Here is a 72,089-nt window from a genome sequence, read left to right as displayed (position 1 = left end):
TTTTTCCCCAAGTGTGTCAGCTCTGTCATTTTTCAAAAAGAAAAGAAAAACATTCAGAACATATCTATGAGTAAGGCTTTCCGACGAAAGGTGGTCCAAATAAGGGATTTTTTTCTATACAGTTTGGATTCAGTCAAAGGGCCACACTTGAAGATCTAGAGGGACACATGTGGTTCCCCACCCCTGGACTAGACTTTGGAATTTAGGCCAGAACTAGATGGCACCTGAGAGTTCAGTAGTCCAACTTGCTCCTTTTATAGATGAATAAACTGAAGATCACATAGCAAATTAATGAGAGAGCCAGAAGTAGAACCTGGTCTCCAGACTCTCATCTTATTTTCCTTTTCTTGCTGGATCATAATCTGAAGCCCAGTGTCAGGGTAAAGTTCTCCTCACTCCATGGCTAGTTCCTCTCTTTATGCCCTGGGCCTTATTTCTTTGCTGACCCTTAAAATCTGATAGACATTTATTGAACACACACTATATACTGGGCTAAGGAGACAAAGATTTTTAAATCCCTATCCTTTGAGGGTTTATATTCAACTGGAGGTGGGGGTGGGAAGAATAATTTGTACAAAAATAAATATCATCGAAGATACAGAGTGATTAGAGGAATCCAGAGAAAGTAAGAAAATTTGAGGAGAATGAAAAGTCAAATTTGGGTAACTAAGCTAATAGGACAAGCTACTCAAAAACTCCCTGGTAAGGCCAAAAGATTAAAATATAATTATTTAACAAAATAAAGCTATAATACAACACAGATAATGCCAATTTGTGGTTTTTAAAGTCAATACAACATAGCAGGGATCTATTTAAGGCAATTTCTATTTGAGTATAACACCACTGTGTGTGTGATGGTGTTGATGACAATGTGATATAAGGCTGTATAGTTAGGTTGATGAACATTGTACAAGGTCTTAAATGCCAGGGTGAGGAAGCTGTGTTGTATCTCATAGGCAATGGGGAAGTACTAAAGACTTTTGGGCAGATGATTAATATCATCAGACCTTTGTCTGAAGGTGATTTTGACAACTTTACAAAGGTTGGCTTGCTGAGAGAGACCAGAAACATGAGGCAGGGACACTATCAGAACAGTTCAATTGATAAGTAATGAGAGCTTGAGGTTTAGGAGTATGATATGGAGAGGTGGGGAGGTATATAAGTAGATGTCTTAGTTTTGAGAGCCTAACTCCTAGGGTTGGAAAGGTAATCAGTCTCTCAGAATAACCATTACCTCCAATCCATTATCCAGGCTCCATTATACCCTATAATGAATGGATAATTATGTAGGAAGTGTTATCTACTCTCCACTAAAAGGTAAAAATAAAACCCAAAACACACTTCACACATCATTGGGATGTCTTGAATGATATTACAACTGGTTGGATCTCAAATAAATAGCGAATTCGGGGAATTTGAAAGTTGCTTAGGCCCCATTCAGGTGCTTCCGGATGAGTATCAAGTTCCTCCAGGAATGAAATATTACTGGCCCTACTCCAACTGTCACACCAATATAAGTATTAGTATCCACATGAGCATCATACAAATTAAAGCTACTATTTAGAAAAAACTTTCCTTCTTATGTTATTTATCAGTAGTCTCACTTTTTGATTGGCCATAATGGTTTGGAAATCAAACATGTGGCTAAGGGTGTGGGAACTTTTTCTGAACTCATGATTAGTTTGTCAAGCAACATATCTTTGATACATATTCAAGATGCTTGGTGACCTCTCAACCAAATAGATTACTGGTGGTACAGTGGATAGAGTACTGGGCTTGGAATCAGGAAGACCATCTTCTTGAGTTTAAATAGGTCTCAGACACTTACTAGGTTTGTGATCCTGGGCAAGTTCACTTAATTTCTGTTTGCCTCAGTTTCCTCATCTGGGAAATGAGTTGAAAAAAGAAATAGCAAACCACTGCAACATCTTTGCCAAGAAAACTCCAATGGTGTCACAGAGTTGGACAAAACTGAAGCATTACTGAAAAATGTAGCCTATGATGGAGAATTTTTTTTTTTTAAATTAGCGTACCCTTAAGAGGTGGTTGTTATCTCAGAGTGAGCAGCTTGCCCAGTACAGGTACTAATAATTAACCTGAAAACTACCTTGGCAGAAGCATTGTTGTCTTGAGCTAGGGTTAGAGGATGAGAAAGGCAAAAACCAGTCAGATTTCTTGCAAACCTTACAAATGGGAAGAAAACTGTTGAATTTTTACAAGCAAATTATGAGGTTACAAGAAAACTATTCACTCAACAAACAAACCAAGAACATTACAATAAATTAAAATTAATACAAATCTTTTTTTTCTCCTTAGAAAAGGCATTGCCAAAATGGAGCTTGCCTTGGTTGTTATGATATATAATAAGTGAAGAATACAGTGGTTTAGTCTACCAACCAGTCCCCTTTCTACAGGAAGAAGTTCCCACCTGACTTTGCAGCACCTTGAACTGTAGGGCAGGTCACATGGCTCCCTTTGGGAGCTTGATATATATGCTCAGAGCTTACCTTTCTCCTTTGGAACTGAGCTTGCTTGTTCTCTTGTTGGGTGACTTTGGAACTCCATTTGGATTGCCCTCAAAGTGGCAGGGAAACACTGGGAAAATTTAGGGTCCTGTACCTAGACTCAGTGAATATTTGTGTATGGAACTTTCAACACTTTGTTGAGATACCCAGAGAGCTTTTGGTCCAGCTTTTGATCCAGTTAGATTTTCCTTGGGTAAAGGGAAATTGCAGAAGAACTTTCAACAGGACAGTTTGAGACTGAGAGAGAATCATTTCCTTCAGGCCTTCAGGTCCTTTATCTTCATAGGGAGAACCCAACATTTGATGAGACCCTGGTGGGAAAACTTCTGAGATGGGAAGCTCAGTGTTCCTTTTCTCCATTTTTTTCTCTCCTTCTTGCTAGTTCTGTTTTATTCCAACTGTCTTTTTAATTATATATTTTCTATATTTGCACGTAAAGGCATAGGCCCTTTTTACTACTAAGCAAGTAGTAACTTCTGGTAAGCCTTGTAAAATGTTCCTTCTTTACTGAACCTGTGTAACACTGCATTTGTGGGGGTAATTGTGATTTCTTCCTGTAACTTTGGAACAGTTTAAGATTTGTTCACATAGTCTTTTCTGAGATTCTCTATTACAAAGAACTAGGCAAGACATTAAAAAAGGACAATACTTAAGTCTCCCCAGGACCCCAGAAAACTGTTCTGGATTGCAAATATGCACAATAAAGTTAGTTCGTTTGCTAATGAAAGCATATGTTTCAACTCAGAGAAGAAGACAGTGCCACCCACTGATGCCAACATTTAGGTTTTGCTTAGTTGGCATTCCAGTCAAGTACATACATTTCTTCCAACTTCAGAGCTTGGACAGATGTGCTCTAACTACTTCCTTTTGGCCACATTAACTCAGAGGTTTATCCTGTGAGATGATATCATGTCTTTAAATGGGCAATGGAGATAGAAATCTGGATATATTAAAAGGCCACCATTCCCTCAGTATTTCTCTCCATTTCTAGCTTGAAACCAGGAGGATTAGTTGGAGCTGCATCTGGGAGAGTTAGGTGGGGAAATAGCAGAAGCTTTATTCCTCACCTAGATTCATACACCCATAGTCAATGGGGCTGCCTCTCTTTTCTTGTTTCCATCCTCAGTTAGTTGACTGAACAGCAACCTTGAGAGGGATGAGTACAGGCATCTTTCTGAATCTTAGATCAAGAGGTCATGGGAGGTCAATGCAGAATGTCTGTTGTGTCCATTGCAGCAGATAATTATGGTTGATGTAGTAAAAGGCACAGCAACTGCAGCAGACTGGACCCAAGGGGAAATCATCATCAAACAGAAAGGGTCCAACAGAGAAAAAGATCAGACTGTGCTCAGTAGAGGTGAAATGTGAAATGATTAATTAGCAGCCTTGCAAACTGTGCTCTAATTATTGGCCTCCCAGCTGACTGTACTAGTAGGAATGTTTGATTACTGAATTAGGTCCTAATCATCTGAAATATGCATATATAATATGTTAGTACAGCTATAAGTTTCTGTGTGGCAATGAAGAAGCTGCTCTATGTCTGATTTATGCTTTATATTGGGTATTGCCTTTATTTCCCCTTCTGGGAGAAAACCCTAGATTAGAGTCAAAGGTGAATTTGTTTCTGAAGTGGATGTGGAATGAAGCCACCAGGCAGCCTGATTCCCCTAGTGAGAAGTCAAACAACTTTAGAGCAATGAACCAAGTACAAAATGTAATGACTTGCCAAGAGCAAAATGAGGTGGATACCTTGAGACCCTGAGAATCCCAGCAGATGTGGCCTTTAGCCTCTATGCAAGACACATCATAGATCCTTCTCTGTCTCACCTTCTGTAATCAGAGTCAGAATATCCAGAGGTACTTGAACATCTTTCTAATTAGATCTATGAATGCATTTAGTTTCTCTATACTTAGGCCTTCCCGCACACTATGATTCAGAAGTTTTCTGTCTAGAAAAAAAAAAGCCCTTTTCCTTTTTACTTCTCCCCACACTCTCATCCTTATCCAGCTTAGGACCTTTCTAGGTTCTTTGCTACTTTTGAATCCTCCTTTCTTGTTAACAAACATCCCTTCATCCTACAGAGCTTCCTCTCACATTCTTTTCATCTTCTGGTACTAGAAAGATGAGTAGAGCCCTAGCCTTGTCCTAAAGGCACCACATTCTTTAGCACCTTTTCCAAGGCTGGCTTTTCCTTTTTTCACAATCACTGACTAAGAAAGGCCAAAAGGAGTTGACATAAAACCTCCACATTTCTCAGTGCCACTTTAGAGCCTCCCTCTGTGACCTTTGATCAGCAGCTACTTAAAGTTCACCGAAATCAGTCCACAAGCATTTGGCACACCTACCATGTGGCCGATGCTTCGTGAGGTTCTGGGGACACAAATACAAAGAATGAAATAATCTCTACATAAGCAAGGAGTGTACATTTAAGTATATGCAAGAATAAATATGAAGAATATAAATGCAAAGTAGTTACATATTTGGTAGTTTGGGAGAATTGTGCCCAAATCATTACTGATGTCACATAGAGTCTTCATGTCACTCTTCTTCCTCCTCAAAAAGTTCATACTTCCCTCATAATATTCTTCTCCACTTCAACCCCTGATGCTTCAAACACACCAGCCTCCCAGTTCTTCAACCTCTTCAAATCCCATTGACCTCTGACTTTAGTCTACTATAACAACCATACACAGGATTACCTTCCAATACCATCCGAATCTCTTCCCCTGTCTCTCTCCTGCCCCCTAACTCTATTCAAATGAATTTACCTCAGATTCTAGACTACTTAGCTAAGGGCCAGAGAAACAGACTTAGAATCAGGATGACCTGTGATCAGATTTGTCCTTTGATACTAGCTGTGTGATGAGGGGTGAGTTACAATCTCTCCAAGCTTCAGTGATTGCCCAGATCTTGTCTACTATATTAGAGACAGGTTGTGATCTGCTTTGATGCAGGAAGCAGCCTAAGAAAATCACATTGTCAGATGGCTTAAGAATTGATAATACTAGGCTAGAACAAGATAGGGGAGTAAAGGCAGGGGCTCACCCAAGCTCTCACTGAAACCCTTCTAACTACCTTTAAAAATGACTCTAAAGTTTTCATCCTAAGACAACCTGGAAGATCGACAGGAAAGGTCTGTTGCATTAGAGTGAGAGAGAAGAGTAGTCCACTGCAGGCCACACCAGGGCAAACTAGATACCACCAAACCCAGAGCAGGTGTTGGGGCAACTGTATCTCAGGCCACAGATGCCAAGGACAACTTTGAAGGTCAGAAGGAAAAGTCTGTTGGACCTGGGTGAGAGTGGAGTGCAGTCCCGTGTGGGCCGTGCCAGCACAACCCCAGCCCTAGGAAACTAGGAGCAGGCTTGGGGAGTGACTGAAGAATTTTGAGGGAAGAGAGCAGTAGGAAGTGGCGGTGTGGAACATGAACTGAGCTTTGAAGGAAGTCAGTCACTCTAAAAGGTAAAGAGATCATTCCAGGTATGGAGGACAACCTGGGCAAAGGCAAAGGGAAAGGAAATTGGATGCTAGGTAGAAGAAGGTCAGTTTTGTTGGAATATAGATCATCTAAAGGAGGGTAATGTGTAAGAAGTCTGGCAGGATAGGCAGCAACAAGATAGTGAAAGACTTTGTTATTTTTGGTATTTTTATCCTAGAGGCAAGAGTGACATTGGGCAGTCTTAAGTAGGGGAATGATATAGTCAGACTGATACTTTAGGCAGGAATAGTAATTTGGCAGCTGTATGAAGTATGAATTAAAGAGAGGAGATTTTAAGGATAAGGGACACAATTAGGAGGCTACTGTAATAGTCTTCTGTTTAAAAAGTGCCAATCAATAACATGAGGAATAATGTTTCCCTTTTATAATAGCCAATAGAAAGCATCTATTACATGCATCCCATGGGACCACAAAGGACAAAAGTTGAAGACTCATGGTAGAGTTTGGACTTCATGCTAAGGCCTATCTGGAACAGTCATGGCACCCCAAAAGGTAGACATAGGAAGAAGCCAGTTTCCCAGGGATAGTAGGAAAGGAAGTCCCAATTACAGATTAGATTTCTTCTGCATGAACCTGTAGGTATTTCCCTACAATGTCACTCTTAGAGGACTGCACACAGGACTGGCTTATAGGTAAGTTTTAGGTGTAATGAGATCCTTTGGGTCTTTCAGTAACTAAACTGCCTGGGTTGGGATTCTTGAAGTCAGCCTTCAAATAGTGCTGGAGTGAGATGTAAGCATCTGTAATTTATAGGACAATGAATATCTTAAAAATAACTACTACTTGAAAGAAAATTCAAGTTAAGAGAGGTCTAAGAAGTAAAACAGAAGGATTCAAATCAGTTCTCCCTGGGATTTAAATCACTAATCAAGTAGCAATTAAAACCAAATTTTAAAAACCAGAAATTTTAAAGAGCAAAAGGGGACTTGAGCCAGAATCTTAGTGTAATGTCTGGGTCTCCCAAACACATATGGAATGAGGGGTTGATTTCTCAAAGCACTTACTTTCACAAGTAGGCATCTTAGGCTGTATCTGAATCATCATAGTACCCCAGACATGCCCTATTCTCTGAAACTGAGCTTCTTACTTTTAGGATGTCACCAAATACACTGTCACTGTACATGAGATGTCTGAAGGGAAAACAGACCCACTATGACCTACAGAGCTTATTCAATCATTCAACAAGCATTTATTAAGCTTGGGGTATATGAGTGTTCAGAGGAGACTAGTACCTTTGGTGTGAGGGCTGCCAAGACCTTCTCAAGGCCATATCCCAGGAACTATTTCAGCAGATGGGCTAAACTAGGTTGAGGGCAACCAAGGGGTCTCAAATTGTTGAGTTAGGGATGTGTGTACCCCAAGCATTTGAAGACTTCCATAGTGCAGTAGTAGTGGATGTGAACAATTTGTTCCAAATGGCCATGAAGGTGGCAGGAGCAGGTACTGTGGAATGCTTAGAGCTTGGTTAGATATTGAAGATGCCAAGATCATCCACTACATCCTGAGCAATCGCCATGGATGTGGTAGAGCTTTCCAAGTTCCTATTGGTCTGATCAACCACAAATGATTGTACTCTGACCCCAACACAGTGATGTCACACTGTGACAGGTATTGGGTTATCTTCTAAGACTATAAAAGACAAAAAGAAAAGCCTTCAATTCAACCCCTGCACTCAAGGAGATGGCATTTTCTTGGGGAAAAAGGTACACCGAAAAGAAAATGCAAAATATACAAAGCTTATCATCTCTGTACTAGCAAAAGATTACTTAGGTCATTTTTTTCTTTTTAATGCTAAACTAATTCTGACCAAAAGCAAGAGATTTGTGACCAATACTCAGAGACAAAATCCTTCCCTTTTCCTAAATAACTCAGCTAAATGCCCCCTATGGGAGCTGAAATGTTGGTATAGTTACTCAAAAAAGCATTTCAGTTGTTCACCCATTTTCCAGGTCCCCCAGATGGGTTCTCTTGGTTATTATGTTTACATTCAGTACCAACTCCCAGGTCCAAAAGAAAATGAGCTGAATAAAAGTTCACCAGAGGATAGTTCTTTGATTAGAGTGGAATTGGGGTGAAATATCATTGCAGGCTGCACCTTTAGCACTCATCTGAGAAGGTAATTTGATTCAACTGAATGAGCATTTACTAAATATAAGCTATGCTCAAGGCACTGCACTAAGAGTTGGCAGAGGTAAATGATACATAAAATAGAGTCTTTGCACTCAAAGAATTTATAGTTTATTTCTCTCCATCGTCCTGGTTTAAAACCTCAGAATCATGTTTGGTTCTTATTTCTTACTCACCTCCCACTGCCTGAGTATTGGAAATTTCTCCAGTCTCTCCCTTCTCTCATCTATTCTTCACACAGATGTCAAGGCAGTTTTTCAAAGGCACAGGATTGACTCTATTAATTCCTTGATTGAAAAAAAGAAAGAAAGAAGGAAAGAAAGAAAGAAAGGAAGGGAAAAAGGAAGGAAGAAAGAAAGAAAGAAAAAGAAAGATAGGAGGAAGGAAAAAAGAAAGGAAGAAAGAACTCTTCAGTAATTTCCTAATAATAATAGCACTCTCTCACTCAAAGTGAGAATGTGATAAAACCTAAGCCTGAAAGGACCAGAGTCTCACATTGCATCCTGGGCCATCTCCAGTCATCCTGGTGAATATCAAGCCACTGGACCCAGATGGCTCAGGAGAAGAAAGTGAGGTTGGTGACCTTGCACAGATCTCCCTCACTCAAATCAAAGTCAACTGCAAGTCATGTCATCATCTTGATGTCATGGTCCTCTTTGAGAACAAAGGACAAATACAACAATAGTAACAAGATACATACATAATCTCCTGGGTTTGTTATTCTTAAATACTTAGGAGAACTTCTTCTACATCTTAAATTGAGTTTCTCAACATATCTTTGTGAACTAAGAGATGTTGTTGAGGGCCAGGGTAGACCTTCGGGGAAACTGTTCCTTGAGACTGTGCTCATTATCATCTGGAATGGCTCTTCATGGCCCCCAGATGTTGCTGTCCCTGTGAGACAAACAAGAGAATTACAGAAAACAAGGGATATATAAAATAGATGCCCTCTAGGCTCACAGTCTGATTAAATCAGTCTTATAAGACTGATTTAATCACTAGGGCAGGAGACAAGCAGAATGTCAGTAGGCTTGCAGTTTCTGTCTATAAATACCGGGACCCTCAGATCAATAAAGTGGAGTTGGTCTTTTTTCTCCTGCCTCCCGTGTCTTTCTTCTTCACCACATCACCAAGCCATGTAGGGATGCAGGCTGTCTGCTACAAGATGTGAGCTAGTTAATGGTACCATGTGGTTGGAGGAACATGTATCAAGTAGGTGGCGAGGCTGAGTTTTCCTCAAAAGTACTATACATCATCCTTGAAGTTGAATTGATTTAGGAGACTAAGGCTCAGAATGTTGATGTAGCTTCTTGGAGACTTAAGTGCAAAAATCAGGAGTAAACAGCAGTTGCTCTCTCTTAGACTTGATTCATTTATTTATTTTATATGTACACAGTTATTTGCATTCTGTTTCCCCATTACAATATGAACTCCTTGAAGGGCAAGATTTTGCCATTTTTAGCACAATGCAACAGAGTTGACTTGGCTAATTATAAATTTGGGTTCTCTAATCTCAACTTGGTTCTCACTGAATCAAGGTAATCATTTTAGTCCCCTAATTGATTTTCTATCTGCCTCACCATGATGTCTTTCAGAATTTTCTCTTCTCTCTTCAAGTCTCCCACAGCACCTTCCCCCACTCTCTCAGCTGAGGACTTCTCTTCATGCCTTACCATTTTTTTAAAACCCAAGCTTAAATTGGTTTATATCATGTCCTTGCAGTAGTATTTATACTTTGAAAGGGAAGACTCGACAAAACAGTGCTTACCTTAGAAGTAACTAAATTACATTCATGATGGAATTTTAGGCTTCAGTGATAAACTAGTGAGGCAGATATCCTAGGGTGGGGGATTTGCCAGTGCCCATATCAGTAGTGCCAAACTCATAGAAATGGGATACTAATCTGTCCATAAGGATGTGTATGGCTGACATGCTGACACAGTTCTAAAGTGTAATGTTATCTATGTTTTATTGTGTTTTTATTTATCTTGATAAATGTTTGTCAATTACATCTTTGCTGAGGAGTGTTGGTGCAGTCTGGGGCAATGCCGGCCTGTGACTAAGAATGGTATCAATGTGGAATATATCAGTTCTTTGGGAAAGGGCAAAAATTCACAATTTTTATCCCAATCATTCAAAATAGGAGCCCCAAGTGAGGGTTCTTGTACAGCTAAAATAATGCCTCATTTATCAAAAGGAGACACAGATATCTGTATTATGTGACATGTCTAAATTTGAAAAGCACCCCAATTGTATAGATCACACAAATTTGTCTTCATTGGTTGACAGTGATTAATTAATTAAAATTCAAATTAGTGAAGGAAAGCAGCCACTTTGCATTTTCTCTTCCTAACAGTAAATTTCCACCATTGTTCTATAGTACTGCTAACAAAATGGAGAAATCATCTGTCTATTAATTTGCTCATTACACAATAAGTTGAATGTAACTGCCAAAAATATTCATGCAAATATCTTCATTAGTAAAATCATGTAATTAACCTGAAATATGTGCTAAATGAAGCAGCCAAAGTTGCATATATTCCCAGCTTTAAATTACTATTTCAGTGATAATTTTTTCTCTTGATTAAAAGAAAATTAGGATTATGAATGATGAAAGGATGAGTTTAAAAGTGAAATGAACTTCAAAAGACCATTAGCCTTCCCTGTGTTTGTACTCACCGTAGGAATTTTCTACTATGCCTTTTCACTTAAGCAGCCTCAATCTATCTTATGGATCAAGTCTTTTGTCTTCCTGAACCATTAGTGCCCATCTAATTAAGCATTTTTAACCCTTTTACTATAATTTTCCTTGGTTTTATTATTATTTTAATATTGGAGACCCTGCCACTATTCTACATTTCTTTACCTGACTAGCTTTAGTTTCTGTTAACTCTAGTACTGTGTGTGTGTGTGTGTGTGTGTGTGTGTGTGTGTGTGTGTGTGTGTCTTCAGAAGGTTCAGCTCATCTACGTAATTTTAAGGAGTTTTTTCACTTTAAACTTAAAAATTACTACTATAATACATAATCATCCCCCAAAGTCAATGATTGAGTAGTCACAGAAACTGTTTATTTTCCTTAGGAATACTCAAGGAAGCAAATTACCTTGTTCTTTGTTCCATTGTGAATTTTCTTGTTCTTGATAGGGTGATCTAGAGTTACCTATATATCACATTTATAAATACCCCAACTAGTTTTTCATGTCCTTTGTAGATCTCTTAGTTTGGGGACCCCATTTACCAGAGCCTTTAGGGTTCTAGTGTTGGTAAGGTATTTTTATTTAAAAAATCTTTTTTTTATATCTCTCTGTGTTAGTCTAGAGGATGGTTCAGCCAAGTCAGATAAAGGAATTTCCTGCAAGTTATGCTAAACCTTACAAAGGTCCAGTACTAGAAGAAAAACAATGTGGTATAGTCAATAGACCCAAATTTGGCCTCAGTTATTTTGATAAGGGATGAGGTAAAGTCCTCAGCTGAGAGAGTGGGGGAAAGTGCTGTGGGAGACTTGAAGAGAGAAGAGAAAGTTTGGAATAGATATCATGGAGAGACAGATAGAAAATCATTTAGGGAAGTAAAATGTTTGCCTTGATTCAGTGAGAACCCAGTTGAGATTAGAGAACACAAATTTATAGTTAGCTCTGTTGCATGACTTCCTCCAGCTCTGTTCAGCAGGATGAGAATAGGAGGAAAAGAGGTAGATGATAGGAATAATCCAGCATTGGAATTTGGCAAATCTTAGTACAGTGCCTCACAAAAAAGAGGCTGGCAGTAAATGTTTATTTTATTTTATTGAATGCATGAGTGTTAATAGGATAAGAGAGCAAAAGATTAAAAAAAATACATAGTATAGACTTGAACAGATTCATGAAGGGTTGAGTCTGGAAAAAGGGAGGAAAGTATACTCAGGGTAGGGATGATGACTTGGAATAGTACTCAGGGTTGGGGAGATGGCCACAGTGAGTGAGGATGAAGCCTATGTTTTTGAGGAATAAAGCACAATAAGAGATGTAATGGTGGGAAATTGTTATTGTATAAATAAATGTTGGAGTATTTGTAGGTGATGGCAAGATCAAGAATGTGATCACCTCTGTAGTTATTTGTGGTAACTGAGAACTGTAGGTCATGGAAGTTGAACAGATTGAGAAACTGAGAAATTGAGTATTTAGGGGAAAGTCAACATGAACGTTGAAATCCCCTAGTAAAAAGTCACTAATCCCAATGAGTAGGGATTGAGACTACAAACTGCATGAAATCAGGTACTGAAATCATTGAAAAGGAAGGGCTAACTAATGTCCTGACAGGGTGGTGTCAGTGGTTAACAGAGTTCAAAATCTAGATAAGGGAGTAAGTGTTGATAGGGTGAATCTCAAAGGAGAATTACTGAGTGGTTGTGGTAGCATTTGGAAGTGGCATTGGGGAATGAAGACTATTCCACCTCCGCATCTTCAATCAGTGAGTTGAAGTAGGGAAAGTGCAATCATTATAACAGAAGACTTTGGTTACAGTATTCTCATATATATGAGAAGAACCATCTCAGTGAGAGACAAGAAGATGGAAGAAACGTGAGATCATAATGTTTAAAATAAAGGAATAAAAAAAGATACATTTAAAAAATACCCAATTGTATTCAATTACAATATATAAATAAAAGATACAATTCTATAAAGATACTGTACTACATAAGGACAATCAATGGAATTTTCTTTCTCTTTATAAACTGCTTAATTCTTTTAAAATATTTATTTCTTTTAAATATATTTTAATTAATTCCCAATTACAGGTAGTGTCTAAGTCAGCCATGGATATCTGCGTGATTGTGATACATAGTCTGGAGCCAGCTACTAACTTGCTGTTTGTAAGTTAGGTCAATTTGTACTCACTCACCTGCTGACTTATCAAGCTTCGCCATAGACTAGAGTTCCAAAAAAGGAACCAAGTCACCGGGCTGTGGGTTATTCCCTCTCTTGGGCCATACTGATATGGAAGGTAGAGGGTGGGGCCTGAGTTTAAAGCAGGGCCTCAGTAGCTCTAGTAGTGGAAACTGGAAGTATTTAGGAGCAGAAGTCCTGGGATAACTACTGTGTCCATGCTTTGATCTCGTGATAATTTAAAACTGTTTGTTGTCTTAACAGTGGAGATTGGTCTGACCCCTTGAAACTGGGGTATTTGCAGAAGTCCAGGATAACTACTATGTCCATGCTTTGATCACCTGATAATTTAAAACTGTTTGTTGTCTTAACAATGTAGATTGGTACGGACCCTTCAAGCTGGGATATTTGCACAATAAACATAGAGACTGCCCTCCTTCAAAAAAGTCAAATTTATTCAAATATAAAAGTAAACTCAGAATTGTAAAAGATCAAATAGTGTAGATGAAATTGAATTTTCTTGGCAGACATTCACATTTCAATTGAGAACTAGACAGCAGCAAGTAGTGAGAACATGTCAGATGAAATAGAACATATCTGCAATACTTCAATTAACCTCACTTACAGGAAAAAACAAGACCCCAACAGTGTTACCATTATGGCCATATGTTCACTCTAGAGGCTGTATGTTTGATCAAAAAATAAATTTAAAATTAAAGATTCTCAGCATTGGAAGGGGCTTCAGAGGTCAGTGAGCACATGTTGTACTTGAACAAAAGTCTCATCTACTTTATAACCAACAAATGCTCAGCCAGACTTTTTAGTAAAGAATAGCTTGAGGGCATGGTGCGGTCCAATCACGTTAGAATCTACCACTATGTTCTAAGACCACCCATTTCACTTTAGGATAGATCTAATAGTTAGAAGTTTCTCCTTAACTTAAAATTTCCCCTTTACAATATGCACCCATTACTCTTCTGGACTTATCTGGGACAAAGCAAAACAATTGGATTAATCTAGTTTGCTTGAAAGCCCTTTAAACCTTTCAAGAGAGTTTTCATACTCTTTCCCCTCCATCTCTCCTCCAAATCCTTCTTCCCTAACGAGTATGTAAATTAACATAGTGTTTAAAGCTTTTCCTTTCATCTTCTCCCAGTGTTATCCCTCTTTCTCACTTCCTTTTTTAGATCATCTCAATATAATCAACTCATATCCATGCCCTCTGTCTATGTAGACTCCTAACTGTCCTAATAATGATGTAGTTCTTAGGAGTTATATGTATAATCTTCCTTTACAGGAATATAAACATTTTAAGCTTATGATTTCTCTTTCACATTTACCTTTTTTATGTTTCTCTTCAGTCTTGTGTTTTAAATGTGAAATTTTCTGTTCAGCTCTGGTCTTTTCATCAGGAACATTTGAAAGCCCCTTATTTCATTAAATGCCCATTTCCTCCCAAAAGACTATATTCAGTTTTGCTGGGTAGGATATGCTTGGTTGTAATTCTAGCTCCTTTTCCCCCTGGAATATCATATTCCAAGCCTCCACTCCTTTAATGTGGAAATTGCTAAATCTCTTGTGATCCTGACTGTGCCTCCATGGTATCTGAATGACTCCTTTTTGACTACTTGCAATATTTTCTCTTTGACTCTGGAACTTGTCTATAACATTCCGGGGAGATTTTTGAGATCCCTTTTAGGAGGTGATTGGTGGATTCTTTCAATTTCCATTTTATCTTCTGGATCTAAGGTATTGGGGCAGTTTTCCTGGATTATTTCTTGAAATACCATGTCTAGATTTTTTTTTTTATCATGGGTTTCAGCTAGTCCAATAATTCTTCAATTATCCCTCCCCATCTATTTTCCAAGTCAGTTGTTTTTTTTCCAATGAGATATTTTACAATTTCTTCTATGTTTTCATTCTTTCAAATTTTATGGTTTCTTGAGGTTTCATGGAGTTTCCAATTGCCCAATTCAGATTTTTAAAGGGCAATTTTCATACATGAGCTTTAGTACCTCTCTTCCCATTTGGTCAATTCTTCTTTTTAAAGAATTCTTTTCTTCAGTGAATTTTTGTGCCTCTTTTTACCATTTAACCAATTCTGTTTTTTTAAGTTATTATTTTTTTTAAATAGAGAAATTTGTACTATTGTGGATAAGTTCACTTACCTTGGCACTAAACTTTCCAGGGATGTACACATAGATGATGAGGTTGATGTACACATTTATCAGAGCTAGCTCAGTGTCTGGGAGGCTCCTAAGAAAAGTATAGGAGAGAAGAGGTTGCCTATCAAATTGAAGGTCTACAGAACTGTTATGTTGATCTCATTGTTATATGCTTATGAAAGCTTGGCAATCTACCAGTGCCATGCCAAGAAAGTGAATAATTTCCATTTGAATTGTCTTAGGAAGATTCTGAAGATCATCTAGCAAGATAAGGTACTGAACACTGAGGTCCTTTTCAAGATGAACTACCAAGGATTCAAACTATTGCAGAGAGCACAACTCTGATGGGCTGATTATACTGTTCAAATATACATTTGCCTAAAAAGACTATTTTATAGAGAACTCACACAAAGGTGAGAAGAAACAATACAAGGACCCTCTGAAGATCTCTCTGAAGAACTTCAGAATCAATTGTGAGACATGGGGAACACTGGCATAGGGCTTGCCAGCATGGCATGTCATCAAAGAAGGCAGTGTGCTCAATGAGCAAAGCAGAATCACAGTATGCCAAAGGAAATGTGAGATGCACAAATCTAGAGATATCTCCATTCCAAATGTTCATATGGACTCTGTGCCAAACCTGTGGTAGAACCTTCTTTCTCACCCTCTCCTCCTTTTTTAGATCATCCCAACATAATCAACTCACATCCATGCCATCTACGTAGACTCCTGAACTCATATTGGTCTGATCAACCAGTCAGACACATTGTACCTTGACCCCAACATAGTGATGTCATTTTGGTCTTCTTTCCTCACGAAGGACTACTAATATTTTTGTACCTCTTTTACCAAGCTTTTAATTCTCTTTTCATAATTTTCTTGCATTACTCTCATTTCTATCTCCAATTTTTCTCTGCTATTAATATCTCTTTCTTTAAGTTTTTCAGAAATTTTTGTTAGGCTTTGCATTTTTTCCCCTTGCAGCTGTATTTATGTTGCTGTCTTCTACCTTTGTGTCTTGATCTTCTCTGTCACCATAGTAGCTTTTTATGGTCAGGTTATTTTGTTGTTGTTGTGGTTTGCTCATTTTTTTCAGGTTATTTCTCAACTTTTAACTTTATGTTAATATTGGACTGTGTTCCCAGAGTAGGATGGGAAAAGTGCTGTTTTCAGATCTGTTTCTGGGATCTATTAAGTTTTCAGTGCTTCCATGGTGGTGTGAACTGTGGAGAGATGCAGTCACTGTTCTTTTGTTCTGAACTTTGGCCTTTACCCAAAAAGCGCCCCTGCTTTCTTGAAATCATATTCTAGAGTGCTTCTCGTAGGCCTGGAATTGTGACCAGGCTCCTGTTCCCCTGTAGTTTGCAAGCACTAGTACTTCTCTCTACTCTAGAATGATGATCTGGAATGTGTCCCTTTGCCCAGTGTCAGCTCAGGGTCCCCCTGTAATCTCTTTTTCACCAGTTGTCTGACTGTGTCTCTGGGATGAGAGTTCCTGAAGCTGCTCACTGAACTGGGCACAGAAACACCAGTCCTCTAGGCTGCCCAGGGCCTAGCATACTGGGCTGAGAATCAAGAGCTGTCAAGGAGGTTCAGTCCAGGAAAATCTCAAATGCTCCAGCTGGAGGTCTGGAAGCTTTCATTAGTCTCACATTAGTCACTTCTAATTTTCTCCCTGTCTGCCCCCTTGAGAGACTGTCTTTCAAATTAATCAACAAGCATTTAACTCTTTGTTTGACAAATGCCTGGCACTTGCTAAACACTGGAGGTACAAAGACAAAAGTGAAAGTCCCTGATCTCAAGGAGCTTATATTCTAATTGAGAACATCATGTGCTCATAAACAGATGTATATGAGAAACTTCTTTTTACGAAGTAGATACATACAAGGTAACTTTAGAGTAGAAGGCATTAGCAGCTGGGGTAAAGGGAAGTGGGGAAGGGAGAGGGCAAAGACAAGAAAAGTCTCCCTTAGAAGGTGACCGTTTGAGCTCAATCCTGAAGGAAGCCAGGAATTCCAAGAGGTAGAAGTGAGGAAGATCATCCAGGGAGTGGGGAGTAGGATTGGAGAAACCAATGCAAAGGTGGAGCTGGGACATGGAGCATCATATGTGAAGAATGACAAATACCCCTGGATGCCAGAGTGCCAAGAGATGAGTAAGAAAACCAATTTGACAGGAAGGGGGCATGCTGTGAAGTCTTATATATCAAACAGAGAATTTAATATTTCATCCTAGAGATTATAATGGTGTGCTACTGGAAATTTTCGGCAGTAGGTTGCCTTTAGTGTCCTTTTTGTTTCCATAACTATATTTACCTCATCTGTGTGACAGGCACTGGGACTTTTATTTCTACACCTCCCATAGCTTTAATATTTGTCAACGTTTGTTAAATTGAAAAGAGCAGAGAATTGGAAATCCTCTCCTTAAGATTTGTCTGCCTATTTTTGAAGGCCAGCCCCTCTCCCCCTTAGCCATCTATATAGCTCCTGGGATTTAAAAACCTGAGAAAAGTAAAACCAAGACTGCATGGTATTTAAAAGAACTTTCAGAAAAGAATGCTAAATCTGGAGTAAGAGGTCCTGGGTTCAAATTCTAGCTTTGCCACTTAAAACCTGTTTGACCTTGGACAAATCATGTCTCCTCTCTGGGACTCAGTTTTCTCATCAGTAAAATGAGGTAGGTAGGTAGGTTGGAAAAAGATGCCTTCTAAGGTCCCTCCCATCTCTAAATCTATGACCCTGTACATTGTCCATCTTTCCCTCCCAGATCTATTTCTTTAAAGAGGTCATTCTTTGCCTCATTTCTTATTAAACCTTGATCACTGAGTGGGCACTGCCTCAGTGAAACTGAGACCTGTTAAAGATCTTAGCTTGAAAAGGTCAAGATCCCCTACTGCATCCTAGGCCTTCTCCAATTGTTCTGATCTACATCTGGCTACCAGAACCAGATGGCTCTGGAGGAGAAAGTAAGACTGGTGAGTTTGCACAGCCCTGCCTCACTTAAATCCAAATCACTTGAATGTCATGGCATCACTTCCCTGTGTCATGGTCCTCTTTGAGAATGAAGGACAAAGAGCAGAAGCAATTGTACTTTCTCTTTTTCTCTTACAACTTGTGGATTTAGCCTGTTAAGACTGATAATTATGTTTCTGTATTCTTAAACATGCATGCCATTGGCTTCTGTTTTAAGCAGCTTGGTTGGTCTTAGATCTTTATTATCCAAGGCAGAGATGACTTCTAAAGACTTTTCTATCTAGAAATCCATGATTTAATATGACCCTTGGAAAGAACAGATTTTTTTTTGCTTAGATTCACCTTACCCCTCCATTAGATTTTTAAAAAAATAAATTCTGTTGATATCTTTTGTTATTATCACTTAAATTTCCTCCTGTATTCCTCTCTCTCTCTTCCCTATAGCCATCCTATAAAATAAGAAAAAAGAGGAAGAGAAAAAAATTAAGCAAAGCTGATCAGTGCATCCAAAAATATTTGAATATATATATACGTATTCCACTCTCACTGATGTCTTCTCATATCTCTTCTTAGGGGCCATATATGTTCTTTTAAATTTTCCAACATCATTTAAAAAGTTTTTATTCTATTTACATTGCTGTAGCCATTGTGGTTAGTTCCTTTATTCTGTCTCCTTTATTCTGCATCACTTCGTGCATTTCCATGTTTCTCTGTAGTCATCATATTCATTTTTTTATGCAATATTCATTGCATAGTAACATTTCATTATGTTTATGTACCATAATCTGTTTATCCATTTCCCAGTAGATGTGCAGTTTTGTTGTTGCAAAAAGAGCTATTATAAATATTCTGGTTTATATGGGAACTTTCTTTTCATCAATCACTTTGTTCAGGTGTAAGCCTACTTATGGGATCACTGGGTCAAAGAGATGGACAATTTACTTACATTATTTGTGTAATTTTAAATTTCTTTCCAAAACAGTTGTATTAATTCACAACTCCACAAACCATGCATTGATTTGTCTACTCACAACCTTTCCAACATTGACTGGAACCATCTTTTGTCACCTTTGCCAATTTGCTGAGTGTAGGGTAAAACCTCCATGAGATTTTTCAAGTTCTTCAGAGCAAAGATAAGAAACTGTGTATGCTCTTTAGCCTATAGCGCAATAGTCAGTCATTCACCTTATGGGCATTTGATAGGTTTTAAGTCACAGGAATCATAAGAAAAATAATTTGTCTAACATCCCTAGTTTTACAAATAAAGAAACTGAGGTTCAGAGGTGAATAGTTACTTGACCAAAAGTCTAACAGCTAGCAAGTAGCATGCCTAAGTATTTGATTGACTATGTATTTAATTAAGTTGGTTTCTTACTTTTCTCAGGTTTTTTAATCCCAGGAGCTACAGATGGCTAAAGGGGAGAGGGGCTGACCTTCAAAAATAAGCAGACATCTCTTAAGGAGAGGATTACTAATTTTCTGTTCTTTTCAATTAAACAAACGTTGACAAATATTAAAGCTATGGGAGGTGTAGAAATAAAAGTCCCAGGGCTTGTCACACAGATGAGGTAAATATAGTTATGGAAACAAAAAGAACACTCAAGGCAGCCTACTGCCTAAAAACTCCAGTAGCCCATGTGTATAATTTCCTAATGTCCTAATGTCCTATGTACCTAAAGACTATACACCTAAGTGCCTAAGCACCTAATTACCTAAGTACCTGTATACTCAAGTACCTAATTAAGTACCTAGTTTCCTAAGTGCCTAAATGCTTGGGAAATTAGAGATTTAGGTAATTATTACCATTCAGGCACTTAGGAACTTAGGTATGTTACTTACACAATTAGGTTATTATTTATTTATACCTTTAAGTACTTGAGTATTTAAGTACATAGGTACTTGGGTACTTAGTTATATAGGTAATTATGTACTTAGGAAAGTATTTGCTTAAGAACATCGGTACTTAAGTGAATAGGTAGATAAGCACTTGGGTATACATACATATGTGTGTATACAGACATATTAGTAGTTTATCTACATACACATAATTTAAACAATACCTACCTATCCTTTACTTGTTTTTCTCATGTGTATTATTGGATTGAACTCTTAAATAACTGTGAATGCCATTCAGGAGTCTCTGCAAATGTCTTCGATTGTGTTAAGGCAAAATCATCAGCAATTAAAACAACTGGAAGACCCCACAATCAGCAGAAAATCCTTTTTCCACTTGTACTCTCTACTAGTTACCTTCCATGACAGGGAAAACATCTTTGGTAAGCATATTTTCTTTTTATTCTTTGCTTCATATTAATAACCAGAGAGGGTCAGAGAAAAAAAAGTTATCTTTGGGTTGAGAAATCAAGTATAACTCTAATGCACACAAGGCATACACTTTTTTAAAAGCAGAGGCTGTAAATGGTTATTATGTTTTGCTGAATCAAATCAACAAATGAAATGGCATCATGTACTCTTTCCACCTTTCAGATAATTTTGAATTATAATGGTATGTTCTGCTGAAGAATATTATTTAGGAAAACATGGGTTTCCTTTTTCATATATTTATTAATGATGCCCTTGATATGAATGTATGATAATCTCATAAACAGGGCAGCTAGGTGATTCAGTGGATAGAGTTCTGGGACTGGGGTCAGGAAGATTCATCTTCCTGAGTTCAAATCTGACCTTCTACTTAGGAGTTGTGAGACCCTAGGCAAATCACTTAACCCTGTTTTCCTGCTTTCTCCTCTGTAAAATGAGGAGTATCCAGTATCTTTGCCAAGAAAACCCCAAATGGGGTCACAAAGAATTGGACATAACGAAACAACAATACATTCTCATAAATATACATACATACATGTGCGTTAGAGTTGAGGAAAACAGACACATAGATTGGTAGTTATTGATGTGGATTCTATTCTTTTTTATTGAGTAATAATAATGCCATGCTCCCCCCATTTATTTGGTACCTTCTCATCTTTAAATATCTTAAAAGTATACATATCCTTTCATATACTCAAAATTTCATTGCTTCAAGTACCTCCTTGGTATTGTAAAGTTAGTATCATCTAGATACTCTTTCTGCCATTGTTTCTCTTTATTGCAATTTCTGCTTCCACATTCTGAACATGCGAGACTGTGACATCACAAATATGGTAGGTCTGCTGTCAATGATGAATAATATAACTTGTTCTAGAAAAGGTGATAGATTCCACTCCCTCCACACTCACCATTATTTTTTATCCATTGCCTTCACTTCAGTTTCACCTTCAAATGCTGTAAGGATGAGCTGGATATATTTGGTCTTATGCAAACTCTTTTCAAAGTGAATTGTTCACTGTACCACTTCTAGTATCTTTAGTATGTGCCTACTATATGCCAAGCATTGTGTTAGGCTTTGGGGATACAAATTTTAAATAATAAAACTACCAACTTACAAGGAGCTTATATTTTGTTATAGCAAACAATGTATACTATATATAAGTACTCATAGAGTAATACAAAATAAACACAAGGTAGTTAAGTAAAAGGTAGTGATAGAGGGAGAGAACTAGCACTTTTAACTAACGATACTGCTCTCTAACATTTTGTACATGACTATTTTTAAATTGATCAGGGCAATAGCATACATTTGTCATGGTGGTATATTTTAAGCTGATATTGTCCTTGCATATCACATTTTTTTGTTTGACTCATTTGTTACTGAAATTGTTTCCTTTCCTTTTCACATTCTCATAGTAGTATCCGCTTTTTGTTGCTTAAGTTCAACAAATCCCATAAGGAATGGTGATATTAATGTTAATTAATAATATTATTATTAATATACTATTTATATTATATTTATTAACATTATTAATATTAATATTGATATTAGTATTTATTCCTTTATCAATTTCCAATTTTGAGTTTCAATGGGCTATTTAGTCATTTTCGAGCTGTTTCATTTGTATTTTTATTTTTCTAATTTGGTGTTGAATTTGATCTTTGCTCCAACTAAATCAGTGGTGTGATTATATACAAAAAGCTGATTCCGAATGACTATCAGTAACTAATTTCCAATCTTTTTAATAGTGTTTTATTGTATATGGGAGATTTTATTCAGTGTTTACCATGTCCAGCTCTTCTCAACTCCTCTTTGAAGCATAAATAACATGCATCCTTTCTTGACCCTGAGTCTTATCTTCCAACATATTTTTTTCACCATCAATTCCTATACTTATTTTTACACTGAACTCACCATCAAAGTGCATCTGGATGTAAATTAGAAGGATTTACTATGTGCATATACTCTACCTGTTGATTCTCTATAAAATGTTGGAAAATAAGAGGTAGGTAATGAAGTTTCATGCATTGTGAGGTAACATGATCCAGGGTCTTATGACATGTTTCTTGTTGCCCTTGTGTGCATGATGAAAATATTTCTGCAAATATTAATTTAGGTGAGCCATGGTCTAGCCTTCCATTTGGCAGCTGCTGTTTTAGATTTTATAGTTCCAACTATAACCAAACTGGAGTAGTGGTATAAATCAGTTCTTCAATCAGGGTATTAACCCAAGCAGATTGGAAATGGATATCATTTAGAGTAATTAGTTAATATTTATTGATGATATAAAAACTTCAGTTTTATAGAAACTCCACCACTGCCACCATCACTACAGGTAGCTGTGGCTAGCGTTCTGAACTTGGAGTCAAGAAGACCTGAGTTTGAATTCTGCCTCTGGTACTTGCTAGTTTGTGTGATCTTGAGCAAATCACTTCATCTCCATCAGAATGTTTCCTCATCTATAAAGAATCAAAGAACCTACCTGGCTGATTATGAAGATCAAATAAGACATCACAATCCTTAAAGTTCTGGATTCATACTTGTTATTCTTATTAAAAGAAAGTTACAGGTAACAAGAAGGTCAGATTTAAGATAGGCTATAATTATTAATAATGATGATAATAATAGCTAACATTTATATGTCATCTACTATGTGCTAAGCACTTTAAAAATATTATCCCATTGATTCTCACAACAACTGTGGGAAGCAGATGCTATTGTTTTCCCAATTTACAGTTGAGAAGACACAGGTGGTAAGTGTCTGAGGTCAGATTTGAACTCAGGTCTTCCTGTTTCAAGGCCTGATGTTCTGTCCACTGCAACACTAACTGCCCTCTCTCTTCAAGGTGAAAACAAAAAAAGAATCTGAAAAGGCAGTATAAAGGTCATGACTAGTCCTTTCAACCAAACCTTCTCCAATGACAGTCTTACTATTCTAGTCACCCTCCTCTGGACCTGACCCAGCTGGACAAATAGCCTTATTATCATGTGATGCTTGGAACTGAACACAACATTCCAGATGCAATCTTAACATAGGACATTGCAGATATTATACTTCTCAATACCACCTAAGACCAAGCCAGCTTTTTAGGTTGCCATGCCATGTACTTAAGTGGACAGAGAATAGACCTGGGAATCAGAAAGATTTCAGTTCAAATCTTATCTCAATCACTTACTATGTGTGATCACTACCAAGTCACTTGGGGGTAGTTTCATCTGTAAAATAAGGGGGATGGATGTGATTCCTTCTAAGGTTCTTTCTGGCACTAAATTATGATCCTATTACACTAAATCTACTTTTTCCTCAGATAAGTAGTTCCTCTTACCCAATACAAATTGAAATCTAGGAGTAGTTTATAGGAATTTAATTTATTCTTATTAAATTTAATTTTAGATTTGATCATTCTGTCCTTTCAAGATCTTTTTGGGTGTTGACTCTACCCTGCAATATATTACATTTCCTATCAGCTTCACTCTATTCACAAAGTTGATAAACACGTCATCTATTTTCATCTAAGTTGTAGGTAAACATGTGGAAAGGCACAGTCAAGAACAGATTTTAGGTTTCCCTATGATGAGGATCCAATAATCATTATTGTTTGAGTGTGATCTGGCATATATGAAACTGAGGAACAGAAAAGTTAAATGACTTAGCAAAAGTTGTGGGTGATTTTGAACACAGCTCCTGATTCCAAATACAGTGCTTTTTCACAGTACCAAACTGCCCATCCAATGTGAGATATGTGCTGAGGTGAGGGAATATTAGGTCAGAATTCTGGATACATTTTTAGATGTGACACTTATATCAGACATTTATGCTTGTTTTTCCTTCTCATAAAATAAGGAGGGTAAAGGAGAAGAAAAGGAGGAAAAAAGGGAAGCAAAAATCTTTGAAGTGCCTCCTCTGTACCAAGCACTGTGTTTACTTTATTATCTCATTTGATCCTCACAACAATCCTGTAGAGTAGGTGTTATTATTCCCATTTTATAGTTGAAGGAACTGAGACAGACAGAGGTTAAATCGACTTGTTCAGGATCAGACAACTAGTAAGCATCTGCATCCAGATTTTGAACTCTGGTCTTCTTGACTCTACACCCAACATTTTATACACTGTGCCACTAAGCACAGAATGCTGTGATTCTTCCAGAGATTACTGTGATATAAAAACAAAAGTTTCCAATAAATAATTTAAAAAATAAGTCAGGTCAGACTAGTTGATTAAGGCAACATTGTAGACAAAGTATTCTTAAATTGTAGTAAAACATCTAAAAACTCCCACTCATATTATCCAGACAAAATGGGGACACAGGTTGGATGATGGCCTGGGTAAGTGAACTCAGAAGTGATTGAGTGACCAAGCCCAAAGGATTGTTGTTAATGGGTTGGTTTCAACTTTGAAAGGGGCCTCTCGTAGAAACCAGGCATACTGTCTTCCACCTTATGCTGTTTGACATTCCCAGCCATTTCTTGAGGTCACAGAAGCCATGCTTGTCACATTTGCAAAGCTGAGAAGTACAGGTAATAAGCTGAAGGAAAGAGTCAGTATCCAAAGAAAGATCCTGATAGGATCTAACAGTGAAACAATGGGCTAAATCTAACAGGGATCAATGTCAAGTCATTCTTGGGTTCAAACAATCAATTTCACAAGTACCAGTTGGAAGAGGTGGGGAGACATCATGAAGTCCCAAAACAAGGAAGTACAGCATGAATGAAGACAAAGCTCATGCAATTCTAGGACTGATAGAGGATGCCTCCAGAAAGAGGGAGGTGAGAGTTGTGCTCTGTTCAAATCCCCCCCTTCATTCGTATCAGATTGTATCCAGTTTGTGTTCTATTCTGGGTATCACAATGTGTAAAGGATGAGAATGAAAACTAGAGTTGAGGTCAGAAGACACAGACCTGCCACCCACTACTCAAGTGACCTTGGGTGAATCACTTCACCTTTCTAGCAGTGTGGTGCAATAGAAAGAATAGGCGGTTCAAGACCTGGGTTCAGATCCTGTTCCTGATACTTACTACATGTGTAATCTTAAGACAAGTCATTTCCTTGGGCTTCAGTTTCCCTATTTATAAAATGAAGGGGTTGGACTAGCTGGTTTCTGAGGTCCCTTTTAGCTGCATATCCAAGATTCTCAGACAAACTAGAAGGGATCCAGAGAAGAAGGTGGCCAGCTTGATGAAGAAATACATTAAAGGGTAAATTGAAGAAAGAATCTTTTGCTGTTCAGTCTAAGGAAATGTTCAATCTTTGAAGTGCTGTCATATGAAAGAGGGGGTGGCACTGTTCTACTTGGCCCCATAAAGCAGCCCCTAGGAACAATGGGTAGAAGTTGGAAAGAGTCATATTATGGTTTTACAAAAGAAACACTTTGTAAGAAATTTTGTATTCTGTCACAGAGTAGAATAGGCTGCCGCAAGAAGCAGTGAGTTCCTCCTGTACACTGTAGATCTTTACGCAGAGGCTGGATGGCCATTTGTCAGAGATGTCACGGAACAGATTCCTCTTCAGGTCCAGGCTGCATGAGATTATTTGTATGAGGTCTGTTCCAACTCAGAGGCTATGATTAAGTTTTAAACGTTTTTTGGACTAAAGATTATAGTATGCAATGAATTCTACCTCCTGTATCATCACAGTGACCATCTGGCTTTCAATGACAAACATATGTAAGCAATGTCCAGCAATGATGACTCAGTCCCAAGAGAATTGTACCTGGAATGAGCTGTTTACCCTTGAATATAAAATCATTGTCCAAATGGAATACTCTAGGCCAAGGGTGGGGAATCTGCAGTTTTGAGGCCACATGCAACCCTCTAGGTCCTCATGTCCACAATAAAAGGATGTGTTCTGTAAACTTTGGATTCAGTCGAAGGGTTGCATATGTGGCCTCTAGGTCCACATGTCAGGTTGTAAGGGAAGATGCAGAATAATTACCTATTATCTAAAACCAGCATTCAAGAATAGGTACAGGTCAAACCTTGGAAGAATCCAAATGAGACAAAAGAACTTTGCTAAATATATATGGTGACAAAAAATATGGTTAAAAGGTGGATGGATAAAATATGCCACCTTAACTCCATGATTCAAGACTGGAAAGTCTAGAATCACCTGAAAATATACTTGATAATGAGATGGACATGAGTTACCATTGTAATACTCACTGTTTATAAATGCATGGAGTACATTAATAGAATATACAATTTTGGGATTCAAGATCTATGACAAAATGATTTGTTGCAAAAATGATTTTCCTTTCAAGGAGTGCTAAATCTTCCCATTTATTATGGGATATAGTTATATAGTTATATAGGATAGTTCTCCTCAGAGAACTCTGAAAGCAATTCACAATTATTCTAGCTTAAAAGGAATTGCTATTTCTTGAGGATGGTATTGTGGTCTACTTAAAGGAGGCAAGATTCTTTAGGTTAGGTCAATGTTTACCAATATTTTCCTGTTTCTTTACTTTCTAATACCATCCTCTGATGAAAGGGGTGGTATCCTGTGTATGCGTGCATATGTGTTAGAAGGCTGGAGATGAAATTGAAGAAATTTAGGAACATTACATAAAGGCTCCTGTAAGAAACATCTCTATGTCCTACTACATAGTGAATTACTAAAAAATTAATGGGTCCTTGTAGTTCTACTATTTCAAGATCTTAAATAAACAATACACATCAGTTGGCTGTTTTTAATATTTAATACTTTGTAGAGCAAACTTGCTATTTACTAATGAACTCATTATGAGCTCACACACCCTTCTTACAAAATTTCTCCAAGTTTCCCAATATATCCTTTAAAATGATCAACTAATACCCCAGTAGCAATTCTGTTCATTTTCTGTTCATGGTAATTGGTTGAATGTACTGTACTGAAATATTTCCATTTTTGCCCGCTAGCTAAAACCACCCATTTCACACATGTGTGGCCTTCAAAATTCAGCTAGTAAAATGGAAAATGTTTTTGCATTCAATCCTTTAACCAGTGTTAACTGGTGAGTTAAAAGTGAGTGAGTGGAAGTGAGTGGAAAAGTGAGTGGAAAAGAATGACATTAAAAAAAAGACATGTACAGTTATCTTTTTTTTTCCCCAATAGCCTTAGTGAACACAATTCTACATGATGTGAATTTACTTATACAAAAGAAATATAAAAGGTGTCTTCATCCAGACCCCTTATTTGGGTCGACATGGTACTTATCTATCTAAACCTGAAGATGCATGTTTAAAAATTTTCACATCCTTTTGAAGATGATGTTCAGAGAAAGGCACTGATACTGAGATGAGATAGAGAATGAATAAAGAGGTAAAGGCTATTACATACATGTCAATGATGATTAGTAATTTCTTTGGTTAAATATATAGGTACAACAAACTTCTTTCTTCCCTCTGTAAGCTTGTGTGTAGTTTGTCTGTATATTTATCAGGCTGACAGCTAGACTGCAAATATTATTCATTTGCTAGTGCAAAGAAATAAAATTACTGTAAATTAGGACACAAAATCTGTCATTATAAATCCACTGTTTGGAAGAGAACACAGTTCAATTTGTTTCATTACACAGGATTCCTTTGAGACATAAGACCCCACGATTACTTCCTGATTTGAAAAAAAAATACCTCCAATTCAAGAAGTGTCTGTTTAAAGCTTGCTAAGTTTCTGGAACTGAGAAACTAAATTTAGAACCTGCTCAGAAGCTTTGATATTCTTGGCTCCCAAGTATGCAGCACTGTTCACACCAGTTTCCTCCAAGAAATATCGATAATTGACCATCATCCCACAGGATGAAGTAGTGCCTTTGAGGCTCAAATCTGCCAACCAATTGATTCGCCACATCACTGCCCCATTCTGCAGATGAAAGTTTGCCACTGGGTTGAGGGCATAACCACGATGTTTTTCTCCATATAAGTACCAAGCACAAAGTCTCATCAAAGGGGATTGTAACACCTTGACAAGTTTTTCAGATTTCACCCATTCATTGCTAGTTAAAAGTATCTTCAAAGTTTCGCTAATGGGGCCACCTATGATATCTGAGATTTCATTACTTTCAGAATCTGTAAAGAGTTCATTTCTCCCAAGTTCCTTAGTTTGAGTACTCAGTGTTCCAAGAAGCCATTTGGTGAATCCAGGTATAGGTGACAGACTTGAAAAAGTTTCAAGGTGAGGAAATTCCCGCTATAAATGGAAGAACAAGATACTTTTTATCTAAATGAACAAATGCATACCAATAATTTGTAATACATTTTCAGCAATTTGAACTCATTTCTTTAGGAAAAAAAAAGACTGGGTGAACATCAATATTGTTTTTTGCTAAATGAGCCTGAAGAATAGACAAGTTTCTATATAATTAGGCAGTGAGAGAGTAATACCTTTTAAGAGATGCATACTTCCATTCTTATGCATGTATTAAGAGAAATATGTTAGTATATCTGATTACAGTTTCTGAGGCACTGATGATTTTTTTTTGTTATGGATACTTCAGCTGAGGCTGTCTGTCTGTAAACCTTATTTGATAGCTATCAGAGGTTAAAAAAAAAATCATCACTTGTTGAACACTAGTACGGTGGTAAGCTTCTCCACACATGGCCTGGCCATTCATAAATCATGCAGTTTTTTTTCTGGGCCCATACTTAAAGCCTTTTCAAGTTGGTAGCTGCTGTCAAAGTCTATCTTCCACTGGCAAAATCTTCAAGAAGCCGAGGTTACTTCCATGTCACAATGGGTCACTGAAGTAAGACTAGTGGTGATAGCTATGCTAACGTGATACGTAATTCCTAAGTACAAACTCCTTATTGCCAAGCATCAAATAAATCATAATGTAACACAACAATAAAATATAGTAAGGCATTCAGTGACCAGGGAAAGCTCTTAAATGTAATTGCCACTGTTTTCTAATCAATATTAATTAAGCTCTTTTACCTCTGTCTTGGACTTTCTGTGACCAGAGGAAAAAATAGGGTATATTCATTTTTAAAAACTCTTATAAATCCTCATGCATGCTGTCTTCTTCCTTCCTGTTAGGGGGAGGGGAGGGAGAAGGCTATTTGCTTATACATTTCCTGATTTCTTCTTTATACCCAGTCATACCCACAGAAGCTACGAGATACTGCCTACCCTTTTGCCACTGCTATTACCCTACGAAAGGGAAGGGCAGAAAGAAGAAAACAAAATATTAGTAATAATGGCTAACACTATATACCACTTCATGACTTATAAAATATATTACATAACATTGTCTTATCTGATTTTCCCAACCAGCAAATAAGATAAAATACAAAGTAAACTTCTTTCATAGACAGGAAAACGGAGGTACAGAGAAGCATTGCCCCACATCATACAGCTATTAATTGTCAGAGCCAGGTCAGGATTCTTTTCACCACACCCATTCTATTGCTTGTCGTTTTTCCTATCCTGAAACATCTATCACTCCCCTTGACTCACTGTTGCCATCTACCATTACAGGGCCAAAACTCAGAACAAAATGGCCCCACTTACACACTCTCAGGAGTGGAAGATTTTTAAAATACTAGGGAATAAACAAAGTCTTTTAGATTTCTAGGTGTTTAATTACAAGTTATACTACATTTTAAAAAATCAACAAACATTTATTAAACACCTTATTCTAGATAATGATGATAAAAATATAAAAGGACATGGTTTTGGGGTTGATGGGAGAAAAGAAACGGGGAGGACAAGATACGTACATAGGTAAGTTTAAAAATGGTACTATGTGATGGAAATTTCAATTTAAAGTTACTTTTGCTGCTAGGATTACATGGTTTCCTGTGTCTATGACATATGTAGAGATAGCAAAAAGGACATTTGAAGAAAGGTATCAAGGAAGCCATTAATTTACAAGAAGTTCAAATTTACATTCTTAAATTTAAAACTAGTTTATTATAAGCTATGACTATATTTAACGATATTGTGGATATATGTCAATCAAGAGAAAATAACTATAATACCAGCATATATTTATACAATTAGTGTTTAAGGTTATAGTTTTGATCACTTTATACCCTATTCTTTTACTACTACCTCATACTGCTTGTCAGGAAGAGATCATATCACTGCATTTTGTAAGAAAATATGAAAAGCATAGATCACTTTCCTAGCAGGGAACAGTCTAAGCTACTATTTTGTTTTACTAGAAACAGTTCTTAAAAGGTTCAGTATTATTGTAGCTAACAAAATGGATTATCTCCTTTGTGAAAGAACTAAAAACATGTTATTAATTAAATAACAACTCTTCAGTTTAAAAAAAATCATTAAATCGAGTATAAGATCCTTTTAGAGAAAGGACTGCTTCATTTTTGTCCTTGCTTAGAATCTATTACAGTGCTTTGTATGCAGTAGGTACAAAATAAATGTTTTTGTTTGTTTAACTGAATTAAATGAGAAGAGTACTATGCTACTTGAACTAAATGAGAAGAGTAATTTAAAAATATAATACAAGGTCCTGGATTCTCAGAGTTTATGTGAAATAAGGAGAGATATATTACATTCACATTCACATATACAAATGACCTCTAAGGCAAGAAAGAATGCAAATCTTTAAAAATGTAAAAACAAAGTCCCATATTAAGTCTTAGGAAAGAAAGATTGTTTCCTTGGGGATGAGGGAGAGGAGTAGGAAATAGGGAAAGCCTTCACTGAAGTGAAAGGAACATGAATAAAGATTCAAAAGTATAGGATATACTTAGGGGAAAAGAAAAAGACTTATTATAAGGTATCTTGGAGAGTGTATAGTATTAGAAAAAAAAACAGGAAAGGTAGATTGGTACTGGATTTTAGGCCCTAGAATGATAGATTCAAAATGCAGACTTCATTTGTTAGGTATAGTATCATAAAACTGAAGGGACAGAAGGAACCTTAGAGATTTTCTTTATGTTGACTGGCCCCTTATGTGCTTCCTACAAATACACTCATTTTTTCTTATTATCCTTAAAGAAACGTTGACTTGATTCCATCAAACTTTCTCTCTTTTCCTGATAACTATCAAACACTCAGAAAGAATTATCTAAGTCTGCTTCTAGTCTGCCTCCATCAACACCCACTCCTCAATTCCACACAATCTGGTGTTCTGCTATGCTACTCCACTGAAACTGCTCTCTCCAATGTTACTGAAAAGTGTTTAACTGCTAAACTCAACAGCCTTTTCTTAGTCCCCACAACCTTTGATGCCTCATCAGTTTCTGACATGGCTAACTATATGCTTCTTCTGGGTGTCCTCATTTCTTGACTTCTACAATACTTCATTTTCCAGTTCTCCTCCAAAGTCTCTACCTATTTCTTAGTCTCCTTGGCTGTATTATCATCCATCTCTCTTAGCATGGGTTGTCCGTATGATCAGAGGATCATAGATTCAGAGCTAGAAGGGACACTGGAGGGCACTCAATCCAAACCTCTCATTTTAGTAATGAATAAACTGAGGCACAGAGGCTAAGAGATTTATCCAGGGTCACAGAGCTACTACGTGTCACAAATAGGATTCAAACTCAGGGCTTTCTGACTCCAAAGTTCATACTCTATGTCACCTTTTCCTCTCTTTCTCCACTCTCGTCAGTGACCTCATCTGCTTCCATGGGTTCACATGTCATAGGAATCATATATGATTCTCAAATCCACAAATCCACCATAATCTCCCTTTTGGGCTCTAATCTGACATTGCTACCTATCTGCTGAACACCTCTACTCTTGGGCATATGAAATAAGATGTTTAAAGTGGATCAGATTATCTTAATATACATTTCCCTATTTCTGTTGTGGGGACTACCATTCTCCTAGTCACTCAGGTAAAATTATCCTTGATTACCTTTGTATATTCCCTGCACTTTATCCCCTACAACCAGTGTTAACAAGTCTTGTTGATAACTAACTCCACAGCATTTCTCATTCCATCCCCTTATCTCTACTTATACAGCCAGTCACTTAATTTGGGTGCTCATCTCTCACCTGGACAATTTTAATAGATTCCTAATAGTCCCCCTGAATCAAGTCTCTTCCCTCCAAATCCATCATGCACGCAGACATCAAAATATATTTCCTAGGACCTAGATCTAACTACAGAACTCCACTGATTAAACAAAAAACCCTCCAGTTATTCCTTAATTTTTTAAATAAAATTAAAATTTCTCATCCTGTCATACATATACAATCTTGCTTCTATCTACTAGCTATCCTTATTTCATACTACTCCCTTTTACATTCTCCATTCTCCAACCAATCAGCATTGTTTCCTTTAGCTGTGTATAAAAGCCTATTATCCATGCCCAGAATGCTCTCCTTCCACATTTCTAATAGTCAGAATCTTCATTAAAAGCTAGCTCAGTTGCCATTTCTTCCATGAAGATTTCCCTGATATGTCGGTGCTCTTTCATCGAATGATCTTGTATAATATTTATCTATCCATATGTGTAAGTTCTTTGAAGGGAATTATTATTTTGTTTTGTCTCTATATAACTAGCACCTAGCACAATACCTTCCATATAATGATGCTTAATAAGTGTTTCTTGAACTGAACAGAAATAAGTCTATACCTTGAAAGAATGGTTAGGGAATAGAGATAAGCGTTTGGAAATTTTTGCGTGGAGGTAATAACTGAAACCATGAATTAGAATGAAAAACAAAAGCAAAATATTTACTAAGGAGTCATAAATCCAGAAAATATGAAGGAGATAGCTATCCTTCTAATACCCAGTAGTGTCATGAAGGAAATATCTATTGCTAATATACCAAGAAGTGACATGGATCCTAGGATTCCTTTAAAAATATGGACCAAGTGCTTAGGAAGACTTTGCAGAGTGTTAGTAAGCAAAGGAAATTTTGAATTTACTCCTTGCTCTATAATACCTTATGAAATCAAAAGACACATATGAAAAGTTAAGTGACAACATAAGTAAATGGTAAATATGATTTTTTTTTTGTGGATGGTAAAGGACAAGGGGGAAAATCCAGTTGACTTGGGTATCTGAAAACTTAAAAAAGGTAGGAACTGATCTGAGTTAAAGGGTAGATAGGAGAGAAGGAGACAGAAAGAAGGAGGAGGAATACCATAAAAATCAGATTTTGGTTGAGTGATCAGCCCCATTCTTTAGTGAGGTGAGTACCTCAGAGATTTGGTCTTGGTCCTACATTGTTCAACATTTTTTTAAAAAGTGCCTTAGGTGACGATTTATATGGTATGCTTATCAGATCTGCAGAAGACACAAAGTTCAGTAGGACAAACCAAGTTAGAGGATAGAAAAAATGGGAAACCTGTTGTAGCATCAAGATGGTGAGTTTAGGCTGAAATATGTTGAGTTTAATGTGGAAGCAGCACATTTGAATGGAACGGTCTAGACAAGACAGGACTTGGGGTGGAAAGTCAGAACCATAGATATGCAATTGGATTTCATCCAAATAGAAATGGATAGCTAAAGCTATAGTGGATAAATTTTTCAACGAGCAGTGAGAGCTTAATATTACTCAAATTTTCATATTTTAGTTAGCTAACAAGTTACAAAGTAATATATCATAGAAATTTGATGAAAGAATAAAGCTAAGCTGTTCACTGGTTAGTAGTCTGAACCTATGGATCACTCTGAGATTGATAGAGACATATATAATAACTTAAATACACATATAAAAATACAAACAAAAACCACTCAGTGAAGATGAGGACACTCAAAACAACATGATCATATTTGCCATACATACCTGCAGTTCCTTAACAACTCGTTTTATAAGGAAACTTCCCAACTCAACACCTTGTAGGCCTTGCTGGGCCAAACTGATGGAATAGAAAATTGCAGTGACAATTTTGTTTTTATCTTCTATTTCCGGAGGAGAAAACTCTTTCACTATTGCCTGAAAAAGACATGTACAATGTTTTTATGAATATGATTAAATTGATATACATATAAAATTATAATCCTTTAATTTTGGGCTGCAAAACAAAACACCTACAAAATGGGAAGTGAATGAAACATGAAAATTACATCTGTAAAGTAAGCAGATTTACAGACAGAAAATGTTCCCTGTCCTCAGTGAAGCAATGAGAGACAGGAGAAAGATTACTGAAGTGGGAATCCAAGAACTGGGTTTTAGTCTTATAGTTTTACCAGTAAAATACTTCCACAATCTGAGGATTGGTTTCCTCAGATGAGGGTGTCGGATTAAATGAACTTCTATAACTCTAAATCCCATGATCTAAAATCTAGTTCTAAGTTTTTGTATCTTTACAGAGGAGTTTCATAACTTCCTTGAGTTTTCTGCTCTAATGTTTACACATTATTTTTTTTTATTCCATCCTAAATAAAACAAATTGCTTTGTTGTAACTTATTTTTCTCTCTCTAGATCTCTTTGGAGATAGAAGACTAGCTAGCAACTTTCCCACAAAATCTTAAGAAAGTACATTGGATCCTTACTCTTCTCTTTTCTAATCCAAATAGCTCTAGGTTTATTTTCTACTTATCTCCAGATATTTTAAAATCACTTTTCAAATGTGAAAATTTAAACGAGAAATACTTGTAAATGTAAATCTAAGTGTTGATAAATGTTTTTGATGCTAATGAATATTAAGTCTAGCTGAAGGTAATCTCAAATTATCTTTGAGACCTTGAGATCCTACTCCTTACTTATTAAAAGATTATTCCTACTAAAACATTTCAATATTATACAAATAAGTAACAGCACTATACTTCTAATTTGATTTATTGATTCAATATTCATCCATTTACCTACTTTCCCAAAACAATATGCTATGCACTAGGGAAAATATAAAGACATAATATACCTTCATGGAGCTTACAATCTAGCGAGGGACACATTCAAAAACACATATTTCAGAATAAAATATAAGAAAATGAGAGACAGAAAGTGCTTCCTTGGAAGGAAAAGAAAGACCATTTCTGATTATGGGATGGAGGGGGTATCAAATCAGGAAAAACTTCATGGAAAAAGCAGCACATGTGGCAGGACCCTGAAGGATAAACAGGATTTACGATTATTAGGAGAAGGGAAGAGAGACAGAAGGTATCATTCCAACATTGGCACAGGGCAGGTAGGTAGGAAAGTGCTGAGTGTGTACATGGAATGTACTCTAGTTTGCTTGTGACTATTATTACCAAGATACTTTCTGTCCTTTCTCTAACCAGTTTGTTCCAATATGTATTTCTGTAGATTTTTTGTTAAGTGTTTAACACTCAGTGAAGCTTTGTCAAATGTCTTGCTGAAATATAAGTATGCCAGAATCCTCCTGGTCTAGAAGGAATCCTGGGTCAAGTCCTAGCCCTCACACTGTAAGTGACCTTTACTAGCACTTCCCCAAGAAGTTTTTTAATCTGTAAAGTGAGGAGGTTGAATTTGATTATCTAGAAGGTCCCTTTCCACTTGTGACACTTCCTCCATCTACTAGTCTAGTAATCCTATCTACACTTAGCTACTTCAGAGCAGGGACTATCTTCTGATTTTCCTTATTGACTGACCTGTCAAACTTGTTCTTAATGAACCCATGATGTTTCATAATGATCACCAATTCCCTAAGTGTTCACAAACTATCCACCTAATAAACTATTCTAGAATTTCCCCATGTAATGGTAACTTAAATAGGAAGATCTTTCACATTCATTAATAGGCCCATGTGACCTGCCTGGGTCACATGGAAGTCTGTATCACATGAAGCTTGTGGTGGGAGGAGCTTGTTGTATGGGTAGAAGAGGTGGAGCTAGAGCAGAGCTGAGAGGAAATTTGGTGAGAGCAGTCAGAGCTAGGAAGGATGCAGGCTGCTGACTAGCATGAGTGAAAGGGTTTGTGATTTTGTTTAAAGGACCTGGTTTGTGGGAAGCCCAACAGGGAGAAGGCTTGGGGAAGGTATTGTTCTCTGCATTGTTATTATGTATAGATTTTTGTTGCTGTGATGGATTTGGCTTTCTGGAATCTGAATAAATATTTTGGTTCTGTCTTCCACATGGAGAGTCTGTGGTCTTTCGCAATTCAGAATTATGCAAGGATATTAATGGCTGCATATTGTGTTGGTGCTACATTCCAGAAACTCAAACTCAGTGATTTATACTTTAAAGGATCTATATTATTCCTTTTTCATAACTGCTGCCCGTCTAATTATTCATCTATTCTTATTGATATTTTCAAAGATCACCAACACCAGGTTGGTAATCTGAAAATTTTTTCAGAGCTAGGTGATCTGTCCTTAGTAAAAAGCACCTAGCTAGCCTTAAGATTCCCTTATATGAGTTTCAGTACTCGGATAACTATCTCTTGTTAGAGATAATCGAAACATTTTACCTTATACTTTTTATTCTGAAGATCATTCTCTGTTTAAAGGGAAATAGACCCACTTTCCTGCTATTATTTATCAGTACTTTTCAAATTTATTCCAAGCAGCTATCCCATTCTTTCCATATGCTCCTTCCTGGATCCTCAAATCTAAAAATGTCTTATTATTTTAAAATATTTACCTTATTAAAACATTCTATGCTGTCACCTTCCTGATAAGTCTTGCAGGGTTATGTTACTTATATATTTGTGATTTCTCCTTTCTCTTTTACTGTCCATAAATAACATTCTGGTATTTATCATTTACTTATTTACACTGTTACTTAACTTTTTAATATGTCTATCTTGATTTCACAGGTGTTGTAGAGCAGGGAAGTAGGTCCAAAAAAGTTAAGTACCAGTTCTAGCTTTTATTTACTTAATTTCTGATAATGTTCTTTAAAATCTGTGCTCAAGTCTTCAGTGACCTTACCATGAAGTCACTTTGGTCACTTAATATATGTTCCTTTCATCCCCTCATGCAATAGAATAATTTGTAACTGCACTACCAGCAGTTTGTTCTTGAGAATTTTATATCCCTCGAGTTACAATCTCAGATATGACCTTATTTGTGCTCTTGGAATTTTTTGAAATTTACCCTTCTAAAGCACAGGATGCATATTAGGCTATATTCCCTTCCTTATCTATTACTCACTCTAAGAGGGCATTCACTTCACTTATTCTGAAAGTTCCCATATTTCCACTTTCCCAAATAGTTGATTAGAATAAAGTTCAGAAATAGGAATTCTCCTTATCACTTTCATTCACTTTGTGAAGGATGATGTTATTAACTAAGAAAGTAAGGAATTCATCAGCTGCTTTATTATTGGAGATATTTTGAAAAACTGTATAGATAGCTAAAGTAATCTCATCTTAATTACATTCCGTCACAGTATCAGTTCTGTGATTTACATTAGAAATTCAACATTTCATTTCTTTTTGATCATTTGGTCTATATAGTATGAAACCACCCCTATATAACTCTTTGTTTTAGCCCATTTTTATTCTCATTCACATGCTCTCTCCTGCCCATAGCTCATAATAAACATTAAAATGTTGAATGACTGGTTTATAAGTTTTCCTTTTTCTTTGGCCTTCAATACTACTCTTCTTTCATTAGAATTCTCCTATTCTAGCTGAGGGTTCAGATATCCCTTATGATTAATGAATGTATTATTCTGATTCTCTGAAAGAAATGGAGTATAAATCTGTATTCTTCAATCAATGAAGCAATAATTATATTAATTTACATACAACATTAAGGATATAATTAAACAAAATGATACAAGTTAATTTTAAAAAGTTAATTACCTACTGAATCCAAAGTCCTGGAGATACAAAGATGAAAAGTAACAAAATAACTACTTTTAAGATGCTTACTATCAAACAAAGATGAAATAGCAGCTATACAAATGATTATGATGAAAGTTTAAAATGATGAAAACATACAGAAGTCTACCAAAGGAGCTTGAGAGATTAAAGCAAAAAATAATTTCTCACTCTGGGGATCAGAGAAAACTCTTTGGAAAAAGCAGCACCTGAAGTGGAACATAAAAGAGAGAAAGGATGCCAATCTGCATAGGTGAGCTAGGATGGGAGAAGGAAAAATAGGGGAATAACTTGTACAAAGATAAAGAAGTGGGAAAGGGCAAGCCTATATCAGGGAATAGTGTTGTTCAGAAACTTGAGGACCTAAGATATTTGGTGGTACTCATTTTATGTCGAATATTTTCAGAAAGGATACCTGAATATTGTTGGAAATCTCATTGGTTAATGCCACGTGCAAAACTATCAGTGGTTCCCCAGGTGTTGAACAGTGAGAGAAAAAAAAGCATCTTCGGTATGAACTAACACGTCGCTTCATGTCCATCCAATTTTTGACAGGATGCACAGCCTCACACCTGAAGAGAAAATTTTAGATGACAAAATAATAGTTAATGATTTTTGCATACAGCTAAGTCAGCAAATAACAAACAAACAAACACACTTATAAAATAGAGTTTTAGTTGACACTCACCCTACCTCTATCTGGAATATAAAAATTCAAACAAAACATTTTAAATTCTAGCTACACTAAGCAAGATGAGTTATAATTACTATATGTTGCATGTTATTATAATTACATAATGCAGTGTTATTATGAGAGGCAGCAAGGTATAAGGGATCCCAGAGCCAGTCTTAGTGTTGGGCTCAAGACTTAGCTCTGCCACATACTGACTATGAACCTGAATGCCATTTAACCTTTGAGTTCAACAGGTCCTTCTAAAACTGGAGGTTGCAGAGCAGTTGCTGATTATTATCAATAAGTAGAGACTGTCCTCAGTAAAAGCTGCTCACATCAAAGCCTCTATCTCTCCCCTCAACATGCCCCCCCCAAATAAAAAAAAACTTTTAAAAATCCCCAAGCTATACAATAAACCTTAATAGAGTAAAAGTTATGATTAGAATGTGATATTCTGAGAAAAATTCAGGTTGCATGTTTCAATATAAAAATCTATTCAAATACAATAATCAACAAAATTATTTCTCTTTGTAATAAAACTTATTTTACAGCTAATTTCTAATGCTTTGGCTATTTATCTTTTTATTTCCTTCAGTCTTATCTGGGCTTCATTCAGATTGACTTTACTTTCTGGAGTATGGGCAGTTAGCATTTTTGGTTAGAATAGTCTTTAGGATTCACTATAATTTTAGCTATAACCACCATAATCTTTTTCTTTCCTTTGCAGTAAAATACATTTTGGAGCTGATTTTTTAATACTGTGGTCATTCATCTTTCAATCCTTTAATTTTTATCTGGGTAGAATTCTCACTGATTTTATTTCAGAACACTGGACTAGATGATCTGTCAGGTTCCTTCTAGATTTAACAGCTGACAAAATTCTATAGTCCTAAATGGTCAACAATTGTATTTTACTACATTTCAGTATAACAAAATCATACATAATTTTGGGTAAGAGGAAAATTGTAGCAATAAATACATGAAATTTTATTTTGCAAACTTATATATTCTGTATGTATGTATGTATGTATCTATCTATCTATCTATATATAAAATATATATATACACACACACACACAATAGTGAAGTTTAAACTTCACTAAGACTTTTGAGACACCCTGCATAATAAGTCTCTTTTCTTAAAAAGCCATATCAAAAAAGCAATCATTTTGGCTTTGAATATTTACATACATCCACAGAGTCTCTCTCACATACATATATTTCTCTTTTTATATACATGCACATACCCACACCCATATATATGTATAAATTTATATATAGTATATAAATTTAATTAATTCATTTCTACTGATTAGCCTCCTCTTTCCATTTCACATTACCTCAGTATTTACACTAAGTATACAGTCATTCTGTTACTGTTTTCATTAGGCATAGAATAGAAATAAATACTCTGAAGCTAGTTTTACATTTATCTGAACTAATCAATGTATCAGGAACAGAAAGTTCTTAATACTTACTCACTGATTTTTTGTAGTACTTCACAAGGTGAGTGCCAGGTAACACGTTCCAGGTTTAAAAATCCTGTAGAAAACCAATCTGAGAGCATGTTCTTCAGCACTCCATTCATTTCCTGAAAAGGAATAAATTTAAGCCATGAAATCAGAGTCAATATCATTCATAGCACATGAGAATGTGGGCCATCAGGTCGTGTCAAAGAAGCCTGTGGAAGCTGTTTCTCTAAACACAGAATGAGAAGACATTTAACTATTTTTCTGACATAATTCTAGCCTTGGAATCTGCAGTATGGACATGATTAAGCCTCTACTTAGCTCATTTTAATTCTGAAAATACAAATAATTGTACCTAAATGGAAACTTTCAACTTTAATTACATTAAATAAGATAGTACTGTGCCACTTCACTATCTAGAACAAAATGCAATTTGAAAGAAAAGTATACAATATAATAAGACTTAGCACTAAAATGCCTAGGTTAAATTCTGACTTTGTGACTTCCTAGACATTTGGCTCTGGGCAAGTCAAAATCTCTGCGGCATCAGTTTTTTTTATAAAACAAGTATAATAATGCTTATAGTATAATCTCACAGAACTGCTATGAGTATCATAAGAGAAGATGTACATCATAATTTAAAGTAAAAATAGAAATATAAAGATACTACTTAAAAACATATAATTAAAAATCAGTTTAACAGTTAAGTATTCTCAAGAATGAAAGCTGTTTGCTACCTGTATTTGTTGCAAGCATCAGTTGAGAATGATGTATAAGAGAGTAATTATTAACACAGAGAGAATAAAAAAGTACAAATCAGAAACCATCAGAGAGAAATCATTAATGCAACAAAACCCCCAAAGAACAGAAATCAAAATCCAGGAGATAATGGGAGAGGGCAGGCAAAAATGGAGAAAAAATCTTCAACAATAAGAAATCCAGATTTCCAGGACAAATGCCAAAAAAGCCTACATCACACAAGATCTAAAATTCTGTATTCAGTCACTTGTCTAAAATGTATTCTTCAAGAGTTGGCTTCTGAATGGTATTGTTACTACATATGAAGCAAACATAATTAAAAAAAATAAATCCAAAAAGAGTTCAGATAAGATTCACCAGATAAAAATTATTTCTAGCAGCATAGAATTAGGCACATAGGATCATAAATTCAGAGCTAGAAAGGTTCTGAAGAAGTCATCTAGTCCAACCATCAAAAGTGAGGCCTAGAGGAGATGATGAAGTGATATTCCTAAAGCACAGATCTGATCATGTCATTCCCTTGATCGTTAAACTTCAATGGCTCTGTTTCCTTTAGGATCAAATACAATCTTCTACTTTTAGGATTTAAAGCCTTTCACTACCTAGTTTCAGCATTATTATACATCTCTTGTACATCTTTCCAGGATTATTACACATTTCATGTACTCATTAGTCAAGCTATACTGACTGTCTTAATATTTCTTACATAAGGATGCTAATTGAACCCATGGGCGCTGATGAGATCACCAAGTGAAATAGCATGGAATTAAATGAGAAGGGGATGTAGACTGCAGCACTGGAGGATATCTGAAGTTGGAGGACATTGTATGGATGAAGAATCAGCAAAGGATTCTGAGAAGTGGTCAGGCAGAGAGAAGGAAAAACAAGAATCATGTCTTAAAAATCCAGAAAGAGGAGAGAGTATCCAGGAGGTGATCTACAGTGGTAGATAATGCTAAAAAGATCAGGAAGGATCAGATTCAGCAATCAAGAGAGATCATTTGTAATACTGGAGAGGGCAGTTTCAGTTTAATGATGAGGTAAAAACCCTAGGGGACAGAGGGTTAAAACTGTGAGAGGAGAGAATGTAGAAAAATAATAAATAAGGAAAGGGGTGGTTTCACAAAAACCTGGGAAGATTTGTATAAACTAATACAGAGTACACAGACTGAGGAGAACGATAACAACATTACAAAGAAAAACAACTTTGAAAGAAGATCTCTGAAAAATGTAATGAACAAACATTATCTCAGAGATATGCAGCTCATCACTATCTGACAGAAAGGTGATAGACTCAAGATGCAGAATATGATGTACATCACTGGACATATAATCCTATGGCCATTGTGGGAATTTGTTTAACTTTACTATTCAAATTTGTTAGAGAACTTTTTTTTTTCCTTTCCAATTTGGGCCATGTGAGAAGAAGAGAGGCTGTAAGGATAGAGTACTAAAAAAAAAAAAAAAAAAAAAAAAAAAAAAAGAGGACCATTGCAACAACTTTTAAACGCATACACACACATTTACACAAGAGAATGGAATAAAGGAAACAAATAACGGAGAAGCAGAGCAGTTTTTACAATTTTATGCTGAAGTTCTATGTTTAAAAAGAAATGAAAGCTATATATGATAAGGATTCAAAATTTTATGTAAAAACCCGTTTTTATGTATACACACATATGGAAATGCCATTTTATTTAGTTCAGAATAAAAATAATTTCAAAATATTCTACACATAATAAAGTGGAAATGTCCATTAGTAGGAAGAACCAAGTATATTTCTATGGTGTTGGGGAAAACTGTGGCCAAAATATACAGTGCTGTAACGAAAACACTTGATGTCACTCTGACCCTGGAGACTTTCTGTACCTTAAACAAATATGTTTCCTATTTTATGATTTACATTAAAAGAAGAATCAGGGGAATGAGACAGGTCTGGACTAGAGAGGTGAGGAAAAAAAAAAGATTCTTCTATTAGACTTTCAGATGTACAGCTTTCCCCCTAAGGTACTAAGGAGAAGGGGTGCCTAAAGTCTGAACTGCTTCAGGTTCTGGGGGACCAGTAAGACTGTGGGGTACCTGGTTCTACCAACCTGTCCTCTCTCACCCCTGAATTTGTTACCAGATGGCTCTACTTATTTTTTAAAACAGAATTTAAAGTAGGAAAATAGCCTTTAACATATGGAATTTGTTTCTCATTAAAAAATAATCATATTTATTTTGAATTTACTATATTATGATGAACTTTATTAAACTTGCCTTATAGATTAAAGAGCTGCTGCTGAATTAGTAAAGCAAGTTATATTTGTCTTTCCCTTACCTTCTACTTTTTTTTTGAGTGGCTTCAGATTATACTGGTATAGCGTCACTTCTCTTTATTTTCCAAGTGTACAATTTGGCTAATTAAGAACTGAAGGAAGTATGAATATTTTCTAGTAACAGGCTACTAATATCTTTGTTTTATAAATTCATTCTACAATTTTCCCTAACACTGCTTAAAAAGGCAAGAGGGGAATTTATGTTGCCCATTTTATGTTATACCAATATTTCCACAAGTTATGACACTAGGCATAAATTATCTGAATCTCCCAATCTCCCATATATCATAAAAATGAGAAATAAACATTAAAAAATAGCTTTCAAAATTTTTCTCTAATTGATTCCAAGCTATCAAAGCACTTTAGCATATCCAAGTTATCATGGACATCAATTCCTTCATAACACTGATTTAATTGGGCTGACACTCTCCAAAAGGGGGCTGAGTGCCAAAATAAGAATTTCAACAACCATCTGAGGGTACCACGGCTTAAAATTAGTACCCTTTTATAAAGAACCCACTTCCATTTACAAGAAAACGTAGTCCTCCTAATTGGAATGTAATATTTGGATAGGGGGAAATTTACACGATTTTGTGGGACTGTGAAAAAACTGAGAGGGAAGTGAGAAAGACTATTTCTAGGCAATGTAAATTATAACAATGCTAAAAAATCAGTGGCAAGTTAGAAAAATAAGATGTTATCTAAAATGATTCAGGGTAGAATGACTGAGCCTTACATAAGAACTACCAATTATGTTACCTATTCACAAGCTACTGGCATCTATCTTGCTTTGACACATGCTTATTTTTATTATAAAAATTTCTACTTTTTCTTTTTTTAGACTTAATTAAGGAAGAAATAGTCATAGTCAACTTTTTAAATGTCTTCAGTTATGAACTAACATCACTGACACATAAGCACTGGGAATTTAGGTTAAAGGTTACAATGCTCCACTGCTTAATTCTAACACTTAAAACAGTTGTTCAAACTGGGATTTAAAGCTTCAGAATCCAATAAAATCACTGGGAAACAAATAACACTTAAGCAAATCAAGGTATTGTTCATTATTTATTATCAATACCAGGGTTCAAAAGTACAATTAGGTGTATTTGGTGATATTTAATCTTCCTTTAGCTTTTAGATCATAGAACTCCACAAGATTTACTTTGCCAACTCTGTTAATCCAGATGCTACAGTGGGCCAGCTGGCTCTCCCTTTCAAAAGAGAAGGATCCCTTGGCTACAATATTCTCTCCAATGTTTATGAAATGGAAGTAATGATGGTAGAAAATCATTTAATTTTTCCAAAGTGCTTTACATATGTTAACAAATTTAACACTCCTATGGGAAAGGGAATAGAGGGAAGAAGCATTTACTAAGTATCTCCTACATGCCAGGCACTGTGCTAAGAACTTTATAAATGTTATCTCATTTGATATACTACCTCATCAATGTGGGTGCTCCCTTCAAAAAAGAACATGCCAATCCAACTCAACCTTCTCATCATGTGTGAACTCTTATATGTTACCTTTCATAAGTTGTTTATAGGAGAGTCTATATCAATAAATTTTGTGAATTTAAAAATAATTTAAATTCCTTCGCAACTTGGCTCCAAACTACCTTAATATATTACTTCCTTGCATACACTCTTTGGTTCAGCCAAACTGGTCAGAAGGATAATTTGCTGTTTCTTACACCCAATAACATTTTCTGTCTCTATTTCTTTGCATATGATGTCTCCTATGTTTTGAATTCATTCCTTTCTTACCTCTGCTTCTTAGAATCTCTAATTTCCTTCAAAGCTCAGCTCTAAAGCCACCTTCTATGAGACCTTTCGAAACTCCCCTAGCTGCTGACTCCTCCCTCAAATTATCTTGTACTTTGTTTCATGTTTCATACACATACATGTATGTATACCATGTATATAATTATATCTGTGCATACTGTCTCCCCATATAAAAAGCAATCTTCTTGAAGGTAGGTAACGCTTCATTTCTCTTTGTATCCTTAGCACATAGCACTGTTTTTCACACAGGGCAGTGGCAAATTGGGTGAAGCATACCTTTAATTTTTGGAGCCTGCGATACTTAATCACTGGAAGCTATACTGTACCTCTAGAAGAATAGGCTTTGTTTCACAAAGAAGCTTAGAGTGTTTACAAACATTCTATGTCTTCTTAAAGGTGATCTAACCTGTTTTTCTCATTCTGTCTAATTGTGGTTCATTTGTCTTCAGTGTTTAAGATGATGAACTAGCAATGTGGCTTGTCTATCCAACTGCCTATCATAACTTAGATAATAAACATTCTTTAGCTATTTGATTTTACCTTTATTGACAGGCCAAATTATTTTAGATGCTTATAGATCTCATTTAGGAAATTCTACAAAATTTGAGGCTTGATGCAGTTAGCACACTGTCATTTCACTTGCAAACAGAAACATCTGTAGGACCTTACTCTCCACTACAGGGAATAGTTCTTTTCCATTTAGTCTCTGCAATGGATAGCTTCCATGACAGGAGCTATCCATTTAGTCTCTGCAATGGATAGCTTCCATGACAGTAGCAAACATCTTTGTTTGCTATAGGTTGCTGGTCAGTCATTTCAGTTGTATCCGACTCTGTGACACCATTTGGGGTTTTCTTGTCAAAAATACTCGAGTGGTTTGACGTTTCCTTTTCCAGCTTATTTTACAAATGAGGAAACTAGGGCAAATACAGTTAAGTGACTTGCCCAGGGTCACACAGCTAGTATCTGAGGCCAAATTTGAACCTGGGTCTTCCTGACTCCAGGCCAGTTGCTCTATCTACTGTGCCACTTACCTGCCCCTTTGTTACCTCCATGTTTAATACCTCACTTGATAGTGACAATCAGTTACTGAACAAAACAGTTTATTTTAAATGTTTTATAATTTTGAAAAATGTGTGTTAAAACCTTGTTGAAGGAAAATTTTTAAGGCTCCATTTTGCTCTTCTGAATTAACATACTGTTGTAGTCACGAAAGAGGAAAGCACAATGTGATCTTGTTATCATCCGTACTTTTCAGGCAATTGTATGACTATAAATATGTGTCTGCAAAATCATGTTGGTTCTTTTGTCAAGTCTTCATCAAGGTTGTTATTGATGCATGAGCAGATTATTCTCAAAAATTTTTTGAAAAGATAAAGTTAGTATATAGGTGAATAATTATTGATGTTTTCTCAGTTGTCATTTTTGGATGGGATAAAGTTTATGATTTTTTCAAATTGTTTTGAAACCTTCCAGCCATCAATTATCACACTAAGACTTTTGGGACACCCTGTGTATTGAAAATTTATTCAATACCTTCAAAATTATGTTTGTGCCAGCACAAATCGCTTTTGCAAAGGCTTGGCCCCCTGTTCTTAGCTTTTTTATTCAGAGCTATTTATAACTCCTTACTTAGCATATCCATAACTCTGCTGGTAGAGTTCCTTATGTGATGGCTCCAACTGTCATAGACAGAACAAAGAGTGTTATAAAAATATTGATAAATATCCATTTTGATACAAGATATAAGATTATATAATTAAGAATATGAAATTACATTTCTGAATAACTACCTCAGTTCTCCATAGTGTAGAGATATTGCTTTAATGTCAAAATAGTAATTGGAGTAAATGATTAAATATAGAAAGTTATTTCTCTGTCATATGACTGCCTTGATTCACAGGCAGTTTTATATACCCTCACAGTGGCATGCAATGATTTAATGAAGCCTTGTTCCCGTGCTCCCTCCAGTTCTAGAGTCTGTGCTGCAGCAGTTTGGCACTCACAAGACAAGTTATTATAAATAAGCTAAATGATAAGATAAAAGTGATTACAAACCCTGTTCAGTTACTAAAACTTGCATTTATTTGAATTCATTATGTTAAAATGTGATATCAGGAAACCATCTAACAGCCGATCAACTGAATTTTTCCAATTTAAAGTGCATTACAAAATAACTTCCTCTATGTTTGGCTGATGGAATCCACAAAATATCAAAAATATCTTGAAGACTCTCCTATGAAAGATTTATGAAAGATCATGGATAAGAGTTGTACAAGATGAGAAGGTTTGGATGGATTGGCATTTTCTTCTTGGGAGAAAGCACCCACACTGATGAGATAACATATCAAATGAGATAACATTTATAAAGTGCTTAGCACAGTGCCTGGAACATAGAAGGCATTTTATAAATATCTGTTGCTTCCCCTTCCCATCTCTCTATTCCCTTTCCCACAGGAGGGATACATGAGTTAATATGTATATAGCACTTTGAAAAATTTAAAGTGCAACATAAATGCTAATTATTATAGTCTTTATTATTTAAATTCATAGTGTCTTCTACCTATTTTTTTGTTACTTCAGAGGAGAGCAAACAGAATTGTCATTTTTAAATTTATATCTGTTTGATAAGTTGAAATGGACAGAACAAACAAAATTATGTCAAGTAAATAGCTGCCAGAGGCAGCATGTTACAATGGAAAAAAAAAAAACTGACTGGAATCAAAGGAACAGGGTTTAAATTTTATCTTTGCTTACTACCTATGTGATATCATTCAAGACACCTCTCGGGGACCTCGGTTTCCTCATCTACAAAATAAGGGAATCAAGCTAGCTGGCCTCTAAGGTTTCCTTTAGTCTTCTTCTGTCTATTTTCACTTTGACCAATCTTTTAGTGAAACTCCCCTCAGTACTGAGCCTGGTTCAATGTTGGTTCTGAGAAAATCAGTAGTCAGTTTTGAACTTAAAATCATTCCAGCTTGGTTGAACCTACTAGAGTAGGACACTAGAGTAAAAGGATTCTTCTTTATAATTAAATACCAGTGAAAGTCTGAACTTCTCAATTACTTTGTGTATACATAAAGACTTGAACTACAGTCTGTGGCTTAGAGGTCTTATTTTGGTCTGTTTAGTTCATGTGAAATACAAGAGGCTCTTTCCTATGATAGGAAAAGAAAAATATTGCTATTTTAGGCAGTTAGGCTCCAATGCAGAGGTTCTTATCCTTTCCCACTTAGCAGTCTGGTGACACAGAATAATGTTTTTAAAGCATAAAATAAAATACAAAGGACCACAAATTAAACCTATTATGCTGAAATACTGCTATTTTATTTTTTTAAGTTAATGGACCCCAGATAAAGAACACCTACCCTAAACAAAATTAGGGCAGGTAAAATTCTTCCCCAGTTCCAAAAACCTGCACAGCACTCATACCAGATCTATAGCTGTCAGCTAAGTTGCTTCCCTATGAAATCCTCTGTCCTTCAAAGTATTTCATCTTCCAAATTGGAACTTCTATTCAGGAAAATCCAAACGAGCAAGACTTCAACTTATTATTAGGTTAAAGCTGTTAAAATGTTGATCCAAATGAAAATTTACTAAAATATCTAAGTACACTGTGCATTAAGATATGAAACAGTTTTAAATGGCACGAAGTTGTTTGAGGATACAGAACTAATAGAGACCATGCTGACCACAAATATGAAAATGAGCCCATCCTCTGATAATCAATTTGGAAGTTTGTCCTAATGACAAAGATCACAACCAATCTAAGCTTGACAGTCCTGTGCAACTCTTTCCCACATTCTCCCATATCTCACTAAAGGGAATCTACTCAAAATGCTAAATACTTCCTTGCTTTTTTCCTGACATCACAAGGGCACAATGGAGCATTCTGATTCTCCACTGGTCATCCCACTTTTGGCCCAGATCAGTCATCATTTTTTTCTTATCATACAATTCCTTGATGGCATTTTTTACTCCTGTTCTTTGAAATTTTATATTGATTATACATTGTAGCCTATTTATACCTACTATGTAACATTTTATTGAATGATAGCCATATTTCATTTTGTGAAGCCTTTTCTATTCCACATATTGCTGCCATGAATATTGGTAGAAGATGGGCCTTTACAACTCAAGAATGTTTTGAGAATGCTTGATAGCACAAGGTGCAAGAGGAGATCAGATGGATGGAATGGAACAGAGGGAACAAATGGAAAGAAAGGTTCCTTTGGAATAGGAGATGGTCTTAACTTCAATCTCAGAAACTAAAAATGAATTAGAGAGAATAGGTAAGAACTGAAGTTCCATACCTTAGAACTAACATTCCTGAGAGGCCTTTTTGTCTTCCTAAAATAGGCTGAGCTAATACCTACCCATTTCAAGACCCTAACCCTTTTCAAATTAGTCTATAAGGACAATGCAGTGTAGTAAAAAGGGAAATCATTTGAATTCAAGAGTCCTGAGTAGGCTAGTGTCTAGCTATGACACTTTGGGCAAACCCTGGTGTGGACTAGAAGACCTATGAGGTGCCCTTTAACTATAAAATAGAAGTTTATTCTAAGGAATGGAATAAAATAATATGAAGAGTTGAAAGAGACCCTAGAGATTATGTTCATTGTATAGAGAAGGAAATGATAGGAAGAACCTTTTCTAGTCATAGCAAGAATCAGAATTTAAAGTGAAGTCTCTCATATATACCACAAGATTCTGTAGATTCCTGCTGTTCCAATGAAAGGATAATCTCTCTATATATAACCAGTTGCACAGTCACATAAATTAGTTGCTTTTTGCTATACCTGTGTTTTTGTAAAATCAGTTCTATTTACCCTATGAGAGACCTAACTTCCTGATTCTTCTACTCCTCTGTAATTCTCTCACCTTTCTCCATATATATAAAACCCCATTTTTTGGAAACACTCCAGAAAATGTTATTGACCCATTCACCTGAAAATTTGGATTTTATCTCTGAGCCATCAACAGATAAAAATGCAATTTTTATCTTTTAATTTTGGACAGATGATGACATCCAAGGTATAATAAAACAGGGCTCTTTTTGCATCTAAAAGTGACATTATCAGGCATATTTCACACCTTTTATCGAAAACATAATATTCCATTTTTAACAAGAAAAAATTATTTGTACGAGGACACAATATGTTTGACACATTTTCAATATCCAAAAAGGCTAACTCTAATCCTTTCCTATAAAGCACAGGTTTAAGAGCGGGAAATACAGACTGAGAAGGATGTTAGGAGATGAGAAGGTCTTGAATTAGGATAGTTGCAACAGGAGTGGAGAAGACAAATGCAAAAAGAAAAGCTATTGTAGCAGTAAAATCAATAGAACTTGCTGTGACTTACTTATTTAATAGTAGGCCAGTAGGAAAGAAGAAGTGCTTCAAGTCACCAAGCATATCCAAGGATCACAGATTTAGAGTTGGAAGGGACCTTAGAAGTCATTAGCCCAACCTCCTCACTTCAAAGACCAGGAAACTTGGAGAGGTTAAGTGATTTGTAAAACATCATAATGTAGTAAATGGAAGAGATGGGATTTCAGTTAAGGTTCTCTGATTTCTAAATCCCCTCTCCAAAGTACCATGTTAACACTTAAAGTAATATTATAAGTGATATAGTGTCAATTATCAGGTATATCTAGTAGGATCACCTCTCTTGAGATGGAAGTGATCTCAGAGATCATCCCATCCAAACCCTTCAGGGAAGTGAAGTGATTTGCTTAAAGTCATATAGGTATGTCAGAGATAGAATTTTAACCCAGAACCTCTCACTCCAAATAAAATGCTCTTTCCAGTGTATCATACTATTTTTGCTTAGCATGGAGTTGCATCCATGCATCCATCTTTTCATAAATTCTGCACAAATTATATAGGTCTATATTATAATAAAGCCCTTGTTTATTTTATGAATGTTTAATAGGTTTGGGTTAGAAAGTGAGCCCAATGACAATCTAGTCCAAACTCCTCCAAAATTTAATCTAATTCAATAAACATTTATTAAGCACCTACTAGCACTAAGCTAGGGATACAAAGAAAAATAAAGAATTGGAGCTTAAATGGTAGAGGGAAGGACAGTATGCAAAACAATCAACAAAAAATAAATATGTATGCAAGATGCTTTGCAAACCTTAATATATTATTGAAATTTCTGTTATTGTAATTGTTAATTTTGGTGGGTTGAAGAAAAGGACTAAATAACCAGAATGAGAAAGAGCATTTTGTAGGAAGTAGTAATTGAACTAAGCCTCGGCCGGAGATAGATGTGTGGGTGAGAAAAGAGAGCACTCTAGGCAGGGGGACAGTCTGTTCAAAGACAGGGAGGTAGAAGATGGAATGGGAGTATCACACAGGCTCAGATGAGGAAATTTATATACACAAAGCCCAAGTGACACGCTTAAGACAATGAAATCAATTGAGTAGGACTTAGGAATAAATCCCATGATTCCTGTCCCAGTCTAGTTTTCCTTCTTTTCCAACACTGAATTCCCAACAAATGGCATTATTTAGCAAACTACAGGCATAAAACACATAACCCAGTCTTCTTCATCTTTGTATATATCTGCATCTCACGTGGTACCTTTAAATTGTTATGAGATTAGTTTCAAATGTTCAGCCACTGTAGGGGATGATACCAGTGATTGTGAGTAATCATAGAATTTCAAAGTTGAAAGAGACCTTAATGAGCACTTAGTTTAACCCAAACTCAAAAAGTAATCCCCATGACAACATACCTGACAACATATTAGCCTCTGCATGAAAATCTTCAGTAAGGGAAAGCTCGCTATCCATTTAAGCAGTTCATACCACCTCTAGATGTAGCCTATTCAAATTTTAAATAGCTCTATTTGTTAGGAAGATTTTCCTATGTCAATGCTAAAATTGCTTTTTTTTTTCTTTACCTTTTGATCTTTCTCACAAGAAGTGGATCTCTAATGCTTTTAGGACCAAATACAAACTTTGCCACTTAAGAGTCATTCACAATCTGGCTCCTACATACATTTCCAATTATTGGATATCATTCTTTCTAATACTGTATGTTCTAGCCAAACTGGCCAACTTACTGTTCCCTGGCCATAATATTTCATGTCTCCACCCTTACCTCTTCCCCCTTACTTCCATGCTTAAAATGCTCTCCCTCCTTACCTCTTCCTCTTGGATTTCTTAGCACTCTTAAAAACTCAGCTTTTGTGACACCTTCTACAGGAAGTCCATCTTTTCTTCTTGTCATACAATTCCATGATAACATCTTTTATTCCTGTTCTCTGGTGCTTCTGGTTGGTTGCAGTGCTGCAGCCTGTTCACACCTTCCATGCACTGCCTGACATGTGGTACCCATCTTTGATTCTTTAGAGGCATGATATTCCATATTTGGCTGATATATAGCAACACTGATAAATATTTGTATTGATAAGATGGACCTTCATTTACTTTGGGTCAGTAAAAGATCCTCCATGTTCCCAATATCAACCCACCCCATTCTGTTCCTTTTTAACCTTAGGCCCAGCTTGCATCATAATAACAAATAAATAAAAAGTCCAGTTAGTTGGGAGATGGTAAAGACAGTCCACTGTTGTTTATTACTTATGAAAACCTGCTTGTTTCCCAAAGATACCTCATTGAGAATGTCCTTAGTCATGTATAGTTATGAAGATTTTAGTTAGATTAGAAAGTAAGCATATAAATCTCCTGTTACTGCTCTTCTCTTGGCAAACTTTTTTTTTTTTTAAGAACTAATGATACCCATAGACAGAAACTGTGTGCTATAATTTAATTTGTATGACTTTTCCCACCAGATCCCCCCAGAATACAAAATGGATAGCAAAGGAGGCCATTTTAATATTAATGGAAGATGTTTTAATATTAATGACATTTCTTTGAGGAGAGAGCTTTAGTACAGAGAAATGCAAAAAAAAAAAAAAAAAAGGAAAAGCCAAATGGAAAGATCTTCAAGTCAAATGTTATGTCATAGGTCAGAAGAGTAGTCAAGTGGCCTTCCTTGGGTCACATTCTGAGGCATATCATCTCTCCAGGTTTCAATCTCTTCATCTGCAAATGAAGGGGTTGCCCCTGAATGACCTATAAGGGATATGCTCGTGCTGAATCTTAAATGACTGCATGATTATATGTAATCGCACATAGGTCAGATTCAGATGATCAAATTAATAATTCATTTACTAATTTAATTCATATCAAAGAAAAATCAGTCCTAGGTGGTTTTATGCCACATTTTTCTATTGTTTTGACTTCAAGCAATATTTTTCTTCATTTGGAAATCTGAGTTTGAAAGGACTTCCCTTTCCCTTCCACACAAATTCCCTCCCTCCTTCCCCCCTCAAAAAAAAACAATCCTGAGAGTTGCTGCAAGCTTATATGTTATTCCATTGGAAATACTGCCACCAGAACCCTATTTAATGTTTTTATGTATAATTCAAGGGAAAGTGGCTTTTTTGATTTTTAAGGGAAGTCAAGCTTTTCTTATAATTTTCAGAATTTGGCATTGTGACCATCAGTTATCAAATCAATAATACCCTCAATGGCTATGTGAATCACTTCCAGAATTTGCTGATACACTAACTGGTCCCAGACGGCCATATTTTTTCTATTCTAATTTTGACTATTCCCTCAAAATCAGGCTGTGGGCCATGGTAAGAAGTGGCAATGGTTCCTTCTCAGTGTTCCATTACCATCATCTCATTTATTGCTTCTAATGTGATGTGTATCTTAAAAATCAAAGCCACTTTCCCTTGAATTATATATAAAAACATTAAATAGGGTTCTGGTGGCAGTATTTCCAATGGAATAACATATAAGCTTGCAGCAACTCTCAGGATTGTTTTTTTTTTTTTTTGAGGGGGGAAGGAGGGAGGGAATTTGCGTGGAAGGGAAAGGGAAGTCCTTTCAAACTCAGAGAACGTCATAAGGAGAAGCATAAGTTGGAGAGCCGGAATAGCCTGGAGTGTAAAGTATATGGAATGGAGTCCATTTGAAACAAAGTTGGAGAGACCAGGTAATCGCAAAACATGCAGTGACAACCTTGAGTACCATGACAAGGAGTCTGAATTTTATTGGTAGGGAAGAGGAAGCCTATGAAAGCTTTTGAGCAGAAAAATAACATGATTAGTTATCTGAAAAAAATATTAATCTGATAATAATGTGAAGGATGGATTAGAAGGGGAGAAAATGGAAATGAAAAGATTGGTTAGTGAATAAGATTTTCATTGGAAAATTTTCAGGGGACTGATCACTCCGGCTGGTACACAGGTTTACTGTGGGAAACAGTTTGGGGACAGATTGTTGAACATCCCAAATGCCAAACTGAGGAATTTGGACCAGAGGAAGGGGGAAATATTGGAAGGTCAATAAAGAGTTTTGAACAAGAGACTATTGATTTACTTTTTCAGAGAACTTAGTAACAATGAACTTCCTCATAAGTTGAAAATTTAAGGAACACACCTCAGGGAGTTTAATATAATGTAAGTAATATACATTTTTTTTTTTTACAGAAGAGGCAAATTTTATGAAGATGAACTTATACCATATACAAAGACGCCAACTTTCAGATCCTCAGATCAGTACAGATCCAGGCAATATGCTATATGTACTCTATAACCCTAGGAACAATGAGAACTGAGGCACAAACTCCTGATTTCAGTTAAAAACACTATAGCATTCCAGAAAAAATATCCACCTTCCATGGGAGGGACTCAAGGGAGTAGGTCTGAAACAGCTACCTTAGTATACTTGTAAGCCCTTTACTGCTACAGCACAGCTTTGAATGAAAGGTAGGCTAGAAACTTTTAATATCTGCCTTTAACTTTAGTTCTCAACTGAGTATGAAACACTGACAGTGGCAGAATTAGAAATCATAACTTCTAGGAAGGCTAGGATATGAAAAACTGAAGCTAAGATTTAGGAAGAGATATAAAATCTAATACAACTCAACATATCAATCACCATACATTTCTGTCACTCTGTAATGGATATCCACTCCTTAACTAAAAGAGGCTCCGTACAATTTTAAAGGACTCAAAATCTGGAGGCAATTAAAAAGGGGGAAAAAAATTTCCAGTTAACATTTTCAACATACCACCAAGATGCCTTAGGAAGGTATGCTTGTTACTCAAGTGAAAAGTAAATAAATGAATAAACAAATAATAAATTGCCAAGTGCACCTGAACAAGAATAACAATATAAATAGTTCACTTGGGTTTTATTTATAGATGTCATTTTTGTTTGACTGCCTCAACTATCCTGTGATATAGACAGGGAAAATAGCCTCATTTTTTTGCAGAAAGTGGGGCTCAGAAAGTGAAGTGACTTGTTAAAGTTACAGAGCAACTAAATGGGCAGAGTTCAGACTCAACTCTGAACAGGTGTCTCAACATCTAGTATTCTTTCCATTACATCACACTGATTCTCAAAGGTGAAAGTGTATAGGCTACATGTCAAATGCACACTGCCAAGAGCTTTACAAGTTAATATCATTCTCTCTTGGCCAAAAGGTGCTGGCAACTGGTTCCTCCATAACTGGTACTAATAATGAATTGCTCTGCTCAGATCATTTTTTATTTGTTTTCAGTGATGTCATCTCTTCCCAGAAAGAAAAGTTATTCAAGCTTACAAATACTTATATAGTAGCCACCACAGCTCTTGGATGAGGAAAATTCCCTCTTATAATGTTGGGTGGTACCTTTTCTAGAACTTCCAGTTTTAAAGAATTGCCTAGAGCACTGAGAGGTTAATCGATGTACCCCAGGGTCACATGTCAGTATGTCAGAGGTGGAACTTGAACCCTGAGTCTACCTGAAATGAAACCAGTTTTCTATTCAGATTGACTCTATTATTATTATCTATCTTATTATTATACCAGATTGGCTCTATACCAAAGAATGAAGTTCAATATTGTATAATGTGTTATAGGAATCCTTAAAAATTATCTAGTCTAATTCTCTTATTTACAGTAAAAAAAAAAAAAAGGCCCAAGAGAGATTAAACGACTTGCCTAATGTCACACAACCTGCTTCTGTCACACCTAGATATTCACTTCTGGAAGCTTTGTTCTTGTTCTACTATACCACAGGGACCTCCAACATCAAGGTGTCAGGTATCTTGAGGAGCAGCTTGATATAGTATATTCAGAAAGGGCTGACCTTCAAGTTAGGGATCCTATGGGACATACTGGCTATGGGATCCTGGGCAATTTCCTTAACTCTCAGAGCTCTAGGTAACTCTGTATGACTCTTAAGTTGCAGAGAAGTTACAGAACTCCACTGGTAGGTCTTTCCCCAATAAAGACCTCTTTATCCAAACAAAATCACATATTTGGTACCTATCCTTCAGGGCTTTTAAAGATGACGTCTTCAGGCTTTTGCTGAGGTTCTCCCCTCATGTCTGGAATGTACTCCCTTCTCACTCACTGCCTTTTCCTTATTCTCTTCTCTGTCAACTTAACCCTCTGCTGCTACAGGATTCTCAACCCCATGCCCCAGCTATTAGAACCTTCTCTAAATTACTTGTATTTGCTTCATTTATATTTGCATTGTATAAATTGTTTCTTTCCAAAAGATAAACTCCTTGTAGGCAGAATGGTTTGTTTTTTGTCTGTGTCCATAGAGTATAGCACCATGGGTGTCACACAGCTTGATGGTTCAGTGGACAGACCTCCGAGTACAAATCCAGAGGCACACACTTACTAGCTGTGTGACTCTGGGAAAGTCCCATAACCCTTTTTGCCTCAGCTTCCTCAACTTTAAAATGAGCTGGAGAAGAAAACTGCAAAACACTAGTGTCTTTGCAAGAAAACCCCAAATGGGGTCACAAAGAGTCAGATACAAATGAAAAAAAAAATGACTTATCACGGAGAAAGCACTTAAATGCTTGTTGAATCAACTATTCCACCTTTACTGGTAACTGTGATGGATCAAAAATCCAGCTTGTTACATTACAGTACATAGAGCACAACAGTTACTTCTGACACCAAAAGAGTAACTGTCAAAGTTTGAGTCCCAGTTTCCTTATCTACATTGTGAGCAACCAGGTGATGATACACTTGGGTCACTTTCAGTTCTACTTCGTGTGAAACAATAGTGCATGTTTTAACGAAGCATAAATATGTCATTGCTGAGACATTGTGTCAGATTTGGTCTCAGCACTTCCTAGTGTCTAGCACAATGCTTGAAACAAAGTAGGTGTTTAAAAAACTCTTACTGCTTCCCATCCGCGGGGTGAGGAGAAGGTGTACTCCTAGTCTTGGGCCTAGAGGGGAAGGAGGGATAATGGGAAGGGGCAGGAGCTAACAGGAACCACCAGGGTTCTGGACTTGACCTTGACGCCCTCTCCGCTGGCTCCAGGGCTGAGCCCGGGGCACGGACTGGAGGGGCCGGCGTCCTTCCTTACCCGGACGTGCGGCCCCTCGGCTATCTTCAGGGCCTGCGCCTCTAGCAGGTCTGCGCGCAGTTGGACCAGGAAGCGCACTCCGCCCTCCAGCTTGCTGAGGTGCTGGAAGAGGCCTCGGTAGCGCGGCACGAGCGCGTAGCGGAGCCGGTCCTCCGCGTGGAGGAGGGCGCCAGGCTCCCGCGGGGTAGGCGCGGGCGGCGAGGAGATCCCGGGAGCCGGAACCTGCGGGAGCCCCGGGGCCGCGGTGCCCACCGCTGCGCCTAGGCGCAGCACGCCCGCGCTGTGCTCCGCCACCTGCCCGTGGTCTACACCGAAGCCCCGCGCCAGGCGGCTCAGCAGTTCGGCCCGCTGGCTCGCGCCCTCCAGGCTGCGGTAAAAACGCATGAAATCAGCGCACTGACCCTCGGCCGGGGCCGGCGTCTTGTCCCGGAGCTCGTAGGCCGGGGCCTGCGGCACGGTGCGGCCCAGCAGTTCATCCATTGCCCGTTCCAGGGTCGCTCCGGGGGCTCCAAGCCGCCGCAGCCGGAGCCGGGTCGGAAGCCGAGAGCGGAGCCGTAGCCCCAGGAGCTTTTGAGCTGACAGGCCGGGCCCCAGGCCTCTCATGGCGCCTAGCGCCCGGGGACAGCTGTTAGGGACCGCAGCCACTACCGGCACCCCGTGCTTCCGGAATCCTCGAGCGGCGCTCGGCCCGCCCATTGGGCGAACTTGGGGGGCGGGTACGATAGCGGCCAATCAGAAAGTCAGGTGCATGGCCGACTGCCCAGTGTGGCCAAGGGTCAGACTCGGGGAAACCTAACCCTGGGACCGCTCTCAGCGCGGCTACTGGAAAGGAGCCCGGTGTGTGAGAGGTGGAGGGCTGCCACCGGAAGTGAGTCTGATTGGAAGCAGGAAGGTGTGGCATCTGGACTCCCCCAGCCCAGTCTGAGGCGGGGGAGGAGGAGGGAGAGGGGGAGGGGGGGAAGGAGGGGGTGTGTGTGTGTGTGACAGCGGGGATGGGTAGAGAGGGGAGAGGTGTGGGGCTGGAGCTGAGGAGCAGCAAAGACCTCCACATGCCCAGCCATCCTAGGACATGGTCGGATCTCCTCCCAAAGTCCAGGGAAACTTGATGGACGCTTCCAGGGCCCAGCCTGTCCTTGATCTTAACCCTGACTTGTTTGTGAGGTTCCGGCCACTCCACTCATCCATGACCCACAGGATCATCACTCTTTCTCAAGGACCATCCATGACCCACAGGGTCATCACTCTTTCTCAAGGACCAAAGACTCCAAGGAAAGATAGAAGAAAACAAATATTATTAAGCGCCCACGGCCCACGACGTACCAGGCTAAGAGCTTTACAAATATCTCATTTGTCTTCACTATCCTGGGAGGTAGTACTATTATTAACCCCATTTTATAGTTGAGGAAACTGAGGCAGAGAGGAAAAGTGACTTGGCCAGGCTCACACAGCTAATAACTTGTTTGAGTGAGAATTTGAATGCTAGACCTTCTGACTCCAGTCTTAACACTTAATCCGTTTAGTTACTTAACTGTTTCCAGCCGCAGGAGTAAAGAGGCACAGCTGGTGGTTTCCTGGTAGCTTTTAAATCACTGGTTAGATCCCCCTTTTCCCATCCCCCTTTATTGGGGAGGGCTGGAAGAGGAGAAGTAATATCAGTCAATAAATATCTTAAAGAGCCTCCTAGATACTGTGCTAGATTACGAGGATACAAAAACAGTTTAAAAATTTATACAGGAGTATCTACTCCATTTATATATGCTTGCATAGTTGTTCAGTCGAATTCAACTCTGTGATCTCATCTGGGGTTTGCTTGGCAAAGGTACTGGGGTGATTTGATATTTGCTTCTCCAGCTCCTTTTACAGATGAGGAGCTGAGCCAAATAGGGTTAAGTGACTTGGTTACACAGATAGTATATGTTTGAGGCTGTTTTGTTTTTTTTTTAATTCAAGTCTGACCCCAGGCCCTGTGCTCTATCCACTGCACAACCTAGATGTTTTGGTAGTTAACCAAATCATACTTGATTCTTAACCTTTTTGCAGAAAAGGTGCCAAACTGTATTATTAGTATGTAGAATTTGCTCATCTGGGAAGTTCTTTCTTGATTTTTGAAAATAGTATTTTTTCAAATGACATGTAAAATAGTTTTCAACATTCATTTTTTACAAAATTTTGACTTCCAAATTTTTTCTTTCTCCCTCCCATTCCTGCCCCTCCAAGACACAAGCCATCTGATGTAGGTTATACATGTTCAATCTTGTAAACATTTCTACATTAATCATATTGTGAAAGAAGGGAAAAGCTATGAAAAACAAAAATTAGTGAAAATAATATACTTCAATCTGCATTCAGACTCCATAGTTCTTTTTCTGGATGTGGATAGTATTTTTTACCATGAGTCTTTTGGAATTGTCTTTGATCTTTGTATTGCTTTGAATGTGAGGTTTTTATGCCCTACCCCATGGTCAGTTTTTGTGTAGGTACCATGTACAGCTGAGAAAAAGGTATATTACTTTGTATCCTCTTTCAATTTTCTCCAATTAATTATTAATCTATCTTTCCATGGCCCTTTATTACACATAAGTTTTGTTCCATCATGATCTGAAAAGGATGTATTTAATATGTCTGCCTTTCTACATTTGAATGTGAGGTTTGTATGCCCTAATCCATGGCCATGTACAAGTGAGAAAGTTTTATGTAGCCATGTACAGCTGAGAAAAAATATAAATTACTTTGTGTCTCCTTTCAGTTTTCTCCAGAGGTCTAGCATATGTAACTTTTCTAAAATTCTATTCACCCGCTTAACTTCTTTCTTACTTGTTTTGTGGTTAGATTTTTCTATTTCTGGGGGGGGGGGGGGAGGTTGAGGTCTCCCACTAGTACAGTTTTCTTATCTATTTCTTCCTGTAACTCACTTAACTTCTCTCAGAATAAAGTACTGCTGGAAAACAGTTGGTAGTTATACATAGAACTATAGATTTCATAGGTTTATAGAGTTCAAAGAGACCTTGCAGGTTATCCATTCCAACCCACTCAACTGACAAATGAGGAAACTGGAGTCCAGGAAGGTTAAGTAAATTATCCAAGGTCATAGTGAAGTGGCACAGCCAGTATTTGAACCCAGCTTCTCTGACTCCAAATTCATAGTTCTTTCCTTTGTACCATTTCAGTACAAAATAAAGAGAAACTTTCCAATAATTAAAGCCATTCTCTAGTAAATGAATGATAGGATTTTCTATTATTTCAGATTTTCTAATTCAGACTGGATGAAATTTTGGAAGACATTAAAAAAGACTCATGGCAGGTATTGGTCAGGTTCAGTGACCTGGCCTGTAGGATTCTGTAAAAGTCACAATAAGATAAAATATACAGTGTGTGTGGGATGGCTCAGGCCCCTACATAAATCAGTTACTCAGAGGCCTCTCAAAGTGATGACAGAAAAGTGATTTATTCGATTCTCGAGAAGCGGGGCTAACCTGTAGGAGTAGGAAAGCCGAAAACAAAGAAAAGGGCAGTGATTTATATAGACCCTAACGCAAGTCCCTCCTCCCCCACTGACCATTATCCTCATTAGCTGAGAATATGATCTTACATTCTAGACACGAAATCTAACCAATCCCTTTTGAAATGAAGACATCGAGGAATTATGTAAGTTTTATCCAATCACTGAGACCCTAATACACTACACAGTTTTATATCCTTATATGAAACTATTCTATTCTAAAAATATTGTAACCTTGAGCCTCTAGGTCTTACCTCACCCCTGGGAGAAGAATTACAATCTGAGAAGTCTTCACTAAACCTATCCCACTCAAGTGGAAGTATAATACGTACTGGTAATAATTATCAGTAATAGAATGATTATTGTGGTAGGTAAGTTCAATCATCTCCCCATCTCCTGGGTACATTTGGGGCAACTATACCTGTCCTTTCTTGGACCCTACATTTCTCCTTTGGATCTTGTCTCATCCTCTGAGTGTTACCAACAAATCTCAGTCTCAAGACAATGTACTCAAGCTGGCAAAAATTTAGTTAGCAATTTCATCTCTTTTAGAGTCTTTTTCTGCAATCCTGGACCTTTTTTAGCCTAGAGCAGATATTTCATCCATATGCAGCATTTCTTCATCTCATTAAATCTTGCCCCCTGGACTCAGAGATATCTAACCCAGCTTAGCCCTTTTCTCACCACTAAACTAAGAGAGCAATATGTTTCTGGGCATCCCTAGAACTTAGCACAGTGGTAACACAGAGTAAGCACTTAATGAAAACATGTTGGCTGGCTAACCTTTTGTCTCAAGAATTCTATTCTTTGGGCTTTAGGCTGTTTGCCCCAGCTAGCACTTGCCTGTTTGTCCCTTACTTAAAGGCCTTGGGAATTTGTACTTGCTGTCAACCAAACCATTGATGTAGTTCTGTTTACTTCTTTTCTTAGATCCTCTCCTGCTTAGCTGCCATTATTTTAGACTTTATAAGGGTATTTATTCTCTACCTCTGGAGATCCTGCAGATTTTCCTATACGGTCTAAGTTGTCCTGCTCTCTCTATAGCAGTTCTGGTGCTTACATTTACGAGCCTGGCTAGGTCAGTCAAGAGCCTGTAATGCTAACGTATTGTATCTAATTTCCTTTGTTCTTTTTGTTACACAGTGATAGGGTTCCACAATCATATTCTCATAAATGAGTGCTATCCAACCTGCAGTCAGTTTTCATCATAAACTATCAAAGAATCAACTTTCAACTGCTAGAAATAATCTTAGAAACCATTTTGTTCAAACCTCTTGCCCCATTGTAGGTAAGGAATTAGTGACCCAGAGAAGAGACTTGATAAACATCAAAAAGTAGCAGGTAGCAGAGCTTGGAAATGAAACCAGATTTCTAACTCCAAATCAAGTATTCCTTCTACTACACCTTGACCTGCTTCCTAGGAACAGAAAGGAAGATGTCTATATGTTAACTTAAACTTAAATGCTGTTTGTTTGTGAGCCACTTTGGAATCTGTATCAGTGCAGGAACAACACTGACCCGAGTAAAACAAGTTGTAGTACTTGACATGTCTATGGAGGTAAGCAAATAGTATATATAAATTCACAAGTAGTTTTTTTTCTAAAGGACCATAGTAGAAAGACTTCCATAACCTCTACCTTCCCATTACTACATATTCCAACCAAAGTCAAGCTTTAAATTTGTGTTTGTCATCAGGTACCAAGTTCAACTCTTACTGTCACATTTAGTTGGATTTGTTGCACTAACAGCTGGAATCACTATTAGTATTCAACGTCCCTAGTGCATCTTGGACGCTTTCCACCCTTCACTTTTTTCCACCCTTCACTTTAGACTGTTTTTGGACTGAAATATTTCTTTATAAACCCACGTTAGATAATATCTGTCTTTTTCCCCACTGGCACCAATGAAAAATAGCTTCAGAGGATCCTAGCACAAATTTTAGGATGCTCGTTTCTAGCAGCAGTCTTGTCAGTGTTATAGAAGCAGTTTACAAGAACTATTTAATATAGGGTGTAGTATTTATACATTTCAAAGACCCATACTTAGGTTCAGGATGTATTATTTCCATTAAACTTCTGTCTCCCCTCATACATCGTGCTCTGTCAAATAGAATAGAGACTAGAACAGGAAATTATCAAATTATCAAACATAACAACATGGTAGAATTTTTCACATAAAATCTGAAGGGGACCTTAAAGATCATCTAGTCCAATACCTATATTTTACAAATGAGGAAGCTGAAGGCCAGAGGTAGGTAGGTTAAAGTCATCCAGTCAGTTTACAACAGAGTTAGGACTAGAAGTAACTTCAACTCAGGGCCTAGCTCCAAATCCTTTTGGCCCTATATAGCTATATGTTGGTAAATGGAGAAAAATCTGATCTATTAGGCGCACGTGCGCGCACGCACACACGCGCACACACACACACGCACACACACCATTACCCATGGACCAAAAGAAATCACAGAGCTAGTACAGAGAAAATAACGTTGAACTTATAATGCGACAACTTAGGTTTACATCCAGGCTCTGACCCTTCACTCTAGGGCCAAGTCACTTTCTAACCTTCAGTTTCCTCATCTGTAAAAAGGAAGCAATAATACCTTACCTTATAAAGTTACTGCGATTAAAATGTTTTGTGAGTTGTAGAGTTCTTTGTAAATATGAGCTATTGTATTATTAATAGAGGAAAGAGAACCCATCTACAAACTACTGGAGGAGAAAATGTCTGTGGTATAATGGATATAAAAATGAATGCCATAATACTTTCTCCCTCCAAAGCATAGCTTTGCACATAAATCCTTCCCTTCAGCAAGGATTGAGAGCATCCATGAAGAGAGAAGGGTTGTTATTTAAGGAAGTCACACAATTACGTTGACAGAGTCTACTACCAGTTGATTTTATCTGATGTTAACTAGGCCCATACTGTGGCAAGGCAATCTTTTCATGCTTCTCTGATTCTCCATCATAGTCTCCACAATAGCTGGCCTAAGCCTTTTCTTCAAACCTGTAATTTCATCTCCAAACCCCTATCTGTCAAATGACCTAGCCTCCACTTAACTCTGCCAAACTTTCAAGCTAGAATGCTGTATTATACTTCATTACATTCTCTAACAAACTCCTAGAAAAACAGTCTTCACTTGGTACCTCCATTTCTTAACAACCTATTCACTTCTCAAACTTTTACAATCAGATAATATCAATTGGTAGCAGACCCCATCAGTATAATTATCTGACTTACTTCAAAAACATTTAGTCATTTATGATTAGGCTCAGAAAAGGCAAGTAGTAGTTGTGACTCATGGTCGCTCACTGGCAAAGTGTGAATGGTAGGACAAAAGAAATTGATGTTCTATGATAAAGTGTAACTTATACCCCTAGAATTTTCTCTTATATTGTTAGGGGGCCAAGATTGTCTGCCCCCTTTTCCCTTGTTCTTCTTTTGAGTTTTGGATTTGCTGATTGCCTTGCAGGTAAATAGCAATTGACTTTGGTATTTGAACTTCCTTGTTGGCATGAACATCTTAGAGACTGAGAAACCAGTGCCATTGGTTTGAGACTTTTCAGCTTCCATAAGGTGATAAGGCAACCAGTCTGCTAATTAAAAGCTGTCAACAAAGCTGCTATGACCAAAGACTAGTGGTATACTGTTACTATTAGAGATCTATGCTTCAGAGGTGATCCATATTGATTCTGTGTCCCAGGACCATGTCTTCATGACTCCTACCCTGGTGAGATTGAAGGAAAGACTGCTAATTTATTGCTCTTCCCCTGATTTCCTCACCAAAATTTATGAACTAAATCTGGTGTTCAGCACATACTTCTTTATCTGAACTCTGAAGGTACATGTGGGTCAAAAATTCTCCCTTACCATACCTGAAGAACTGGAATGGCAAGTTAGGAGATTTTGAGAGATGTCTAGAGGAAAGCAGCACCACATTCCTCTAATTATCCTGTTCCCTTTTTTATTCTGTGCAATAAGTAATATAACCAAAGCATGCTGAGTTAACTGAGTCCTGTGAATGTGTTTGGTTATGACCAGAGAGGAAAGTCCATCGTGGAGTGGAAAATATATGTGTTATACAAACATATATGCATACATATAACTTATAAATTTTACATATATATATGCATATATATGAAAATGTTGACACATTGAACCTATGGGAAATGGGGTTAGGGTTCCATAACCACCAAAAAGTTCTTTTATTAGAGATTGCTAAAAATATGCTTTTTTGCATACAGTTCTTTATAACAAAAAATAATTCTGATAAGATAAACTTTTCCTAGCACAATAACCACGAAATAGCCCGTAAAATGCAGTACACGAAATAAAATTGGTACTGCTGGCAGCTATGTGGTATAGTATCCTGACTAGCTCCTGACTAGGAGTCATGACCCTGGGAAAGTCACTTAACCTTGTTTGTCTGAGTTTCCTCATCTATAAAATGAGCTAGAGACAAAATGGCAAACCATTCCAGTATGTTTGCCAAGAAAACTCCAAACGAGATCAACAGAGTAGGACATGACTGAGCAAACATAACTACTAGTAATCACTTAGAATTCTGTGACCTTTTGTGCCAACATCTCAATTAAAAAAGTAAACATTGATTTCATACAACATTCACTTTTCATAACACCTAAAATCTACAGTACCATAAATACTGTACAATGTTGAAGTTTAAACCCAAGGACACCAAAAACTGTTGAGGTTTCATGATGTGTTGTGGTGGAACTGTCTCAAAGAATTCCAAGTCAGACCACCTCTAATCCAAGTATAGGCATTTATTGAGATTGATGCCTCTCATGAAGCCGGCTAAATTCCAAGAGGAACAGCAACTTCAGAGAAAGCAAGATGGATTTTATAGGGTAATGATGCAATTATATAACAGAAATTTACAAAGAATATAGGAATATAATTAATATTAAAAGGGCAGGAGGAGTTTGTTAAGGGATTAGGTAATAGAGGAGGGATCCCAGCCACAGTGGAACTGCGCATGTGATTGCTCACAATGCATACAGAGAAACACATTTAGGGGAGTATGTGTATATGATAATGATATAATAAGCCTCTATGTCATAAGTTCACTCTATATCAATTCTTTCCTATTACTTTCTAGGTGCCTACTTTGTTTTGAGGGTCCACAGCCTATTTGGGCATCCTGGTGGTGCTGCTTTCTGATTGGCTGAGTATTGTGGTCCTGTGTAGGATTAGATGGATGTGCCTGTGGTTGAGTGCATGGACACACCTGCTGTTTCTGTGGGAAATATGAGTATCAGGGACACACCCATTGTTCTAGTGAGCAGGGAGGCATGTATGAAGAAGTTAGGGCGTTGGGGAGAGGGGGTGGTGGTGCTAGGTAGGTACTGTGAGCCTGTAATGAAGTTAAACTATTGAGGCAGAGGACAGCTCTATTAGGACTCCATCATACAACAAATATAATTCTTAAAATTAAAATTTAATCTGAATTTTATTTTCCACTGTATCAGATGATAGTGTGAAGGTGTATGTGTGTGTGTGTGTGTGTGTGTGTGTGTGTGTGTGTGTGTGTGTGTACTGTATACAATACTGCTGTAAATCTTTCTATGTTTGCCATCCATTGAAAACTAAGGGAGAGATTACTAGGATGTTAGTTGCTGCCACTGGAAAACATTGAGACTGCTGAGGTCTCTACATCACCTTAGAGCCCAAAGGACTTTTGTAATTGTAACATACAACTTGAGTTTTAAAGGCAAACAATGAAAATATGCAGCCAATGTGGGGGAAGCACTTTACAACAGTAGGGTAAACAAGACCAATGAAGCAACTAGTAGGATACGAGTTGTTCAACAAACTTGTGTGCATCATGCCTCTCACTTTTTTTTCCTCTATTGCACATAGCTGTGAATGTGTTTGTTTGCCAAGTTGAAAGTGAAAATGATGTTACTGATAAAATCATGGGAATGATTGAAGTTGCGAAAGTTAAATAGTGAAATGTTGAGAATCGAGTATGTGGGGTGTGTGTGTGTGTGTGTGTGTGTGTGTGTGTGTGTGTGTGTGTGTGTGTGTGTGTGTGTGTTTCAAATGATATTCCATTTCACCTAGATACCTCTACTGTGGGTTTCAACTGCTTAACGCTAGAGTACACTCTAGGTGTTTGAAGGTTGTGTGCCCTCTGGTGTTAAATGGGTAGACATACAGCTTCTAGCAAAATTGCCTACACTAGATAAGAACAGAGTTGGTGGCCAAAGGAGAACATGTTCTGATGGGCAACTCAGATTATTTCACCCCTCTAAATAATTATTATAGTGACAGGTTGTCTTTTTTGTAGGCTTATAGCAGTCATCACAGGAGCCAATTTTACTGTTTACACTGTAGAATGCTGCTACTTCTACTACTTTACAATGTCCAAAGTCCATATGCAGAGCACACTTCATAATAGAAAATGGCTACCATTTTGGTAGCCAAACATCTTAAAGTATTTGCTAAGGCAAGCAGAATGAAGTTTATCTCATCTGCGTAATCCCTAAAGTCCCACTTGATTTTTGTCCAATATAACTTCCTTAAATACTTTTGTTAAGGAGGTAGAACAGACATCTCTTTCCTTACCCCTAAATAGGTAATATATATGTTAGATGTATCATGCTGGAGAAGAAATTCATCATTGATTACCAGGAAATTTACAGATTATTTCTTTCATGTCTATATATTTGCATTTGAAAAACTTGAAAACTGTTGTAAATGGGTGTGGCGTTTTGCTTATGCAGTCTCTATATGTGTATACTTGGGTCTATACAGATGTAACTCAAAGGGAAGCAGGAAGAAATATCACCAGTCTTCTCTGCCTACTCTTCAAGGGAAGTTGTTTCAGCTAGAACGAGAGCAAGTGGTTGTGCCAGAGTAGCTATTTTCTGCTCTCCAGAGAAATAGGGAGGGAGGGAGAGACAGACAGAGACAGACATGCACACAGAGAAAGACACAGATACACGCACACAGAGACACACAGAGAGAAAACACGAATCAGGTTAAAATTGAGCTTCTAATTTCTATCCCTTAATAGGAAAGACATGTCCCAAGCTGTACATATCTAAAGCTTCCCACCAAATGCCAGTTCCACAATTAACATGCACAGCAAATAGCAAATCCATTTATCCAAGCCAATAACACAAATCAGATAAGGTATGTAGTAAAGAGCATATAATAAGCAATACACAGAGTGAATGAATAACTATTGGGAGTAAAATATCCCAGCTCAACTAACGATAGAATCCTAGATCTTACACAAAGGGAAATTTCCTTAAGTCTCTTGTGTAGCAAGATGGAGATAGAGACATGATTGAGGTTGCAGATCCTCTACATACTGACTTCTTCCTGAAATCATTCTTTCCCTTCAGGGATCCAAAGAGAATCTAGAATCACCTGTTTTCTCTCAAAGATGGAAGTTAAAAGACCAGGCTCTCTTTTCTCCCAAGTTCTCACCAAATCTACTCATCAAACAATTAAAAATCATTTAGTAATCAATCTTCAAAAATAAGGAGAGCCCTATAAAAATGAACTTTGGGATACATCTGGAACCTAAAAATTAACTCCCCTGGATTAGCAATATTTAGTAGGATAACTAGACATGATTCTGGATATTACAGGTATACCACTTTTGCTTCTATCTAAAGGTAGATTCAAGTTTGTTTGTTTTTATTATTATTATTAGTGTGCGTGCGTGCGTGCGTGCGTGTGTGTGTGTGTGTGTGTGTAGGATGTAAATTCTGCTCTTACTCTTTTAAGCCACTCTGGAGCAATGTGTTTTGGTTTCATATTCCCAAATTCTACAAGGTGCTATGTTTTGTCAAGTATTGGATCGTTTTCCTTCATTTTGTAGTATTTATTTTTAGATTCCTGAACTCATTCACTAGATCTGGAGGTCGTATTTCCTTCTGTTGTTATTGTTCTTGAGAATTCATCTGTTTATGTTCAAGGTTTCTGAGATTTCTTCTTCCTGAAATCTTTGATAATCAGTCTCTCCCCCTCCTACCTTCCTCATTACAGTAGAAGGCAACACCACCCTCCCAGTCCTCAGACGCATAACCTCGGTGTCATCATTGAATCTTCATTATCATTATCCTGCCTCCCCCCACCCCTGCCAATATCCAAACTTGTGATTTCACTTTTGCAACATTTCTTCAATGTGCCCCTTTATCTCCTCTGACACTGCTGGCACTCTGGTGCAGGCCCTTATCACTTCAGGTATGAACTGTTGCAATGGCCTGCTGGTAGATATGGCTTCCTCAAGTTTTTCCTTGCCTAAATTCATCCAACCATTCAGCCACCAAAGTGATTTTGATGAAGCACATGTCTGACTATGTCATTCCCATACTGAAAAAATTCTGGTGGCTCCCTATTGCCTCTGAGAGCCTAGCCTCCTCTTACCTCTCTAATCTCCTTTTACTTTACTCCTTACCATGTACTCTTAAATCCAGTGACACTGGCCTCCCTGCTCTTCCATGAACAAGACACTTCATTTCTCCACCTCTAGGAATTTCTTTGGCTGTCATTCCATGACTGGAATGTTATCCTTCCTTATCTTCACCTTCTGACTTCCTTTTCCAGTTAAAATTCTATATTCTATTGGAGGCCTTTCCTAACCCCTCTAAATTCTTTTAATTATTTCCAATTTGTCCTGTATTTAGCTTCTTCATACATATCTGATTGCTTTTTGTCTCCCCTGTTAGATTATGAGATCCTTTAGGGGAGGGACTGTTTTTTGCCTTTTTTTTATCTTCAGTAGTAAGCACACTGTAAGCACTTGGTGCCTAACAAATGTTTATTGATTAACTGATCAAAATATAGGAGGCAGTATGATACAGTGATGAGAATATGTATTTAGAGTCAGAGCACCTAGGATTAGTGATATCTAAGGTTTTTTCCAGCTTAGATATGTGTTTCTGTGATACTTAGGCCAAACAGTCTCTACAACCTGCTCTAATCATTGGATCCAAAATTCTGTCCATCTTTTGGTGGACTCAGGAGCGTCCATGAAATTTATCACCTTAGTCCTACTGCCTCTATATCCATACTTCTCACTTTTTGCTGTAGAATCACAGCATTTCAGAACTTCTGATATCCCAGACCAAGTCAACAAGCATTTATTAAACTTTTTTTTTGTTAGGTATTGTGCTAAATTCTAGGGATACAAAGAAAGGCAAAACAATTGTCCCCACTATTAAGGAGCTCAGGGCAGCAAGATGCAAACAAAGTATATTGATGAATTGAGATAATATCCAAAGGCACTAAGGTTAAGAAGGACTGGGAAAGGCTTCTTACAGAAGGTGTACCTTTATCTGAGACTTGAAGGAAGCCAGGGAAGCAAGGCAGTGGAGATGAGGGGAAGAGAACTCTAGATATGGAGGATAGGTCATGAAAAGGGCCAGCATTGAGAGATGGAGTATCATGTACAAAGAACAGCAAGTCAACCACTGTCACTGAATGGCAGCATATGTGAAAGGGACCAAGGTGTGAGAAGAGGGATAAGCTAGGAAGGGTCCAGGCTATGAAGAGTTTTCAGAGCCAAGAAGTGGATTGCATATTTGATCCTGGAGGTCATAATAAGATCGTCTAACCAAAGAAACAGTGATCAATGTATTATCTCCCAAGAGTGGCTATCTAGCCTTCATTTTAACACATCCAGTAAAAGAGTCCCAATTCCTTCTTGAGACAGCCTTTTCCACTCTTTATACAGCTTAATTTTTAGGACATTTTTCCTTACGTTGTCCCATAATCTTCCTGTCTAAAACTTGCCCATATTGTATTTAGTTCTACATTTAAAGGTACAGCAAGTCTAATCCCTTTCTCTCATGACAGCCCTTTAAGGTCTTGAAGGCTATTATCATGCCTCTCCTAAGTCTTCTATACTCACTGCCATAGGAGCATATTTTAAAGAAACTTGAAAAAGAAATGACTTAAGGAAGACATGATCACTACCTTCAAGATTTGAAGAGCTGTCATGTGGAAGAGAGATTAGACTTTGTTCTGCTGCTTGTCCTCTAGGGCAGAACTAGGAACTATAAGTGGAAATTGCAAAGAAATTTCAATTCAACATAAAGAAAAAATTTCCTTACATTTAGTGTTATCTAAAAGGGGAATGGCCTCCCCCTGAAAGTGTAAGCTCTTTTTCCCTGGTGGTGAAGCAAAGGCTGCATGATGACTTGTAAGGGATGTTGTAGTAGGATATGCTTTTCAGGTATTGGTCTCTGAGGTACCTTTCAACTATAATATTTTATGATCCACTATGACTAGTTTAGTGCTTTCCAAATGGTAAGTCTCAATTAAATATTTATTAAATGTCTACAAAGCCTATAAAAAGAATTGGCAAGAGGACCAGTTAAGCCAGAACATACTGAAAGCATTTATTGACGAAACTGGAAGGAGTACAAAGAAATGGGAAATAGAGTAAATTTGCCATCAATTCCACACAGTGAAGCTCCAGCTCCAATCTACTTGTTAGGTAATAGTTGTTCAAGAGAAATTGGCTTTTTAGTCTATTCGGGGGAAAAAAAACAACAGCAACCAAAAAGTCAAGTCAGCAAGCATTTATTAAATGTCTACTATATGCCAGACATTATGCTAATGGGGTACAAAGAAAGACAACAAGCAAACCCTTCTCTCAAGAAGCTCATAATCTAGTAGGGAAACAAGCAAACCACTAACTATGTGCAAACAAGATATATACAGGATAAATTGGAGACAATATCAAAGAGAAGGCACTACGACTAAGGAGGACTTGTAGCAACTAAGTAGATGGACAAAAATTTCTGTTATTATGACAGAGGAACTGGCCATTAATTATTAGAATATAAATATCAGAAATGGCATTGCCTGGCCTTCTTCATGATTCAAAATATATTTTCATTTTAGAAAAAGATGGATTTCTGAAGTTCAAATCAAGTTAAATTATAATTAACCTTGACTTCTGGCATTTTCCTTCTTTTCCAACCAAAGGAATTCATAATTTTAGAGGTGGAGTGATAGTGGCAACAAAAGGGCATAGGGGCTGAAGGAAAGTGATCTCATGCTCTGAGGTCCTTTATAG

At 37.2% G+C, this 72,089-nt stretch overlaps 1 protein-coding gene across 1 annotated transcript; it reads right to left on the bottom strand.

Moving 5' to 3' along the window:
• Window positions 1-27,154: 27,154 nt before the first annotated feature.
• On the bottom strand, window positions 27,155-58,349 carry MLYCD (malonyl-CoA decarboxylase). Its single transcript, XM_072634212.1, has 5 exons — window positions 57,529-58,349; window positions 40,263-40,375; window positions 38,527-38,683; window positions 34,166-34,315; window positions 27,155-28,642 (listed from the first exon to the last, which is right to left on the bottom strand). The coding sequence occupies exons 1-5, from the start codon at window positions 58,222-58,224 to the stop codon at window positions 28,109-28,111; spliced, it is 1,650 nt and encodes a 549-aa protein (XP_072490313.1). The 5' UTR covers window positions 58,225-58,349; the 3' UTR covers window positions 27,155-28,108.
• Between the last annotated feature and the right edge of the window lie 13,740 nt (window positions 58,350-72,089).

The sequence above is a fragment of the Notamacropus eugenii genome, chromosome 1 (assembly GCF_028372415.1).
Source record: "Notamacropus eugenii isolate mMacEug1 chromosome 1, mMacEug1.pri_v2, whole genome shotgun sequence".
In the NCBI taxonomy this organism is placed as follows: domain Eukaryota; kingdom Metazoa; phylum Chordata; class Mammalia; order Diprotodontia; family Macropodidae; genus Notamacropus; species Notamacropus eugenii.
This window is presented reverse-complemented; position numbering and strand designations above follow the sequence as displayed.

Coding starts and splice junctions, on each gene's coding strand:
- MLYCD (XM_072634212.1), bottom strand. CDS start 58,224: ATGGGCGGGCCGAGCGCCGCTCGAGGATTCCGGAAGCACGGGGTGCCG. Junction 34,316..38,526: donor AGATTTCCAACAATATTCAG/GTATCCTTTCTG, acceptor TGTCTTTTTCAG/GCAATAGTGAAAGAGTTTTC. Junction 28,643..34,165: donor GAGTTGTTAAGGAACTGCAG/GTATGTATGGCA, acceptor TTCCATTTATAG/CGGGAATTTCCTCACCTTGA.